We start from the raw sequence: 72,089 nt of genomic DNA, 5'->3' as shown, positions 1-72,089 counted from the left end.
TATGTACTAATTTTCTAATAACAACTGTCTGTTGTGATTTATCGATTCATTCTTAACTTTCACTTCTCTTCCTTATTATATAGCATCACCACTAACTATACGATATGATTACCATATGCGCAATGGTCGCCATACCGGCTACAGGGTCTAACTATCTACGACTTAAAACTCGCCAGGCTCTGATTTCCTATGCAATTATGACTAAAATTGTAAACCATTTCACTTTAATTTTAAGTATTGTTGAAAATCGAATGAATTGGGACTTTTGCATTCATTACACTTCGTTATACGGATTCCACACTATCCAATGGCACCCAAGTATTATTGAAGCCGCGCTCTCCCTTATCACATGACAGGGGCCTAGTGGGCGGGCTCCAGATGGACGTATGATTTGTTGCGTTCCCCGTATTCTTATATAAACACAATGGCGCCTGAACACTGCTTGCAGGACGCCTATTCCGCTGACGGTTTTTGGAGCCGGGACCCTATCACAGGTAAGGGGATCATACAGGGTGTCGGGGGGTTCACGCTCTCCGGGACGGGTTGGGGACCACCAAAAAATTTCTTAGTTAAATTATCAGATAATACCTAAACACCATATTGGGTCTTTTCTAATGATATTGTCAGGTTTCGTATTTCCTGCGCCTACATTGCTCATTGATAGGGGAAAGACTATGTTTCCCATGGCCCTTAGCGGCGCTGCCAGGAAGTTACTTCAATGTGTGATGCACGCTTCCTGGTGCGTGTTATTCTGAATCCTGCTTTGTTTCCTGACGTGGGAGCGGCGCCTCCGCACGTCGATCTCTGGAGGCAGGACATTTCGGGCCCGTTCGTGAAGGTAGGCTTACCGGGCCTTCTGCGGGTCTCTTTTCTCCAGGGACGCTGTTACTGAAGCCCTGCGGTAAGTTCTGGGACTCCACAAGATACACGGAGTCGTGTTGCGATAGCCGCACGTTAAGGCTAGTGTGGTTTCACTCTGCTCCTGAGTTTAAAGAAGCGGAGAGACTTCTTTTTGTTGTTTCTGGATTCCTTGTTTTCCCTTTGCTTGCTGAGTGTTATGGATGCTGATTAAGGAGGAGCGTCATGGTGAGAGTAACCCAGCGCTGCAGCCTCGATTAAAGGCATTTCATTTAAATATCTATCTGGGTAAATAAAGCGGAGCGCAGTGGTAACTGGTACCACGCGCTGCCGTGTTTGTTACCAAACATTTGCGTTTCAAAGGAAGGGAGCAGAACACGGTAGTGGACACAACTACGCGTTACTGTAGTGTCCCTCATCTTTGTTCAGACCGATTCAGTTTTGGTTCATTGGCATTCTATGGACTATTGAGGAGCGGAGGGTTGTGGTTATTGCCTCCCACACATTACCGTATCCAACTCTTGCAAGTCGGACTAAGGGCTTGTTTCATCCTATGTTCTTTTGGCACATCCTTATCTACAGAATCCTTTATTCATCATTGCTTCACTTTGTCAGTGGTATGTCTCTAGTCAGAGATTGGTTCATTCATTTGTTCATTGTTCTACACAATTGCCTGTGACTGTATGTTTCTTCTTTTGTGTCCCCTTAGGATTAACTGAGACAGTTGTGGAGAGTGAAGAGTGTTAACATTTGAATTATCTGGCTTTCTTTCCCTTATGCAGGTATACATGTTTCCTATTAGCGAGAATATATGAGAGTAGCCTTATTTGTTTGTAACGTTTCATGCAGATATCCTTTTTGTCATTTCAGATGTCCCGTCCCTGCTGACCCCTTCCTTTCCCTTCCTGTTTCTTTTATTTTTATTCTATATTTTCCCTCGCCTAATGGCTCGAACACCTTGTTTGTAAATATCAGGGTGTTGGTGACATTTGGAGGTGGAACCACTATTCAACGGCTGGATCCTGCGGAGTAAACCTGACAGATATAGGTGCGGCATTGCTTCTTCACTTCTTGATTTGGGTCACTACCTGACCCTTAGCGTGCATGCTACGTTAGCGGGACACTTACTATGGACCTCTGATAACATTGGAATATTTACATCAGGCTGTCGTCTTAAAACGAGGTAATGGCCATTCACTTTCGATGCATTAATCATCGGTACCTCTCATGTTAATTTGAATATGAATTTTGTCTTCTGGGGATTTTTTGACAGCTGGACATTATATTGTAATTGTAAATATATTCTCTTGTTTCTGGACTCATTATTGGCGTACCCTAACTGTTTCTAATGTGTCAGCAATTTTGTGCCCATGTGGTTTGGAAAACCAACTCATTGGTTTAACGCGCGTCTTTTACTTGTGATTTTAGAACTAAGACGTCATGATCCGTCCTTCTTGGACTGTTTCCTACTTGGGGTTAATAATAGGTAAGATGTTCACTGTAGGGTCACCTCTCATGATTCTTATCTGTATTACATCTTTAGTTCCCCACATTTAGGGCCCGGGAATATTTAAATAGGGCAGTGTAGCTGATATGGTGGCCCTCGTTTTTATCTTAAATGAAATTTATCGGGGGGCTATACCACGGTTTTCAACTTCTATTTTTTTGACGAGTTTAGGATATTACATTGTGGGGTCAGCTTCTCTAATCACCTTCTGTTGGTCCGTGTTCTAATTCCTTTTTAGCATCTGCAACATACTCGACCTTACCGCACCATCTGGAACTACTCGTGACCTTCTCTACTAGGGCTGAATTTTCCCTTTTAAGGTACATTGCTATTTATATTGTATAGGAATTTCTGAAGCAGCTGAGATGTTGCTACTTTACATTTTGCGTGATATTGATCGCTTATAGGTACATATAATGTTTTATAAACCCCAGGCGCCCTATTCTTAATTTGTTTGATTTACTACTATGTTTTCACCTCCAACCTACAATAGGACTTCATTGCTTTGTTATTTGATGCGTGATTAATATTTTCTTGCGCACTTTAATCAGCAATTATATCCCTGCGTATTTGAGTTTCCTGTACTTCCGAAATGGTATGCTATGAAGTGTTCTTCTCATATGTTACCTTACTATCACTTAACTGACATTTTTTCTTAGGTGACGAACTTTGACCTAGCGAGCACGCTGTTATTTCCGGTTCACTTACTTTGGTTGACTTATGAGTACTGCCCCTTAGGAATATTAACTCGGTAAGATTATACTGCATATGGGTGCATATATCTGCTTCTTCCTCCTGCTTCTCTGTCTGGACTTTGGGCCTTTCTTTCCCGTATGTACTCTTAGATCTGGGTAATCCCGTGTGAATCTCATTATCAGTTTTAAAATTCCAACATTTTGCTAAAATGTTTCTTTTCTGGTGTTTTTAAACATTCCTTGAGGTGCTCCGTTCTAGCTACATCTCCTTTGTCTGAATTTATCCTCCATCCCCCGCTCTGGGACTGGTGTTAGATATACTTGGATATAGACATGTGTCAGCCTTTTCTGGTTGTAAATAGAGCTGTTTGGAACAGTCCTCTTCAGGCTACAAGCTTTTGTAAATAGAATTGTTTGTACCTGTATTAATAGACCACAAGTAACTATAACCATAATATAAATTATGGTATGCTATAAATATTTTTTAATTAGGTTATATCAAATGTTGTATTATATTCTGTGTCACTTGTTGTTTGTTGGGTTAGTCTAATTTAGTTTAGTGCTGTGATTATTTTTGTCCATATGTAGTATGTTTTATGTATATTTATGTGTATATATATGTTTGTAATTTTTACAGCCCTGACGAATTCCTTAAGGCAAAAAAGGGGAACGAAACGCGTTGGCTGTGCCTTTCCTTCATGAATACCTTTTGAATAAAGAAGAAGATAATTACAAATGACTTTTGTTACTGACTTAATTTGAGTGCACCTTCCATTTTGTTTCTTTGCATTGTGGTAAATAGTACATCCTACGGCAGCGGGTGTTGGAAGAGATTGCACCATCCTAACCTCAAGAACTTTAAGATCCATTGTGCTTGACCTTGTCTGCTGCTTTTGGTCTTTTGGTTATATAGCTTTCATACCTATTCTTGTTCTCCTCCCCAGGAGCATTTCAGACTTCTAGCCTTCCACCCTTGACTGGTAGGGAGGTACTACTTTTTCTTTTTTTTAATATGCCTTCCGCACTCTGTGAGGGTGCTTTGCTTTTCTCACTCTCCTATTTGTGTTTTATTTATATTTTTGTATATTATCTTAAAAAAAATATTATCAAGGGGCAAGCAGCTCCACACTGCTACAGGTCTGTTTGTTTTTGGGCCTGTGCACACCCAGCCCCACTTTAAAATGTTGAAGATTTGATTCTTATAAAACAAGCATTGGCATAGCCAATAGTTCTAGCCTTTGGGACCTTATAAGTTTTTAGCCATGCACCAGTTGGTTTTGTTGCACCAAAGGTATTGTGCTGCATAACTAAATACTTATAAGGTCCCAAAAGCGAGACCTATTTTTCTATGCCAGTGCTTGTTTTCAGTATGTTGCTTAATGAGGCTGCTATTTGGGACATTCAAGGGATAAACCTTTATAGGTATACAATGAGACCTGAGAAATCTTTAAGGTAGTTTCTTGTAGGGAAAAAAATTTATCTGATAGCATATATCTTCTCTGTAATTTAATAAACCCATCTTTTAGAAAATGACCAAAGTAATAAAACTGGTTAGTGACGATTCTGCAATTTCAAAAACATCCCTCAAGTCCTGTTAAGGATTTTCCCAGGACTTACTGTGTATAACAATTTATCTAAACATACTAAACCATATTGTTGGTATTCTTACAACAGCGCATTTATTAGTCTTTGGAATGTGCAGCAGTATGCAGTATGCAGCAGTGGACATGCCTGCGCCGGCAAACCCTGTCCAGGGTAGCTGTGCGAGCATTATAAATTTAATTAATAATAATAATAATAATGTAGTGGGGGCACCATGCAAACCAACGAAAGGACGGCAAACTGATATAGAGCAGTTGATGCTGACGCCACTGTTTTATTCTTTTCTTTAGGGCTTAGGCGAGTTTGTCTGTATGCTTTGAGAGATAAAGGGTGGTAATATACCTAGCTTTCCCTAATTGCTCAATCATCTTGTTGATGCGAGGTAGCGGGTAGGAATCAAACATGGATGTCATTTTGGGTTATCGGGGGTCGCAGCTGTGATCACTGACTTGCCCCATGTGTCCCCTGCATTGTTTTTGCGACCCCTTGGCCTCAGTCATGGCAAAGGCAATAATACCAAGCTCAGAAGGTAAGCACTGCTGTGATGTGTACTGTCTACTTTCTACAGCTCCAACTGTGACATCAGGCATTAAACTCTTAGCTCTGCGAAACAAAAACTTATAGCAGTTCGAAGTATACTCTACTGAATAAAAGAAAGAAATTAAATTAAAAATATACATTTGTAAGAAAGATGTTGCCAAATTTTTTTAAGGGGGTTGAGGCTTTGTGTCAAAGAGTAACACAAAATAAAAAATCCTAAAGTAGCATGAGTTTGGCAATGAAAAGAAAAGAATGCCAAAGGGAACAACTTGTAATATGTATTTCCTTCTAAATCACAAATCGTTTTCAGTGGCAATTTCAAAGTATCATTGTGCTGCTCCACTAACCTGTCTGTTTGGGGGTGATGAGCAGAAGTACGGAATTGTTTCACTCCAAACTGTTTGCATATTTGAGCCACTAATTTAGACACAAAGGAAATCTCCTGGTCTGTAAGTATCTCTTTCGGGAAGACTTCAATAATTGCTAAGGCTATTTGAGAAGTTCCTATGTGTATTACCGATGGTGGCGTAGTAGACTTATAATTTCTGAAAAGTTTGGGGAACTAAAAGATGAGGTGGCTGTTCTTTGCCAACCTTTCTATATAACAATCCATCCCTAATTAAAAGATCTCTGATCAGCCCCAGGCATTCTGCAACTGTAGGGCCTTTAATTGAGTGGCCAGGAAAATCCAGATCTGCCTGCTTAATTTTCTGTGAAAAAGAGACATGAACTCCTGACAACCCCTCTTATTCTCCAGTTTTTTCTTTCTATTGATTTTATGATTTTTTTGAGTTTTGGAAGCTCACTCCACAACTGTGAAGGGGGGTTGCATCAACCAGGATCCCGAGTCGACTAGACTTTCATTTAACATGGGGTCAAGTCGGAGATTATCAGGCTCTATAATTAAGGGCTCTAGTAAATCTGGTACTACTCCCACTGAAGTGATGACTTCAAACCCAGAATTCTTCTTCACATAGAAGTGAGCAATGAGGTATTGTTGGCGGTCCCAACGTACAAAGCAGATAACCACTTTTTTTGGGTTCCTGATTGATGTGAATGAACACATGAGTGACTGATTGTATTCAGGTTGTGACCAGTAAAGCATTTACAGTCTGTCCATTAACTTCAACTCAATAGTGATAAGAGACAGGTGACTCTCCTGCATAGTAAACCACATAGTTGATATTAAAGGCTAGCCCATACCAGTGGCTTCCAGTCACAGTGTTCTTCCTGTGAGTTATTTCTTGATACTTCAATCATGAGCACTGACCCCCAGCTGAAAGGTGGGCCTTTGTCTATTGTATGTACAGCACAAGCAATGTTTCAATGGAAGTGATAGACACCTTGTGGAGGATAACTAATGTTAGACTCCACTTAAAACTGGCACTCCAATTCCAGCCCCTAACAATTGGCCTCAGGGACTTTGCTAAGAGTGTAGCAAAATCCCACAGAGTGAGAGATAGTAATTTGCAAATGCACTACTTTTGACTATGCCCTGATGTAATGGTTAGCGGTCTAGTGGCCGCCTTAATTGTCCACCACATCCGCAGGCCAGGCGTGGCCTGCGGGAATCCAATAAATGGAGGACGACCGCTCGGGGTCATCACTTCCGATCCAGAGCGGTGTGCAGTTTCAATTAATTCGCTGCGCCACACTACTGCCCCGCGCAAGTGTCGGGGCCCTTCCTGCACCCCACGAAGTCACCGCACAACACTGACAACGAGCGGAGGGGGCCCAACCCTAGTTCACCGCGCACCACGGCCCGCACTGCGGCCGCGCCCTGTATTTGCCTAACGCGGCTGGGAGGCGCTTGTCTGGAGGCGGACGAGCACCGGAGCAGAGAGTGCGCGCCCCGCCCCCCTTAAGCCGCGCAGGAAGTAGAAGACCCGGTCGGAGGGTAGTGCCTGGAACCACGGCGCCTGGGCCTCAATTGTGTGCACAAGCAATGCCCCCACTGCAGGCCTCTACAGCCCCAGCGCCAGGGCATCAATTGTGTGCACAAGCCACGCCCTCACTGCAGGTCTCTACTGACGAATAGCCTGAGGAGAGGCTACCAAAGACACAACCTGGGAGAAGGAAAAAAAAAACAAGGAACAAAAGAAGGAACAAGGGAAGGAAAAGAGACAGGCACACGAGGGCCACTGAGAGGGGAAACAGGAGAAAAAAAAGACACACCCCAAACGCTGGATAGCAAGGGAAAGGAACACATGGGCTATTAGGAGGCCTCAGTAGCAGCCACCTAGGGACCCCTGCCTGCAGGAAGGAAGATCCCATACCAGGGAGCAAAGGAAGGCACGTCACAACACACCCATCGCTATCAGCGAGAGGCGCCATGGGCGACAATGACCAAGCTGCAGCACCAGCCCTCTCACCATTCCAACACACTGCGTCAGGCGTTCTGCCCCCTTTCAGCGAACTGGAGGACCCTGCAATAGCCTCTCCAAGGTGGAACATCTGTATTGAACGCCTCAACAACTAGTTCATTGCGACACATGAAACAGATGAAGCGGTAAAAAGGTCCCTACTGTCACACTACGCCAAAGAAGAGATATTCAAGCTCTTCAAACACCTGCTTAACACCGGAGCTGCCACAGACTACAACGCGGCGGTGGCCGCGCTCGATGCCCATTTTGATCCACAATTGAACCCTGATTTCGAAAGCTTCAAGCTACGCCAAGCCCGCCAGAGAGAAGGAGAGTCGATGGACATGTACTACGCCGGCCTCCACAAACTTGCCAGCACTTGCACTGAGGATGACCAACCAAAGGAAATCAGAGCGCAGCTGATCCAAGGATGCTGCGACAAGACACTAAGAGGCCTCATCCTACGCCAGCCGAAGATCGCACTCGAAGATATGCTAATCTTAGCGAGGTCGCATGATCTGTCCTCAGCCAGGGCGAGCGAGATGGATCAGGCACTTATCAAGCCCCAAGGGCGGTCAGACGCCATCAAGACAGAGCGGGCCAACGCTTTCCGAGCCAAACCGAGAGGAGACTCATTCAGAAAGCCAAGGCCAGACACTTCCAAATCAATATGTGGGTACTGTGGGCATGAACGCCACGCTGCCAAAGACATCCTTGCCCAAGGGAAGACTTGCACCAACTGCGGGATACTCAATCACTTCGCCTCTGTGTGCCGGACGAATAGCCTGAGGAGAGGCTACCAAAGACACAACCTGGGAGAAGGAAAAAAAAAACAAGGAACAAAAGAAGGAACAAGGGAAGGAAAAGAGACAGGCACACGAGGGCCACTGAGAGGGGAAACAGGAGAAAAAAAAGACACACCCCAAACGCTGGATAGCAAGGGAAAGGAACACATGGGCTATTAGGAGGCCTCAGTAGCAGCCACCTAGGGACCCCTGCCTGCAGGAAGGAAGATCCCATACCAGGGAGCAAAGGAAGGCACGTCACAACACACCCATCGCTATCAGCGAGAGGCGCCATGGGCGACAATGACCAAGCTGCAGCACCAGCCCTCTCACCATTCCAACACACTGCGTCAGGCGTTCTGCCCCCTTTCAGCGAACTGGAGGACCCTGCAATAGCCTCTCCAAGGTGGAACATCTGTATTGAACGCCTCAACAACTAGTTCGTTGCGACACATGAAACAGATGAAGCGGTAAAAAGGTCCCTACTGTCACACTACGCCAAAGACGAGATATTCAAGCTCTTCAAACACCTGCTTAACACCGGAGCTGCCACAGACTACAACGCGGCGGTGGCCGCGCTCGATGCCCATTTTGATCCACAATTGAACCCTGATTTCGAAAGCTTCAAGCTACGCCAAGCCCGCCAGAGAGAAGGAGAGTCGATGGACATGTCCTACGCCGGCCTCCACAAACTTGCCAGCACTTGCACTGAGGATGACCAACCAAAGGAAATCAGAGCGCAGCTGATCCAAGGATGCTGCGACAAGACACTAAGAGGCCTCATCCTACGCCAGCCGAAGATCGCACTCGAAGATATGCTAATCTTAGCGAGGTCGCATGATCTGTCCTCAGCCAGGGCGAACGAGATGGATCAGGCACTTATCAAGCCCCAAGGGCGGTCAGACGCCATCAAGACAGAGCGGGCCAACGCTTTCCGAGCCAAACCGAGAGGAGACTCATTCAGAAAGCCAAGGCCAGACACTTCCAAATCAATATGTGGGTACTGTGGGCATGAACGCCACGCTGCCAAAGACATCCTTGCCCAAGGGAAGACTTGCACCAACTGCGGGATACTCAATCACTTCGCCTCTGTGTGCCGGAGGCGCACCAGAGGACGGGACTTCCGAAATTCGAGACCCCCAACGCGGGCTGTACGACAGCTATCAGTGACAGACTCCACGCCCCCCGAAGACACACAGAGAAAGACCAGGAAACACCTACCGACGATTGAAGACTCCTCCGAGGATGAAGAGAAGGAGGAGGTATACCTGGCATCATCTGCGAGAGAACTCAAACAACGTTTATATGACATGGCAGAAATGCTACGTCAGGCAACAGAGCAAAAAATCTAGCTTTAACTTCTGAAGTGGTTTTAACCAACTATCTTTTCAGGCGAGGTCCAGTTTGATGCTAGTCAAAGACCCAAATAATCAAAGTCTTTCCTCGATGGCACTTGGGGCCTACTGGTATTAACTTAGTCTTCATTTCATTGATGGTCATTTACTTGCTTGTACAATAAACTGTATCACAGTATCCTCCATCACACTTTTTAAGAAAGAAGTAAAAGCTATCCTCATGGCTAAATACACTTGAAATATTAACGTGGATTTTTAAAGACTCTGCACCGATCTGTATTTTCTGTTTGATCCCTTCGATTATTTGTATTACTTGTATTATTGACCTACCTTACTGTCTATGCTCACACTTACTTGTATTATTTGCATTATTGATGTGCCTGTTTTACTATGCTCCCTCATGTACCTTCCCCACCCCACTTATTACCTACAACTACGCTATACCTAATGGCCTGTTATTCACTCTCCTGTTTGTATCCCCTGCTTTGTAAAGCGCTCTGATATCTGCAAAGATCTTGTTCGCGCTATATAAAACTTTCAAAATAAATAAATAAATAAACGCCGACGGACGCAGCCAACAAGCATGGTCTATGTTGTGGGAACAGAAATAAAGGCAGTCATCGACACAGGAGCAACAGTGAATGTCATGGGCCTCCAACAATACCGTTGCCCACGCCCTCGCCCTCTTGTTATGCTGTCTAAAACTAGGATTTACACGTATGAGGCAGACACGCCCCTACCGCTGAAAGGAAAAATCTCGGTACCCATCAAGGCAGACAATCTCGAAGTAATGGCAACCATCCATGTCATTGACAGGGAAGCGGATACCCTCCTGAGTAGCCACACTGCGGAAGACCTAAGGCTCATTTCTTTCGCCAGGAGGATCCAGAAGTACCAAGTAGAAGAGCTCTCGGACAGTTCCCCGAGCTATTCCAAGGCCTCGGGTGCATCAAGTGTGACCCAATCAAATTGCACATCAACAAGTCAGATGCCACGGTCGCCCTGCGACATAAGAGAGTTCCCTTCCACCTGCGGCCACTCGTGGAGAAGGAGCTGGACGCCCTAGAGAAGCAGGGAGTCATTGAGAAAGTATCCGGGCCGACACCCTGGGTATCCCCGATGGTCATCGCTGAGAAGCCGAAACAACCAGGAGCCATACGTCTATGCATCGACATGTGACTGCCCAATAAAGCAATCAGGAGGGAATGCCACATAACGCCAACAATCGATGACATCATTGCAGATGTCAACGGATCCAAGTGGTTTTCAAAAATTGACTTAAACGCAGAGTATTGAAGAACAGGGTTTTAGAACCCAGCGGCACCAGGGGCACGCCCAAAGTCTTCGGGTTCTCCTGTCTTAGAATACAGAGACACAGGATACTTCTCGGTGACGTCAAAGATCAAATTTATTGGCTGCAACCAGGAACAGAAGTCTATGAAGTACAACACAAGTAGGTTCGCTAGAGACTGCTCAATTTTTGCATTGCGAGACATCGTCTTTTATGCTAAAAATCACATTCCTGACAAACACCCATTATTTACGAATTGTCTAATCACAAGTAACATTACAAAAAGGTATCGCATAACGACAAACCCACTTTTCAGTTGTCCAGCCCACCATCAATTACACAAGAAAGGCCAACATTCTTGCTTGGACAGGCCAGACAAACACATAATAAAAGACCACAACCCATACCATAAACAGACCATAAAAGAAGGAACAGAAACAGATGAGAAGCAAGATAAAGGGGTGTGTGCGTGTGTAATAAACTCAACAATGTCCTGTTCTTTGATCTCTATCTCGATCAACTACCGGACAAGGAACTGGCTTAACAAGATTAGCTTCAGGCAACGGGGTCAGTTCACTCAGGTCACCTAGGAGTCAGCTAAAGTGTACGTGTACTAAAGACTCGTTCGGCCGTAGTCATCGGCCTATGTGAGGGCAACCACAAAATGGCTGCCGCACACAAAATGGAACCCAAGGGTTCAGAACAGAATCCATGAATACATAGTGAATCCATCGGTCTAGCATGGCGAAATCACTCGTACATGCGCACTCACTAGTTATGGTTCGCTACTACCAAGTTCGTAACAAAACCATGACCTTTATGAAACGGGTTCAGAATTCACGGAACCTCAGAATCACCAGCTGCCCCTGTCCGAATAGAGAGCCGATACATCACCACGTTCAGCACCCACCTGGGGCTCAGGAGATACAAATGGCTGAATTTTGGAATCTCCTCGGCAGCTGAAGTGTTCCAAAACACGATACGGGAGTTGTTATCGGGACTACCTGGAGTGCTAAACGTGAGTGACGATATTCTCATCCACTCAGCAACAGCAGCGGATACTCACAGACACCTCCGCGACACCCTGAAGCGCCTCAGTGAGCATGGAGCCACACTCCAAAAAGATAAATGCCAGTTTTTCCAACCATCCCTTGAGTTCTTCCGATGCGTGTTTAAACAAGAAGGCATCCAAGTTGACCCAAGGAAGTCACAGGCCATTAAGGATGTCCTGGCGCCAACAACACTGAGAGAGGTACGGAGCTTCCTGGGCATGGCCACGTACTGCGGGAGGTTCATCCCTGGCCTGGCCACCCGAGCTGAGCCGCTGCGATCCCTCACAAAGGCCGATGCCACGTGGCCGTGGGGTCCAAAGGAAGAAGAAGCCTTCCAAGGTATCAAAGACGCCCTCCTCGGGGAGGCAACACTGGCCTATTTTGACCCGGCAAGGAAGACAGAGGTGCTGGTTGATACAAGCCCGGTGGGGCTAGGAGCAGTCCTGGCTCAAGAACACGAACCGGGCTGCTGGGCTGCCCTAGCATTTGCAAGCAAGTCTCTCACACCCACAGAGATGAGGTACTCGCAGATTGAGCGGGAAGCTCTAGCCATAAAGTGGGCATGCAGTCACTTTCATCTGTACCTTAAAGGACAACCCTTCACCATGGTCATGGACCACCAGCCTCTTGTCCCCCTCTTCAAGGGGACAGTGCCTCACCCACCTCCACGCATTGAACGCTGGGCGGTCCAACTGCAACCCTACGAGATGGAGGTAGTGTACCGGCCCGGAGCCAAGCACCCAGCCGATTTCCTATCCAGGCACCCCGTTCCTTTAGAAACACTAGAGGACACTGACGACGTCGAACAATACGCCCGCCTAATATCACTGGTAGCATTCCCACAGAGCATGAGCTTAGAAGACGTGAAGGACGCCGCCACCACCGATGAGGTATACACCTTGACCCTGCGAGGCGGAACTGATAGCAAAGCTGGCGGCCCTAGAGAAGGCTGTGCCAAAGGAGGAGGAACCAGCTGAAGAGGAGCTGGTGGCTGTGCGACAACAGGAGGCTGAACAGCTGTTGGTTGCGCAACTAAAAGTTGCGGAGGTGCCGTAGTACTCTGCACATAAGGGGGTGGCGAACTCAACAAATGTGACATTAAAGGATCCTTTTAAAGGTCCTTCGTTGCACCTTGTTGAAGAGGTGACAAAGCTGGATAACATTTATCAATGGCCATTTTATGTTGCCTATGCAAATCTTCACTCGCTTTTTATTCTTCATTATCCTTAAACTGTATAGCAGCCTGCATTATCGATATACCCTTCTCTCTTTTATCTCTTTTAGCTTGTTTAATTTCTTTCTGTTTGGCTTCCTTACGCCAGAGGCGGAAAGAGTCAAACATCGCCGGCCGGGCTTTCTTCTTAAATAGTTTAACTTCCAAATTATCTAAAATCTCTGTGTCATATCTACCATGTTGGGGCCATTTTAGAACACCGTCTTTCCTAGGGTATCGGACCCATAATTCATTAAACGTAATAGGGCCCATGCCATGTTTAGAATAGAGTTCATAAGTCGGAGTTCCAACCGGAGGTATCGGCCACGAGTCCTCCAATCGGGAATCCCTGTTACAACTACAACAAAATATCTTTCCAAATCTGCTAAGACCAGGCATCTTCGCTCACTGATCTAGCTTCAAACTTCAAGGGATTACCAAACACAATAGTCTCGCAAATATACGAGTGCCTCGGCTTTGGCACTTGCAAGTTCCAAATCAAAGATCCCGAAGGAAACCAAAACTAAGGACTGAGAGTGACCCACTTATACTTAACTGAAGTATCAATCACGTCACCAGAAGACCCGTCTATCGTCTCGCCATACAAATCATCACAAAGGGTCCAAGACAGGGCGACAGTCAGGGCAGCAGTCCTTCGTAGCCGTCGGAAAGCGGGAAGCCTCGCAGTAAAAACCTTCAGTCCACGTTCGACATGCCGGGGTCGATGCAGTGGGGGCCGTCTTCCAGAATTTCCTCACGAAGCTCCTCACGATCTTCAGGCTTGGACCGGTACCACTGAAGTTGCCCCACGTGGGGTGCCAACTGAAGAACCGGGTTTTAGAACCTAGCGGCGCCAGGGGCACGCCCAAAGTCTTCGGGTTCTCCTGTCTTAGAATACAGAGACACGGGATACTTCTCAGTGACGTCAAAGATCAAATGTATTGGCTGCAACCAGGAACAGAAGTCTACGAAGTACAACACAAGTAGGTTCGCTAGAGACTGCTCAATTTTCGTATTTCGAGACATCGTCTTTTATGCCAAAAATCACATTCCTGACAAACACCCATTATTTATGAATTGTTCAATCACAAGTAACATTGCAAAAAGGTATCGCATAACGACAAACCCACTTTTCAGTTGTCCAGCCCACCATCAATTACACAAGAAAGGCCAACATTCTTGCTCGGACAGGCCGGGCAAACCCATAATAAAAGACCACAAAAGAAGGAACAGAAACAGATGAGAAGCAAGATAAAGGGGTGTGTGCGTGTGTAATAAACTCAACAATGTCCTGTTCTTTGATCTCTATCTCGATCAACTACCGGACAAGGAACTGGCTTAACAAGATTAGCTTCAGGCAACGGGGTCGGTTCACTCAGGTCACCTAGGATTCAGCTAAAGTGTACGTGTACTAAAGACTCCTTCGGCCGTAGTCATCGGCCTATGTGAGGGCAACCACAAAATGGCTGTCGTACACAAAATGGAACCCAAGGGTTCAGAACAGAATCCATGAATACATAGTGAATCAATCCGTCTAGCATGGCGAAATCACTCGTACATGCCACACTCACTAGTTACGGTTCGCTACCACCAAGTTCGTAACAAAACCATGACCTTTATGAAACGGGTTCAGAATTCACAGAACCTCAGAATCACCAGCTGCCCCTGTCCGAAGAGAGCCGATACATCACCATGTTCAGCACCCACCTGGGGCTCAGGAGATACAAATGGCTGAACTTTGGAATCTCCTCGGCAGCTGAAGTGTTCCAAAACACGATACAGGAGTTGTTATCGGGACTACCTGAAGTGCTAAATGTGAGTGACGATATTCTCATCCACTCAGCAACAGCAGCGGATCATCACAGACACTTCCGCGACACCCTGAAGCGCCTCAGTGAGCATGGAGCCACACTCCAAAAAGATAAATGGCAGTTTTTCCAACCATCCCTTGAGTTCTTCCGATACGTGTTTAAACAAGAAAGCATCCAAGTTGACCCAAGGAAGTCACAGGCCATTAAGGATGCCCTGGCGCCAACAACACTGACGGAGGTACGGAGCTTCCTGGGCATGGCCACGTACTGTGGGAGGTTCATCCCTGGCCTGGCCATCCGAGCTGAGCCGTTGCGATCCCTCACAAAGGCCGATGCCACGTGGCAGTGGGGTCCAAAGGAAGAAGAAGCCTTCCAAGGTATCAAAGACGCCCTCCTCGGGGAGGCAACGCTGGCCTATTTTGACCCGGCAAGGAAGACAGAGGTGCTGGTTGATACAAGCCCGGTGGGGCTAGGAGCAGTCCTGGCTCAAGAACACGAACCGGGCCGCTGGGCTGCCCTAGCATTTGCAAGCAAGTCTCTCACACCCACAGAGATGAGGTACTCACAGATTGAGCGGGAAGCTCTAGCCATAAAGTGGGCATGCAGTCACTTTCATCTTACCTTAAAGGACAACCATTCACCATGGTCATGGACCACCAGCCTCTTGTCCCCCTCTTCAAGGGATCAGCGCCTCACCCACCTCCACGCATTGAACGCTGGGCGGTCCAACTGCAACCCTACGAGATGGAGGTAGTGTACCGGCCCGGAGCCAAGCACCCAGCCGATTTCCTATCCAGGAAACGCTGGAGGACACTGACGACGTCGAACAATACGCCCGCCTAATATCACTGGTAGCATGCCCACAGAGCATGAGCTTAGAAGACGTGAAGGACGCCGCCACCACCGATGAGGTATACACCTTGACCCTGCGAGCTGTCCAAGACTGATCCTGGACGGACTACCTCCGCCAGACCAACTCCTGGTGTCCAGAGGACCATGACAACCTAACAAAGATGTGGCGAGTGCAACATGAACTCAGAGCCACCAGTGACGCAATCCTGCTGAGAGGACCCCGATTGGTGATACCGCAAGGACTCAAGCACCGGGCAGTCCAGCTAGCCCATGGCGGACACCAAGGGGTGACCAAGATGAAAGCTTGGATGAGAGAAAAAGTCTGGTTCCTGAGCTAGAGAGCATGGTCAAAGACTACGTCCGCCGCTGCCCGCTGTGCCAGCTGACCAGCGCCCCAGTGAGACCGGTCCCAGTGATCACGGATGAGGCCTGCACCATTCCCTGGTCCAAGGTGAGCGTGGATTTCTGGAGTTTTCCTGGAGCAAGAAATATGCTGGTAATCGTGGATGCCTATTCAAAGAACCCCATAGTAGAGCCGGTCCTGTCCACGGCATTTAACCACGTGGGACCAGTCTTTGAGAAGATCTCCGTCATGTTTGGATTCCCCTAAGAAGTGGGCAGTGACAATGGACCACGTTCAAGGGGCCGAATTTGCTACATTTCTGAAGCAGCGAGGGATTCACCACAGACGGATCACCCCTCAATGGCCACAGGCCAATGGGGATGTTGAGCGTTTTATGCGCACCCTGAACAAGATGTTCCGCATCGCAGCCATGGAACAAGTGGACCCAGAACAAAGACTCCAAGAGTTCGTAAGAGAATATCGGAGCACACCTTGCTGCACGACACAGAGGAGCCCGTGGGTACTCATGCTCCAAGGGCCGAGAAGAGACTTGCTTCCTACGTGCCCAGGGTGGGCGCCACTCCTGTTGGAAGTAGAGGAGGTGCAAATGCGAAGAACCCGCAATAACGAACAAGTCCGCGTCCATCACCACGCAACCCCAAGATCACTCCATGCATGGGCCACTGTCCTTATCCGAGACTGCCGCCCGGGAGGAAATTTCTGAACTAATTACGAGCCAAGTACCTGGACAGTCGTCTCAAGTCGGGGAACCATGGTAACTGCATGAAGAGGAGGAGAAGAAGTATCCCGACACATCTCATGGTTCAAGGAGGTCCCAGCAGAACACGTTGAGAGGGCCTCGAGGATCAGCCGAGGCCAACCACCAATCCAGGGCTGGAGAGCAGTGAACCAAGGCAACGGAGCAGCGGAGGAGAGGAGGATGTGGAGATGACCTCCGCCCCTCAGCCTGGCTCTCAACCTGAGGGCCAAGGCTTGGAGGACACAGAACTGCGGGGACGACCCCAAAGGTACAGCTTGAGGCCGAACCCCCGCCCGAGCCAGGGGCTGAGGGACTTTGCCTGCTGAGGATGGCTGGCCGTCGCAGTTTGCAGTCTGGCAGGTACAGAGACTGTGCATGTTATTTGATTGAAATGTCTTGAATGTTTTGGTTGTCAAGGACTGAGTTGGATAGAGATGTAATTGTAAGCGGTCTAGTGGCCGCCTTAATTGCCCACCACATCCGCAGGCCAGGCGTGGCCTGTGGAGATCCAATAAATGGAGGACGACCGCTCGGGGTCGTCACTTCCGACCCAGAGCGGTGTGCAGTCTCACTTCATTCACCGCGCTGCGCTACTGGCCTCGCGCAAGCGTCGCAGCTCTTCCTGCAACCCCTAAGTCACCGCACAACAACTACCTTCTTATGTAAACGTGGGCACTGGAGTGAGAGGCAGGGAAGTAGCAAATAGAGTAGAGTCGATGAGCGGCATAGTGCACATCTGTAGGGAAAACACAGTGCAGAGGCAGAGTAGAGATAGATCAAAATGGGGGAGTGCCAAGAGCCCAACATCAGTATAAGAGGGGAATGCATGAGAAAGCAGCATAGCAAATAGAGGAGAGAGCTTAGCAGAGGGGAAGAGATAACGCGGCTGAGAGGACAGACAGAGCTCATTATAAGGGTCAGAAAGAGACTACATCAGGGGGAAGAGAGAGAATATTAGGAGATAGAGAGAAATAATTTAACGCCTACTATATGGTGATATTCAGTACAATTATGTTACTCCTATGAGATTCACAGTCATATACAGGGCACAAAAAGTGAGCTTTCAAAAGTCCCATTGTCCACAATCAATTGACTTCCTGGAGGATGCTTTAGGTCTATGTCTTGAGAGTGCCTTAACCCTCGTCTCCCAAACCTGCTTAACTGAGCCACTACTTATGTTGTTGATCATGTATTTATTTATTTATTAATGATATTTATAGAGCGCGAACAATGGCCCTAGGGCGTCTCGGCGCTGAATATCTGTAGGTATTTACTCCCGGAAGAGAGGGAATGAGTTTGATTTTACTGGTTAAACAGCCAAGTTTTTAGCTGTTTACGGAATGACCAGAGTGAGGGGCTGATTTTTAGTGAGTGGGGTAAAGTGTTCCATAGTTTTGGGGCTGATACCAGGAACCTTCGATCCCCCCAAGAGACCAGTTTAGTACGTGGGACCATTAGGTCATTTAGGGAGGATGAGCGTCACAGTCTGGGAGGACAGTAAGGAGTCAGATTTTGTGTGAGAAAGGCGGGTCCTTGGTTATGCAGAGCTTTGTGCACAATACAGAGGGTTTTGAATTTGATCCTATTTCTAATTGGTAACCAGTGTAAGTGTCTGATGGTTTCTGTGGCAGATTGATATTTAGGGATTCTGCCCAAGAGCCTGGCTGCTGAATTCCGAATGACCTGCATTTTATTTATGACCCTGGATTGAGCATTGATAAACAAGGCGTTGAAATAATCCAAAGTGGACAATACTAATGAAGTTACCAAGGTATTAACTGCTGATGCAGGGAGAAAGGGAAGGATTTTCTTTATCAATCTTAATTTATAGAAGGCGGAAGAAGCGATATGATTGGCATGCGGGAGGAAGTTAAGGCGGTCGTCAAAAATGACTCCTAAATTCCTCACTTTGCTGACAGGTTCGGGGGGAGGTCCAAGAGACGTCGGCCACCAGACAGATGACCATTCTGGGGTCAGTTGTCCAAAGATGACCACTTCCGTTTTGTCGGAATTAAGTTTTAGGCAATTGGAGGCCATCCAGTCCCCAATTGCCAGAATGCCCTCTTGAAAGACTTCGGCTATTTTATAGCCGTTGTTTTTAATGGCGAGGACCAACTGCGTGTATCTGCATAGGAGGTAAGGCTCATCCCGTGTGCTTGAAAGGTGATGGAGTTGTGGCAGCAGCACATGCCACACCAGAAGGCTGCCTTGTTCTAGGTGCTGCGGTTGGGTGGGAGCAGCGGAAGGTTCTTGACAGCAGCTTCTTGTGCATTAGATGCTCATGGTGCCCTGACCATGTTCGACCATTTGTGGGCACTATGACATATGTGCATTGTCCCCTTGCTCCAAGTGCCATGATGGGTGGAAAGTAAGAGCAGCAGTCATTGGTGAATTTCCTGAAGTAAGGCAGGTTTCAGCCAGAGGCTTACACCATCGCTGTTGGCATTTAACAAGAGCCATGGATGTAAGCAGTCATAGAGTACTGAAGAATGAAAATGCAGATGACGGCAAGGGCTTGTGTTGGCAGGCACATCACTTTACTGCAAATGGTCACATTGGGAGAAGGGGGCAGGCTGATGGATGTAGAGTGCTGCTGGTGCTCTTTGGGGTGGGTGGTAGGGGCTTATGGATAGGTTGCTGGCAGGTCCATGGAGATGCTCTTGGTGAGGGAAGGGAAGTTTGTTGTCCATTAGAGTTCTGTCTGGAGGAGGGGGCAGGAGGGCTTCTTCTGTCATCGAGCATGTTCTAGAGGCTGGGGAATGAGGCGGTTGGTGGCTCTCTGGAGGGAGAGGCTCAGTGGTGCAAGTTCTGTTTGCAGTGACTTCCCAGCAGCTTTTCTGTCATACATCCTGCAATGCTGTCAGATGGATTCCTTTTCTTTGTGATATTGTGTTCAGCTTTTTCCCCTTTTCTCTGCATGGCAATAGCACATTTTTCCTACCAAGAATGTAGAATATTATGCTACTGTATAAGTTTCAGGAAACATCTGCAAAATGTTTACCCTTAAACCAAAGAAAACTGTGATTTAAAAAAAGATAAAGGGCAAGAGGATCCTAATGTTACCAGACTTTAACCCTTAAACAAATTATAGAGGGTCAACAGCAACTGAGAAAGGAGTTATTTTGTGTAAGTATTGAAGCCTGGATGTAGCTATCTTCCCTGCTGCACACTCAATAAATGGAAAACCATATGTACTGATGAAGGTAGAGGCCACACAGGAGTTTGTGGAGTAGATCAGGCTCAAAAATAAGAATACCAACTAATGGTAATTACTACACTTTTTTTTATAAATTGTTGTTCTTTTCTTGTTTTTATTCTATTTGTCTATGGTGTCTTGGTGATGTCAATATGGGTTAAATATTTCTTATTAATTTTAAAAGATATCACATACATACACCTACATCCAAAGGCCGGTGGGTTTTCCCTTTAAGATTAGGGTCCTCTTTTTTTAACATAAACAAAATAATAACCTCATCAACATCCCCCAATCCAATCTGGAATTTCACATATGTCATGTTTGGTCACATTAGTCTCAGTATAATCTTAAGGATTCTGGGGGCCACGAACAAAACATATTTTAGAAGCCTATGTTCGGAACAATCTTGAATTTTACTATGAATTTTCTGCTCATTCATGCTGCATGGGGCCAAATAATAGTGGATTATAGTTAAACTTTCAGAAACAGGGTCATACAAAACAACTGAAATATGTCTTGCACAAGGGTAAACAATCGTGAAGATGACACTGAGACGAGAGAGCGACAGAGTTAATTGTATAGCTGAATGAATTGTTAATTTGTGCTGGTGTTAGTCGGTGCCAGACACCAGCACTTATGTGTTAATACCAGCATAGATTTATGACAGCCCACTGCATGGTGCTACTGTCAGTCTATTTTTAAAAGAGCACAGGGGCGGAGAATTTAACAATACAATAAACTATTACAAATAATCATAATGCCACAATGCCCCGACAATTCTTTATAGCATTTATATTTTTAGGTATCCTGGTATAGTGAAAATTAGCACATTTGTATGAGTGTGGTTGTTACTAGGCGGCATTAATACTTGTATGTGATCTTTTTGGCAGGGCCCATAAGTAATGCAATCTGCAGTGGCCTCCTAAGGAATATCTCGGGTCCTGGCACTTATTTTATTCTATAAATTAAGCACTGGCGTAAACAGAAAAGAGGAAGATAGGTTGAGATAGAATATTAGACAGAGGTGAACAGAGAGAATAGCCCACTTTGCCCATGCCTTAAAACATCTCTGATTACTCTCTTATACTCTTTGTCAGGAGTCCGTTTCTTTTGTATCGCAGACAGGAAAGCACTCTAAATTTGATAGAAAGGCAGCACACTTCCCCCAAATTCTCTCAAAGGGCGCCTCGCAGTGTTCAATGCTGCCACATATTTTCCATACCTAACAATTCCCCAAGCCTGTTGAGCTATGCACCCTGCTCTGGTGCTTGCTTTTTCCCCACACTTCTGTGACTGACTGCTAAGCTGTGCATAACACAATAGAGATTGCCCTGCCTTGAGTAGACTTCAAAGGAAAGGTTTGTTTATTTGGGAGACCTAACAAGGTGTATGCTGGGAATTGTGGAATTTCTATATCATAAATAGTGTTGATGCTGGAGAGCTCCTCCTGCCTATGTTGACACAGTTTAGGACATCTCCACATAAAGGTGTCTATTACGATGGCGGGCGGACTTTGTCCGCCCACCACCGCAACGGCAAATAGGACCACCCGCAATAGGTGCGGCGGTCCCGCCATGGCAATCAGGATGCGACCGACACCTTGGCGGTTGCATCCCGCATTATTAACATTGCGGCGGGCGGTGCTGTAAGCAGCACCCGCCGCAATGTCAATAATGCATGGTGTGCATTGGCATGCACAACTTGACAGGCACCGTGTAGTGCCTGCCACCTTTTCCATGCCAATGTAGTGCAGCCCCTCACCCCCCTGGGGGCCCGCAATGGCCCCCAAAGCGAAATCCGCATGCCTTTCCATGGCGGATTCTCCCACATGGAAAGGTATTGTAAATGCTACATACAAATATAGATATTAATATTATATATTAAGGGCCTTTTCCGCCCAGTCGGGAATCTGACCGGCGGAAAAGCGGCAGGCGGTCTTTCCGTCTGCCGCGGAGCCCCTCGCCATCATAATGCAGAGGGGTGATACGGGGCCATCTGGCGTGCGGATCGAGAACGCAGGGCCGGCAGTGGCCACTGATGGCCCGGCGGTTGCGATCCACCCGCCATCCGAATGGGGGCCTAGGTGTGCAAGTGTACCCACCGCTCTACAATTTCTCCAACATTCTGCTGTTCTTTTAGGATAGCATTTGGGGACTCGCTCTGGTGTGTAGTACCAATTTGATACTTATTTTAGAAGGGCCCCTTTGCCTGAGCTGCTTACTGCAGATATCTGTGCCCTGGCTTAAAGATCCCCCCACTCTTTATCAGAAAGGGAATGCTTTAGCTCCAATTCCCACTTCTTTTGTGCTGGCGACCAGTGTAGGGTCGGGGTGGAACCGCTCTCTGTAGGAGACCCAATGTTGCATTTGTAAGTATTACATGCATTCTTCTGCCGTTAAACCATAAACACGCTTTCATTGTCCAGATGATTGGATGCTCTAATATTATAGAAGTCTCCTGCAGGTCTACAGTTGTCAGTCTGCCAAGGTATGTTGTCCCTTCCAGAGCTGGTGAAAATTCAGGGTTGCCCAATATGGGAGACATTGCTGAGGGAATCATCATCAGTCCTTTGGAGACAGCAACTCTGTCCTAAGCCTCCAGATTGGCTCTGAGGACCGGGGAAGAGCATGAAACCCATGGTTTATATTCATAGCCAGCCAGGGAACCTTCAAATATTGACACCTGTAACTGCCTGGTCACTAAAACACTAGTGTTTCTCTGAGGACATGCAGTGCCGCTCCACCATGTAACTGATTTTTGTGGCAAGGTAAAGGTGCATCAGGTAAGGGATTCCTAGACCACCCTCAGGTGCGTCTCAAAATGCATGTTTTTTGGCAATGCGAGGTTTCTTACAATTCAAGTGATTTATGAGTCTCTGTATTTTGTTTGCTATACCTAGGTGTTGTTGTATCACGTTAGGATCTTAGGAAGCAAGGCCATCCTGACCACTTCGATACGGCCCAGCCACGACAATGCCCCATCTGCCGGATTTGCAAATCTTTTCAGGCCATCTCCAGGAGATCATTGTGATTCTGAGAGGCCATCCTATCTATAGTGGGACATGGTGATGTCAATATCATCTTGTTTAGCCAATTATATGTTTGATGACACCCCTAGAGCACAAGGGGTTGCAGACAGTTTCCAACATAAGTGATAGTTGAATCATTATACAATCACCACACAACAACACTAAGAGACAGAAGTATAATGGTTCACCAGGGCCGCGCTGAGGCCCATGTTTCATTAGTCCTTCTGCTTCCTAGCTGGTTTGGGTGAGACTCGGTCCCCCAGTATTCGCAGTGGCGTGGGAGGCAGGGACAGCCCTCCTAACGCCGTAAAGGCATCTTCGCACTCCTGCAGTGTGAGACGCATTCGGGCATGCCCAAGCTAAGGACGGCCCATCTGTGCCCGTCCGCGGCCAAACTAGGCCGGGCTGGGCCCCCCTTCTAGGCTTCAGCTTCCTTTCTCCATCTAAAGTAGTAAGTACATTACAAACCTCAAGGTTCTAATTATTTATTCACTGATTACTATGGTGTACATAATGGTTAAGATAAAAAATAATGGGAGACAAGGTGGGCACTCCCAAGAGACACCAAGATGCTATCCTTGACTCTTTTCTGGTGCATGCCGCAAGGGTCCTTGATAACGCAATTACACGGCAGAACTTTGCCCATCGCTGGATACGGAGGACATTAACCCGTTGGCTGCTGCCGTCGGCCAATGGCCGACGCGACCGCGCCCGGTTTTTAAAACGGCCGCACTGCCGTAAAAAAGCTGAAGCAGCCAACAGGTTAATTTACCATTCATAGATCCTGATTAGTGCAATAACTCTGAATTCATGCAAAATGAAAACTCAAAGGGCTAAAACTGGTTTTGAGGCCTTGTCAATTACCCAAACCTCGCCTCACCCATTTTCATCAATAGCTGGTGGGCCTCCAACGAAAAGGAAGAGGAAGTCCAAACATGTGTCCCCAATTCAAGGAACAAGTACTAGATCTACAATCTTTTAGATGTACAACACAATGGGAGGGATATGTCCAACATATCCATGTCAACTAACATAGCTAAGACTCTGACTTCGACCCTAGATACTACAGTACAGTTACATTTAGAATTGGATAGCATAATATGTAGATTTGAGTGTGTATTGTTAAATAGCTTCTCACCACTTTTAGATAGACTTGCCAAAATAGAGAATTCTATATTATCACTTCAAAAATCTATCAATAGCATTAAAGAAGACAAGATGGCCAGGAGAGGCCAATAGTACAGAATAATGGTAGTTCTGGAGGTGATCGGGAGGTTGCTAGACCTAACACACAGATACAGAAACAATTCAGCACTGCTGCCCAGTTTACCCTCCCAGCTATTGTTTGCAATGGGGGCCATGGTACTGGGGAGGGTTTGGCTTAAATGGACGTTTGATGGCAGGCAGTTTATCAATTGTAGGAGGATGCAACAGAAATGGATCTAGGGACAGGGAGGATAGACGCCCCCCCCACCCCCACCCCACTCCCAAAGTGGCAATAACAGATCTAATCCAGGTCAATTAAACAAGGTAAAAAATTTAAATCTGTATTTGTAAAGTGCAAACTACTCACCCATGCGGGTCTCAAGGCACTGGGGCCGTCATGGAAATTAAGTGAGTTATTGCCCAGAGTCACATGGTGCTGAGCTGCTGCTGGGGATTGAACTGTGAGCCCAGTGCTCCGAAGTCAGCTGCCCTGGCCGCTACACCACACCTCTCCGGAGGTACACAAGCCACGTCAAACCAGGTGAATCTGGATCTCCTCCGAGTGCTGTCCTTATGTGGCAATACTAACAAATGTCCCCCATCTTCCTGATAACAGTAATGAGACAACAGGCCAATTGATAAACAAAGTCTGCTATTGGTTATTTTGTAATACTGATTTTATGAATCTTGGTTATCAATACATTTTATTTGTTAGAAGAGTGGGATGGGTTAGACCCTCTCGTAAACATACCTATGGTGACTGTGTGATTGTTGACTGCAGATTTCCTGACCTTGTAGAAACATTTATTAAATGCGGGGATAAGCTGTGCTAGCAGGGCTTTGGGCATGGGATTGACATTATGCCACTGGGATATTTTTACAGACACCTTATGCATACTGACTGACTACACCAGTTAATGGCACCTTAATTCAGAACACTCAATGGGGCAAAGAGCCATTTGCAATAGAAACTTGTAACCGGTTCCAACCACTTGCTGATCTTGATAATTTTGACTGACTCATAATGGATAATGCTGAATTTGGGATAATGCCTGTATTAGATTAACAAGTCACTCACAGAGGGTTAGTTTAAATAGTAAGAACCCACCTACCACCCTGCAGCTCAGCTCAATTTGCCAGCAAGTACAATATGTGTCTGACCCAAATCCAGGAGAGATAAGGCAACAGATGGCTTCTTGATGCTGGAGATCCCAAGTGTTGATCATCAATTTAAACTGATCTGGTGGAATGTTGCCGGGCTAAGGCCTAAACTGTCTGACTCTAACTGGGGCAAGTTAGTGGATGGGTGTCACATTTGATTGTTTCAGGAAACCTGGGAGATTGGGCCAATCCACACGGTGGGGTAAACCACTTTTAGTGTTCAAGCCAGACCATCGCCAGCAGATAGACCCACTTGTGGGTTACTAATCTGAATCAAGACAAGCGTGACTGCAAAATATACAGGCTTAAAATTGAATCGCCTGACATACAGGGCCTTGATCTAATATCTTTAAAAGGGAATTTTAAATTAAGACTAATTAACATATATAATTGCTTTAGTAGTCAGATTAAGGAGTCTACAACAATTTCGCCTCTATCCAACTTTCTTGAGAATTCATGAAGGGGGCATTATCTTATAGTTGTGGGGGATTTTAATGTTACATACGAACCAGTAGACTATGTACAGGATCTTGTGCAGGAGGAACAGTTGGTGAGATTCATAAAAAAGTTAAAGATACCTCCTATCAAGAGATGCATAGAGGTTGGTAGGACTGATTTTATAATTGTTGACCTAAACCTGTGGCCTGTTATAGACAGCCATGACAGTGATCATAATGCACTGGGTTAGTTGATTCTCCATTTTTGATAAATCACATTGGGCCAGTGGCTGCCCCCATAGTTGCCACAAAAAACAACAGGCGGGTTAAATGGCCACAGGTGGTTTCAGATGAGAAGACATTATCCGGTATCTATACAGAGGTAGTCCAAACACTTCTTGTTATTGGAAACTCTACTCATAATGATTTAGGAATTATAACCAGTTTCTCCCATCTCCTTACAACCTTAAAGAGCTACTACAGACAATGTCAATCCAACTTAAATAGGTGTAAAGATGTGCCCTAGTATAATGGGAATTGTCTACAAGCTAGAACAGCGCTAATCTCTGCTGTGAAGAAAGGAAATAGTAGTGATATACCAGAGAGAAGAAGGGCATATAGTAAGACGCAGGTTGAGGCAAAGATAAGCTGGGAGAAACAGAACTGGCGTACCCTAGCAGAGGCATCCAGAATAAAATACTGCCAGCTATTCTGGCATCTACTCTCTAAAGGTGCAATCAATCCATTTGATCAAAGAGGATGCCTTCTTCATTCAACCACATGTTTGGGAAGATCACTTCCGGAAATTATACACTGGGGATGGTAGGGAGTCTGACAATGAGATTACTAAGCATGGGATGCATTCTTTACTTGAATCAGAAGTAGGGGACACAGCTAGTTTTGCCTTGGAAGAGACTGTGGCTACAATTAGTATTTTGCAATCTGGAACAGCACGGAGGCTAGAAGGAATACCCAGTGATCTCTACTGTTCCAAACCAAATATATGGGGCTTTTTACTCCACTCAGTTTTTAATGCCATTGCTCGTGAGGGGGATATCCTAGGGACTTGGAAGGGTGCTGAAATTATCCCCTTATTCAAGAAAGGGAATAAAGGGGACCCCTCCAACTACAGGTCTATGCAAACTGATTCTGACTCACCTACACTCTCAGATCAAGGAAAATAATATACTGTCACACTTGCAAGCTGGTTTTAGGGTATCCACAAGCACTCTGGATCAGGTGTTCCATTTCCTATTGCTCATATGGAAGGAAGTTACAATCAGGACGGGACACCTGTATGTTGTGTTTGTGGATCTCAAATCAGCCCCGAGGGATCTTGGGATGCCTAGAAGCCTGTTACAACTTATAGTTTGACTGTATCAAGATAATGACACCCACGTCAGGTGGAGCACTGACGGAGACCTAACCAAAAATATAAGGGGTCCACCAAGATTGCGTTTTGGCTCCAACCCTGTTTCTTTTATACATGAACGAGCTCATCAGTGCATTGTTTGATTGTGGGTGTGATCCCCCTAAATTAGCAGGGAGATGAATTCCCTCGCTCCTCTTTGCAGATGATATGCTGCTAATTATTATAACCCCACTAGGGATGCAGAATTTCTTAAGTAGGTTTGCAACAGCATGCAATGATCGCGGCCTCGAGATCAATTGCTCTAAGACCAAGTTTGTGGCGTTTAATCCTCATAAATCTTTTAAAGGGAAACTGAGGCTGGGTTCAAATATTTTAGACCAGATCAAGGTCTTTGACTATCTGTGAGTTAGATTAACCAGTAATCTGACATGGTCTGCCCAGATACAGAAGAGCAGTTTTGCACTTCAGCATGTAGACAGTGCAATTGTTAAGAAAGTTAATCGATCTGTTTTCTGCCCAATTTCCAGTGCAATTGAAATACATCGGGCCAGAGGGTTGGGCACTGCTCTTTATGGTGCCGAGTTGTGGGGCATGGAACAATTGAAATTCCTAGAGGTGGTTGAAAATAAATTTATAAGCTCAATCTGAAGCCTCCCAATAAACGCACCATTATTCCCAGTACATCTAGACCTAGGGTTAAAGAGCATTTCACTCATTGCTGTACTGAAGGTACTAGTGTTCTGGGTTAGACTCTGGACCAGTAACCCTCCGATCCCAGTCAAGAAAGCAGTGGCTGAATTACAAATCCTTGAAAAGCAGGCTGGGCAAGTGGTCTGGTTTAGGGAGGTCAAGCAGTGTCTGTTTAAACTGAGGTTGGGGGTTTTGTGGGCGGATCCAAAAGCCATGACTAAAGAAGTGCTTGCCCATTTAACAAAACGATTTTGGAATGTCTCAATGCTGTAGCACCAAGCACTTTTAACTGATAGGTTCTAAGATTTAAAAATTTGTTTTCTGTTTGAACTTTTTATGGATAAAATTGAACCCCTGCATGCAAGTGTTATGTTATGAGGTATTTGTAAAGCACACGGCTACTCAAGGGAGTGTCCCGGCGCTGACTCAAACCCTTGACAAAGCAGTATGCACAGAAACAGTAGGCGCCTCCTTTACTGTTGGAAGAGCCAGGTTCTCAAAAGTCACCTAAAACCAAGGAGATCGTGTACCTGTCTCAGAGAGGGATGCAGGCTGTTCCATAGCTGCGCGGCCGCTACTTGAAAGGAGGGTCCCCCCTTTCGTGACCGAAAGAACTTTGGCACGATTGTCAGGTGCTGTGTCGATGACCCCGGAGTTCTGGATGGGGTATAGGGCTGAATTTTATTCCTGATGTAGGGACCTCCAATGTTGGAGAGCCTTAAAGGCTAGCACCAGGGCTTTAAAGTTAACCCTTTTTTTCATTGAGAGCCAGTGCAAGGACTTTAGGCAGGGGGTCTTGTGTGTCCTGGAGCCGACCCTAAGTACGGCCCTAGCTGCCGCGTTTTGTACCACCTGTAGGCGGCCTAGTAGGTATTCGGGGAGGCCCAGGTATAGCACATTGACATAGTCCAGCCTTGACGTAATCAAGGCTTGGACCACTGTTTTCCTGTTCGAGATGGGAAGCAGAGGGAGGAGAATTCTCATCATATTTAACAGCCCAAACAGGTGCCATCCACAGATTGTACCTGGGACTTCAAAGACAAATCTGCGTCCAGTTTTACCCCAAGGTTTTTTACGGTGGTCACTGGGCCGACAGGGGGGTGGACAGATTCTGGGACCACCATTGGCGCTAATCGACACCAGGAGTGTGTCCAAAAAAGATAATTTCAAACTTATCTGAATTGCATAGCAGTTGGTTGTGTTTGAACCAAGCAAACACCTTGGCAAAGCATGTGCTGATTTTGTTTCCTCTTAACGCCTCATCTTTCTCAAAAGTAAACAACAACTGGGTGTTGTCGGCGTAAGATATAACTTTGCTCCATGCTCTTCTGCTATGGGTGCGAGGGGGGCTATATAAATATTGAACAGGGTTGGACTTAAAACAGAGCCCTGTGGTACTCCTACATTCAGCGGAGGAATGATGGCCGAGAAGGGGGAGGGATCACACAGTTTGCTGGCGTATTTCCAGGAAGGAGGAGAAGCACCTAAGAACTATGCCCCCAATGCCGCAGTCCTGAAGTCTGTGCAGAAGTAGATCATGAGGCACGGTATCAAAAGCCGCTGATAGGTCCCATAGAATCAGTACAGCTTTCCCTCCTCTATCAAGAGTAGTTTTGATTGTCTCAGAGACTTCCAGTAGGGCCGTCTCCGTACTGAAGTTGGCAATAAACCCTGACTGGCTTGAATATAAGACATGGGTAGCCTCTACGAAGTCAGTGATGACAACATTGACTTACTTCTCCAAAGCCTTTGAGAAGTAAGGCAGCAGAGATATCGGTCTGTAATTGCTGGCTACCGAGGGATCAGCTGAGGGTTTTTTTGGGTGTGGGAGGATCTTTCCATGTTTCCAGCTGTCTGGCATCAAACCCTCAGACAAGGATAGATTCAGGACTCTGTTGACGGTTGGGTTCAATCCTCGGCAATGGAAGCCAGAGTTTCGGCAGGACAAGGGACAGAGGGGGAGGCGGAATTCAATGCCTTCATAATTTTAAGTGATGTGGCCTTAGGAACAGGGGGAAACTCCAAAAGGATTGCATCCACTACTGGGCAAGCGCACTTTACTTACAATTTAAGTTCGGGACTTTGCCTTTGAATGTCTTGCGCTGAATCTTTGGAACATTTCATGTTCATCTGCCCCTACTACGCACACATTAGGAAAAGGTCGATAATCCAGGCATGTCGACTTTGGTCATTTATATGACCAGCAAATGCCCTGCGTGTGTTTAGATCTAACACTACTAAATGGCATGTGTTCACATTAACAAGATACTTGTTATATGCCTGGTGAGTCTGGATTAAGATGTTACCCACTAACAAGTAACACGGCTGTGAATTCATTGTTTTTTTGGAGTGGCCTTCCTCCAAATCCAAAATGATGATTGTTACTGACCATAATTTAACAGGTGATTTTTCTTAACGGACCACAAAGTCATTTGCCCTGGGATCAAAAGAGGTTACTTTTATACATATTTTAGTATTGACACATATGATATGTCTTGATTTTAATTCATTTTTATAGCTATAATGTGTTTTTATCTATCACTTTTTAATATATGATGGGAGTTTTTTTTATGTGAATGATCATTTATTGGTCGAATAAAGTTACTACTACTACTAATGGTTTAAGTAGAAATGCACTGTTCTAATAGTCCTAGGGAGTGGTGAAGCTACTATACCTTGGAAGGAACTGGTGGAAATATTCTGGGAGGGTAAAAAACTGACCTGGAAGACCCTGGTCCTTGATTACAGTTTGGACAATGACACTGGCAAGGGGATTAGCTGAATCAAGTTAACAGGCTTAAGATGGTGTAAGGATAGAGAGGACTACCACACTGCAAACTGTTGCAACGATTATCTCTATGAATACAATCACCCCTGGCAAGTAGGATAAAATGAAGGCATCACAGGATGTAAGGAAACCTGGGGGCATGATTGCAAATCATTTACCCAAAGCAGGACCGCAAGCAACGTTGCTGAGTTGCATGAACCGGAGAGAACAGAAATGATCCATATTTACAAAAATATGGAGCATTTGTGCTCTCTCCGTGTGCTTTATGCACTGCATGCTACCTAGTGATAATGCAGGGCCCCTTGGACCCTAGTGCAAGGGTGCCCATGTTACAGGCAGGATTGTTTATGTGCAAATTGGGACACCTTCCCACACAAAATCAGTCTGTAGAGGCATTTTCCTCTTACTATATGTGCTGCAGACTTCAGCACACATAGAAAGAGGAAATAACAATGAGAAATAAAGATATTTCTCCTCGTTATGTCTTATTTGGGAAGACGCAGCATTTTGACACATTCACAAGTTTATGAGCTTTAATAAGTCTAGGAGTGCCCAAATCAATGAGTGCATGCATGGGAACGCCAATATGTCACCCATCGAACGCCTCAGAAGTTGAAATTGTAACGTAACACAGCGCAAGCAGCTGCGTTGTGTTCCATTTATTTAGAAAACTATGCAAGGCGATACAAATCAGGCCTTGCATGGCTTTGTAAATTCAAAATAATTCTTTGCATTGCCTTGCGGCACCTTGCACAGTGGACGAGCAACGCAAAGACTTCGTACATCTGGCCCTTGGTGTCTTTTAATTACTAAATGAAATAAGGACCAATAAAGACATCTTTATGATTAAAATTGTGTGTCATAATTATGTATTCACTTTTTAAACAGTTTTAACTCAAGGAACATTAAACTGAATGTATGCAACTGGATACTTGCTTACGTATAGCTGCATGCCTCCTTACATTATAGCAATGTATTCTATTTAAAAGGAATCTTGGTACCAGACTGCTCTTTGCATCTGTTGATCTGATTGTATTTTTCCTTCTCAAAGACACTATATTATGTGTATATGAAGGCTGTTTCAAGCAGCGAAAGATAGACCAGATTTTAAAATATTTTGTCCTTATTTAACACAGCCTTAAAATGCTCTTCAGACTGTCCTTAAATTTGGGACAATCTTTCATAATTCAGACCTTCACTTACCTAACAAACTTATGTCCTTCTCCAGGATAATGTATCACATGAACATTGTATTCCCAATGGTCTGCAGGATTACAGGAGCCTGCTCTACATGAGAATATAAAGACTGCTGTTTGCAAATTGTGTCCTCAGCCTCATTCCTTTCCACTGAGACTAAAAGATAAGCCTGTAAATTTGGACATTCGCTTAAGCTGAAGACTGCTGGCTCATTTTACTTAACGGAAGTTACCAGTGCTGATTCGCATGCTGATGACCTGATGCTGATGGTTATGTTTCTTAAGGCCAACTACAAGATCAAACACAAACAAGTGATATTTAAGCTGATATTTCTCAGTATAGAAAGAGGCAATAAGGGAAATAATGTTTGCTGAACTTCAAGCGAGTATTTACAAAGACCCTAGTAAACTCATCTTGGAGCGAGAACACTCTGGGGCATATTATCAAGGGGGTTTATCTCCGCTTTTTTGGCTTTAAAAGCCAAGAAAGCGGAGATAAAATTATCTCCCTATTACCTAGCTGTCGCTAACACCAGTTAGCGACAGCTAGAAGGAGATAGCGACCATCTTGGGCCCCACTTTGCATGTCAGTGAAATTTATCACTAATGACATGCAAAGTGGGCGTGCCAAGATGTTAGCGACTGGAAACAGTCGCTAACAACGCTATCTCCTATTACCAACTTTTGGAGATATTCGCGCTAAGCGCGAATATCTCCAAAAGTTAACACCTGCCCCTGAGTAGTTCTTAGCCATGTTACCCAATGGTAGGTGGATAACATGGCTAAGAGCATTAGCTCGCTAATGCATAAATATCGTTGACTTTTCAGCGATATTCATGCATTTCGGCCGATTTTTATCGCTTAGGAGATAAAACTTGATAATAGCAAGTCTCCTAAGCGATAAAAATCGCCGCAGCTCGGCGATAAAAATATTGCCGCTAAGCCAACATAGCGATAATTATTGCTAGTTGTTGTTAATATGTCCCTCTATATTTAAATTAAATAAAAAGTGGTAGAAAACATGACAAATGCCTATGTGTGGACATTAAATCCGCCAAGCTTATTCAAGCTACAGTGCAGTAGTATTTGTGTAATGTAAAGACATACTTTGTTGATTATCTCAAATTAAATTTGCTAGGATTATGTTTTTATTTGGATAACTTGTTTGAGACAGAATCTGCTTCTGTAGCCCAAAGTACAACTTGTAAGTCAATTAGGAGCATAATATCAAGGGCCTTATCTCCGTTTTTATGGCTTTAAAAGCTAAAAGAGCGGAGATAATGTTTTTGCCCTATTAACAAGGCAGTGCTAGCCTTGTTACCGACGCCTCGCTTTGTATCTCTAATGAGATGCAAAGTGGGCGTCACTGGGCAGTACAACCTTGCAAATATCGCTGATGTGCACATTCCCATATTTACAAGGCTACCCAAGCATTTTAGCAGACGTTAGTTTTTTGGAGAAAACCGCTGTTTTCTCCAAAAACTAACATCTGCTATAATGCAGACTTACCTATCCCTAACATTGGGGTGGATTATGCTGATACGACCCTGTGGGTCGTATCTGCAAAGTTATTGCCGTTTTGCAGGGAACATCGCTGGAAAACCAGCAATATTCCCTGCAAAACGGCAATAACCTCGATATGGCTGGAATTTTTATCGCCCTGGAGAAACGCGTTGTTAATAACGCGCTACCAGGGCGATACATTCCAGAGATAGCCTGCAATAAGAAATGTATCGCTATTGATAATATTCCCCTTAGTTATTATGAAAGAAATTGATTGGATAGGTCGGGTAGGGACGATAGAATAATTATTTATCTAGGGCATCCAAAACACCTTGCGCCAGCCTTGTCAGAGTTTACACTATTCACTTTTTTAGTGGGTCAGTTCCACCTTGGGAGCAGTCAGCCCTTAGCCCAACTACATCTGACAGCAGTTCCAGTTTGTTCCAGATCATTCTATTGGTTCATGGAACATGATTTGTCTTTGCTTCATTAAAACCTAAAATTCAGGATCTTGGTTGGGATGCCTGAGAATATGATGTCTCAGCAGCGGATCGTTGTGGTGATCCCTGGCAGTCGGCGATGCGGTGTCAGTGTTCTGCAGTAGTGGCTACCTTTGAGCAAAAGGTCCATCTGCAGAATAGCCTGGGAGAGTGGAGGCATGCCTGTTATTAATTACTCCCATCTCTGAGCATCCTTCCAGAGCTTGCATTGCTCCTCCTTAGCTCAGCAGGGCCCTGCCAGACAGTTTTTGAAGCTACACATCACCCCAAATGGCTTAACAATAGGAGAGTTGCCTTCCTGTCAGCTCAGCCCAATTACAGTGACCCTTTCTGTATTTTATGCACAATTTAAATTTACTGAAAGGAATATTAGAATAACCTATACTCTTATTTTTAAGTGCTGCTTACATGCCTACTATTCTTATCAGGATATTCAACCTGTTGTTTCACTTACAAGAGTGTCATTCTTTCTACTTTTCACCTCTTTTTACATCCCTGACTTTATTAATTGAGCGTTAAGAGAAGAGTACTTTGTTTCACATCTTGAAAAGTGGTAACGAGATGAATTAATGGATTGATATCCTCTGGTTTTCTCCTGAGTACATTTTCATATTCGAAGACAGAATAAAACTGTGGAGTGCCACAACAAAATCGGTCTTTGGCTTCAATTCGACTACTTTTCTTGTCATAAAAAGGCATTTGCTGCTACAACTGTCAGCTCTCCACACCCAAGGGAGTTACTGTAGCCATTCTTAGTAAAAAAGAATGCACAAAGTGTGCATGTCCGGACCACCAGTTTTGGGTTGCTTTGCCTGTCGCATTGAGTCATCAGCATTCGTGTGAGGCTGTCCTGTGCACTGAGGCCAAACAAATCAACAAGTATTGGCAAAGCAAATGCTTCTTTGCACCACTATGTGAATCTATGCATGAATAGGCAGGCTCACCCATGGCCAGCAATCTTGGAATGTGTTTTCTACAAATGGGAAATCATTCCAAGAGGGCTTTCAAACATCATGATACATACACGAGTCACAACCCATGTGTGAGCAACCTGTTGTACACATCATGACATGGGCACGCACATGGGCCATGAAGGGTATGGTCATTTTCAATCCACCATTCTAGCATTTCAGATGGCCTTTTTGGAATAGCAAATGAAACTAGTGAAAATAGAAAATAAAAGTATGCTTGCTGTAGAAAAAAATTCACAGGGGTCCCACTAAGTAGCAGTCAGCCCTTAATAACAAAAGAAATATTAATAATTAAAAAGGAGTCATAGAAAGTCAGAAGGGGAGCAGGACGGGCTGAGGTAGAAAGCATCAGGGAGGAGAGAGGGAAGATGTTTGTAGAACCCTAGAGTGAGTGGCGCGCTATAAAAAGAAGAAGTGGAGAGTGCAAGGAAACACATGCACTCTCATAGCGCCCAAAAGCAAAGAAAATTAATTTAAAATTACAATCCCTTGAGTGAGCACTAGAAGGATAAAAAACACATCCAATCACAAAACTGTGAGACCAAAATGCCGCAGAAGGACAAATACATGAATAGGGATGAAAGCCATTGCATCAAGAGCAGACAACTGAGACAGACAGCAAAGCTACCCAATCATGAACAAGGGCATGAAACAAAGTCCACCCTATGCACATTGAAAACCATAGGTGTGGCCAACAGACAGCTAAAGCTGTATGTAGCCAGCACCACATATCATTAGAGTCTTAATATGGGAAACTCATGGCAGCCTGCTCTCGAGAGCATTCCAGGGGGCTTTTTACATCCCCAAAGTCAGTACTTTAAAGACGATAGAACAATTACCCCGAGTGGTGTTTGCTATACAAATAAACAGCCCTTGCATGTTAAAATGTTAACATTGTTTAGAAAAACAACTTGTATTCAATAGTTTCGATGGCATTTTGGAAATGGCAGGTAATATTGCCTTGTTCCCAGGCACAGCATTGCAATCCTCTGAGCCTCATTTTAATTCTCAAACTCCTCAAGCATGACGGTCACACAGTCAAAAAGAAATATATCTACTGCATACATGTATACATTTCACAAGTCGTAAATCACATGACAATTTACTCTTTGTGGTATCTGATCCGACATTTTCCGGTAGCTACGTGTCACTTATAAATTCTTTCCAGGTAAGATTTTATGTGCTCAGCTGTTTTTTCTCTCGAGGTACGTTTTAGAACGGTACTATCCAAGAATGTCGCTTCCGAGAAAAAAAAATGTTTAGTGAAATGATTTACTGCGACGTCATCTTTCTATGCGACCTTTCGTGACCTTTCTCTGAGCGCGGTTGGAACCAGTCTGCTGTGCTCCCAGGCAACGTCATTGTGGATCCGCACAGCATACCGTGATGAATGTAAGGGCAGGTGGGGAGAAATGTGTTTTGTGTGTAATAAGTATTCGACCCCCTGGCGTTCAGCAGCAGCGGTAATAAACACGGACTGACAGTGACAGGAAGGGCGGGCGCTGCTTATACCCCTGTGGGAGCATGAGAACTGAGAGCTGGTGTTCTCAGCTCAGCTCCCACTTGACAGCCTCGTCGCACCTGCCACAAATATCAATCCAGCCGGCACCGTGGTCCGTGAGATGCCTCAGAAAGACTGGGGCTGGAAGAGCACCAGCGTGAGAGAGCCCTCGATGCATTTAATGTTTAACCATTATATAATATTTACATCGATAGCCTTCCAATTTCGTGTACGAATGCCCCCTGTCTAGTCTAGAAAGGTCGCTGTTGAATAAATTAAATTATACCAGAGTTGATGTGTAATTGTTCAGTAGGTTATTGAAAATAATCTGTTTCTGCAGGTCCGATTATGATGACACACACCTTTCAACAAAATCAATATAGCCTTAGAGGCCGACGCAGCGCCTCTACTAGCCATTATATTGGCCCGCTCCAACGTTAAAAAAGGCCCAAGCCAAAGGTGAGAGCCTTTAACAAGGGAGTGGACCTTTAATGACAGGTAGAGCCTGCTACGGAGGGCTCTAAGGCTATTAGAACATTCTGGGCCTAGAGGGCAGAATGTTCTAATTTGTAAAATAAAGGCCACACGGATCCCGAGGGGGTTGAAATCCCCTCGGCCTCCGTGAGGGCTTTGTTAAACATTCCAATTTGATGCTCTGGGCTTCTACCGGCCATTAGAAACCCGGAACACTCCATTGTTTTCAATGGCATGCCCAACATTACAATGTTCAAATATTGTAAAAGTCGGCACAACAAAACGGGTGATCTTGGTGAAATTGGTGGTAGCTGACGTCAAATCTACTCTGGGAACTTTATTATATTTAATCGTAAACTGTACAGGGACTGGCCTACTTTGACCGTGGAAGGTGCACCAATGAATCCACCATTAAAAAATCCACCCTCTGAGCATTAATTAGGTTTACTTTTTTGAATGAGCGGAATACAATTCACTTGCATTTATTTCCTGAATGTTCTTCCTGCCATCACTTACAAGTTGGAACAAGTCAATCAGTGACTATATATAAAGTTCCAGACACTCACTACTGCCCTGTAAAATATCCCTGAGTCAGATATGCCTGCGATCCCAGTCTCTGCCTCCAGCTCATTCGATTTAATGTCACCTCCACCGCAGCCGTCTTCTCAATAACTGTCACATCAAGCATTCTAAAGCGCGACAGTAGACATTCTAATAGAAAATGGATCATACCCACTAGTGAAGCTAAAACAGGCACACCTGGATTAATTGAATGGGATTGCAATATACCACAATATCCTCTTCCATCTTGATGCACCGGTGTCTATTGACATCAGCTTAGGGGGTGTCAACAACAAGGAAAACCCATTCCTTAGCCTTGCAATGTTAAGATAATGTAGTGGAACCCCAGACTGAGGTCTGATAATAAACAGGAACAAACACACCCTTTGTCAACAGTTCTGAGACCGCATTTCCACAAGAAGCCGGCGAGCTAAATTCTGAAGCCAGAACATCATGTGCAAGCCAGACTCTGAAGGACGGACTCCTCCAAACTCCACCAAATAACCACGTGTCACACTCTATAGGACAGAGTCTATTCAAGCTTCCCAAAAAAGATGAAGGTGTCCACCCACTTGAGCCTGCCAGGACAGGCTCGACTTCTAGTCAGGAGTGCTCAAGCATCGTGCCAGAGGAATGATGGAAACAGAAGGTCCATGTCTCGATTGGGAGTTTACAAAACACCTAAATAATGCAAGTCCTGGGAATGCTGGTCTCTGCTTACACATGCTGGGGAAAGGAAGGGAATACTTGCAGTACTCAAAGGCCTCCTTCACAAAGTCGACTAACTCCAGTCTCGGAAACTTCTGAACCCCAAAAGGTATGCCTGTCCTGTACCTCGGACCCAGTTCACAGTTTTATTCTAGTAATACTCTTGAATTCCAGGAGTAAGCCAGGAGCACTACAAAAGACAAACAGCCAGATTCATCATTGTCCCGTTTTGCGAGTCCTTAATAGTGATTATTAAGGAATCGCTATTAAGGACTTGCAAAATGGGATTCATGTAGGAATCGCAAAATAAATTGCGATTCCTGCAGCTTCCTTATTTGCGAAGGAATGAATGGGGAGTTATTCCTTATTTGCGATTAGCAATTTGCTAATCGCAAATAAGGATGCGATTTCAAGGGTGCCAGGGGTGTCCAAAGGACACCCTGTAGCACCCCTGAAATGAAAATGTAGACTGATGTTGCGCACACACATGTCTAAAGGACATGTGTGTGTGCAACATACAACTTAGAAAAATGCACTAAAGTGCATTTTTCTAAGTTTTACTATTTACCACAAAGTCAGACTTCGCGGCAAATAGCGGCCAAAAATTGTGCATTCGCAAATAAAAAATGGTTAATGAATTGCATTTAAGGAATCTCAAATAGAGATTCCTTAAATGCAATTCCACGCAATTTAGCGATTTTGCTATTAGCGATTATTACATTTGGGATGATGAATCCCAAATGCAAAAATTGCGCTGGCAAAGGGTCAGATTCTCAGAATCTGGCCCTTTGCGAGCGCAATTTTCAATGATGAATCTGGCTGTATGTCAGTTAAATCTACTCCAGTAGAACTACAGCCCAAGCAGACTCTAAACAACTCCAGCAAAATCTGGAGTAAGACACACTACACATCGCCACTCACACATAGTGCAAGGGACTCACATATAAATCTATGGATAAAGGGAATAACATTAGCAGCGAAAAGCCCACCATGTATGAAAAGGTAAAAAAAAAGGTCACATTATTGCATTATTATTGCAGAAACCCATATACACCACTAAATAAATACAAGAAAAAAGTAATGTAACTGTAAAAATTGCAGATACCTATAGAAAGCACATTATACAAATGTAAAAAGAACATGCATTAAAAATTAGACATTGTAAATTGATAATGAATTTAAAAACAACACAACTTTTCTCACATATAAAACTACTCTTTACACACTCAGAGGTACATCAAAACACATTGTCTGTCAACACAAATGTAGGTGATGTCTAAGTCTGCAACATCTTGCAGCATTAGGGGAAGAGGTCAGAGCCAGGGAGTAGGCTTTATATATGTGCTTTCAGCTGTAATGTTTGTCTGAAATGTGTTATTTTCTTCTGGTGATGCATGTTTCCTACTCATTTTAATCAATAGTTCTGTTAAAATCTAGGTTGCGGCGTAAACATTATCGGCGCCATCTTGTCCCTTTTCCAGGCTCATACGTGTGCGTAAGCAGCAGCCATTTTGAGTATCATGGCCTCTCTGCTCACTGCCGATCGCCAGCGCGTCTCTCTCTGACCACGCAAGCATCCCCCGCGCACTGACAGCCCCCGCTCTCACATGCTTGGGCCATAAACCACCCCTTCAGCGCGGCCCTGCCTCGGAGCCACATCCCGTACCCGGCTAACACCTCCCTCCATCCCTTTCATGATCACACATCCTTTGATAAACCCCCTTCCTCTGTACCCGATTGTCCGACCCGATCCCAGGCCATCACCTAGTACTGCGGATGCAGTTTATTGCCCCCTACTGTAAGAAGTTGCCCCTCTTCAAAGGAGCTACGATTGATCAAAGCTCCCACCCCATGAGATCCGATCAGCCGCACACATTCCGGGAACCGGCGGAATGTCCAGCTGCGCGACAGTCATCACCTACTGAGATCGGGGTGGGGACTTCTACTGTAGATATGTGTGGGAATGGGCCTGAAGCGGGGATTCCGAGGATGTCTTTCCGTACTTCAAAGTATTTGTAAGAATGTGTCACACGTAATAAACTGCAATAAAAACCATAAACCTGTGTATAAGAGGCCAGGCCTCAGAGATGCGGTTAGAGCACCTCGAGACGATACCCTGTTGTCTAATCTGATGTGTTCTGCTCCGACGGAATAAACCTCTGTTTCCTGCCTTCCAGTCTTCAGCGCCTGCCTCTTTGTTTGATAATTATCGAGTTATATGAGAGGCGACTAACGCCAGGCAATACTTAAAGATTACCGATTAGATCTGCCCCCTTTTACTATTGGCGTCCCAAGCGTGGGGCCCATCAGCGACACGTGGATCCAGTGGGAGAGGTCCCGATGACAGAGTGAATGACTGCAACGATCGGGAAGAGCTCCTGCCCGATAGACCCTCGTCTGGCAGCCGATCATCCGAACTTCACCTGTTCCGAGCAGACCTCTCTCGAATGATCTTCGGTCCTGACTGGGATCCATCAGGAGTGCCGCAGCAATAACGGAGAATAGAGGACGACCGGGCGCTGGAAGCGGAAGACGAGAAACTGTCCATGCGGTCCGGGTAAGGTTGTGTAACACGACGAATTGCGAAACGATTGTTTGATTGTCTGAAAATACTAGTATAGCTCATTGATTGCTTTTTGAGATATTCTCTGCCTGCAAACGGGGAAGAATAGAAATATTCTCTCTCTCTTTGCAGATAGTGAAGGGTAGGTAACGCGGACCTTTGTCCACCCTTTGTAATCTGTTGTGCCTATTTTTCTCCCCACTGATTGATTGTCCGAACATTGATTGATCGAAGTTGGTTCTTTTTGAGATATTTGCAAATAACGTAGAATAGAAATATTCTGTCTAGTCTTTGCAAGTAGTGAAGGATAGGTAGTGCGGACCTTTGTCCATCCTTTGTAATCTGTCATGTCTATCTTCTCCCCACTGATTGGTAGTTGGTTCAGCCCGGACCGCTTATTAGAGATGAACCATCCAGCTCCACTGGAAGGCACCCCTAATAAGGACATGTTCACTAAATACGGATTAGGCGCCGTAGCTTATAGTAAGCTATGGCATAAATACACCAAGAAGGATCAGGAAAGTCAGTGGCCACTGATAGGATCCTTTGATGACAATAAAATAGATGTACTAGAAACAGCTCTTCGTAACAATAAGACAACGCCCACCATGCTTGATAGTATCGGCATGTGGCGCAAAGAAGCAGCGCAACGGAAAAAGAGAGATGAAGTGAGAGCAGAGAAAGAGTTACGAAAAGCAGCTCATCTTGCCGCCAAAAAGTTAGAGGAGGAGATAAAGGAGAGAGAGGAAGCTAAACAGAAACAAGAGTCCGAAACATCGAGCCAGTGTCCCGTTAGAACACCTTCTACGCTCTACCCTGAGTTACCTTCAAAACAACGCGCGAACGATGATTTACTATTAGGTCCCCCAATCATCTATATGCCCCCTCCATAAGCTCCCTCTCAACCTTTAGTACAGCACCCGCAGCCCTCAAATGCAAGTGAGAATAGTCCCGGGACCTCGGTCCTCACGGCCTCCGCGCCGGCCGAACCCCTTGTCCCGAATGCAGCACAAGCAGTAACATTAGGTGACCTTGAGACTAGAAAGAAAGATACCACAAGGATGAATCGATTGAGCAAAGATGAACGAGCAGGGATCGATAAGATCGTGAAAACACTGGTGGAGCGGAAGGAGAGCGAAGAATATGTAACGGATATGTACAATTCACATGCCGATAGCCACAGACGACACTTTGTTGTGCGATTTTGTTATCACACCCTCAATGCCTACTAAGACAGATACCAAGATAAGGGTCCTGAGAGCCGAGCGGCACTGTATAGGAAAGTCGACATTGGAGACGAAGGCGAGTGTGATGTGACGGACCTCTTCAATTCACGCGTACGCTTGAAGTCTTCCGCCACCTCACTGAACAGAAACAAGAAACTAAGACTACAACTCCTGTACAATGATGCCTATAAAGGAGGCCGCTCCCTACTGGGTTCCCCCACGAGGACAGGGAACACATGATGATATTAACCATCAAGATGCGAGAGGAAGGGTAGTTTATAACTGGGTCTACCAACCATGGGATCGACAAGACATCCTGACTTTCCAAAAAACCTTACCCGATTTACGAAAGAACCCCACTGCCTTTTATACTGAACTAGGTACAGCCTTGGGTTCGACGATTATGACCCTAGCGGACATCGATTTGTTTTTCGGGCTATGCCTGCCAGCTGATGTGTGGAAGCAAATCCGGAAAGTCGACCACCTTGAGCTGTTCAGACATACCTGGTCACAACTCGATGGCATAGATAGACAATGAGAGCCTGGACAGAAACCCTTAAAAGCCATTTTAGACCTCCCAGACAAGATCGTCCAGAAATTGAAAACCCTGATCCCAGAAAAGAAGGTGGGCTGGTCGATAGTAACGGCCTGCCACCAGAAACCCCAGGAAGACGTATCAGAATACTTCTCCCGGTTCGAGACGGTGTTTTCCGATTACAGTGGCCAGGACATGACCCCTGCAACCGGACATCATCTGTTTGCCCAGAATTATGTCAAAGGTCTGTCGCAGGGAGTCTCACAGAAACTACAGACTAGTGAGAGTAGTTGGGCGGCCTCCAAACCTGCGGCTATCCTTCAGATGGCCCAGTACTATGAGCATCAAAAGAACGCGAACGATAGGACATCTGAGAAAAAGAAAAAGGACCTGGAGGAAAGGGTGATGATCGCACAGTTGCAAGGGGTGACTATAGGAAAGGAACCGTACAAAGGGAATTACCAATCAAATGCTCCTAGAAATCCACCCCCTAAAGACCGTACATCCGCACCCTATGCTGGAAGTATAGACATAGATGAGAACCAGTGTGCGTTTTGTAAAGGGTTCGGTCATTGGAAATCCCAGTGTCCGGTCCTGCTAGAAATGAACAAAAATAGGGAAGCAAGAGACACAGCGGGTGGGCCAAGAAATAGAGGACAGGGACGAGGGTACACGAACGACACCAACAACGACAGGCCAGGCAGACCGAACACATTCAACGGTCCCCGACAGAACCAGTACCAACAGTCTGACTGCGAAAACACCCATGACTTTGCATAGGACTGCCAAGGGCAAGGGAGGGATCCAGTCGAGCTCTATGTTGACCAGCAAAGCCCTTACGTCACCGCTAAGGTCCTGGATACAAAGTCTCCATTTTTGGTAGACACTGGAGCGACACGTAGTGTGTTATCTAAACGACTGATTCCAAGGGCACCCTTGTCTGGCTCACATGTAACATCAATAGGTTTTGATGGAACGCCCTCCACTAATCCCTTGTCCACACCGATCCCCTTTGATTTGGAAAATAACACCACTGACACAACGTTTTTGCTCTCCTCCAACACCCTGACGCCATTATGGGACTTGACTTGTTGAAACATTTCCGAGCTACTATTAGATGTTCACAAGACGGAGTTCGAGTTATTTTGTACGACAACCCGACTCTGCTCAGACCTTGTCCCACACGACGCATGTTTTCCATAACTGATGCTGACCTGTCCCTACTCGATACTCTACTTCTTTACCTGTGGGTCAAAACTGACTCGGACGTAGGACGCATGATGATTGACCCTGTGCATATAACTGTTCGACAGGACGCAGTACTTCCAAAACGTCCACAGTATCGGATATCGCCCGAGGGCGAGAAGGCATTGGTAAAGATTATCCAGTCCCTAGTAGATTTAGGAGTAGTAGAGGAAGTAGTTAGCAATGTTTGCAACAGCCCTATCCTACCTATTGTAAAGAATCAAGGTGAGGGAGATGAGATAGTGTACCGCTTCATCATTGACCTACGAGAGGTTAACAAGGTAGTTGTACCCCAGTACCCCGTAGTTTCAGACATCACCACCATTCTGACCTTGATTCCTTCCACTGCCACCACCTTCACTGTAATTGGCCTCATGAACGCATTCTTCTCCATCCCCATCCACCCAGACAGCCGCTACCTCTTCGGCTTCACCTTAAAAGCCCGTTCATATAGATTCTGTAGAGCACCCCAAGGCTACACTGAAAGTCCCAGCATCTATAGCCAGGCCCTCAAGAGACAGCTGGATGCAGTCCAGTTACCGGATGGAGTGGTGTTGATACAGTACGTCGATGATATCCTTTTGGCGGCCGACACCACTCCACTTGCAGTCACAGCCACCATCCAACTCCTACACTTCCTCGCAGAAAATGGCCACAAGGTCTCCAAGAAGAAGTTACAATTCTGCCAACCCCAGGTGACATACCTAGGCCACCTCTTGTCCAAAGACGGGAGGAAACTTACGCCCGACCGAATCCAAACCATTCTAGAAACCCCTGTCCCTAAGATTCAGAAGCAAGTCCGCTCTCTGGTAGGTCTCACCTCCTTCTGTCGACAATGGTTGCCAAATTTCAGCCTTATTGTAAAACCACTACTTTCCCTGCTGGCTAAAGATGTCCCCTTCCCACTCCCTTGGACCCCCGAATGCCAATCCTCCTTCAAAGAGTTACGAGATGCCCTTTGTTCAGCACCAGTCCTAGGAACCCCAGATTACTCAAAGCCCTTCTCCCTCTTCACTCACGAAAGGGAGGGGTGCGCTTTGTCTGTTTTGACTCAGTCCATCGGCCCCAAGCAACGCCCATGTGCCTACTTCTCTGCCACTCTTGACCCCGTAGCCAGAGCTTTGCCTGCCTGCCTTCGAGCTGTAGCTGCAGCTGCTGTCTCTATCCGACAAAGTGAGGGAATTGTGCTCTCGAACTCCCTTACAGTGTTAGTGCCCCATGCGGTTGACACCCTCCTGATCCAGACTAAGACGCAGCATCTGACTAGTGCACGACTGACTGGGTACGAACTGACTCTGCTTGCACCCCACATCACACTGAAAAGATGCACCACTCTGAATCCAGCCACTCTGTTACCCCTACCAGAAAACGACCCCAATGTGTCCCCTATACATGACTGTGTGACCCTCACGGACGAACAGACCAGGAGTAGGGTTGACCTCAGAGACACTGTCCTCCCAGATCCTGACGGAGAGCTATGGGTGGACGGCTCTTGCATCAAACTCCCCGACGGCACCACCTCAGCTGCTTATGCAGTTACCACAGCCCGAACTGTAGTTGAGACAGCCCGCATCACCCAGTGATCTGCACAGGCAGCAGAACTGATTGCCCTCACACAAGCGTGTATCCTAGCAGCAGGGACGACAGCAAATATATACACGGACAGCCAGTATGCCTTCAGGGTGGTTCATCATTTTGGGCTCTTATGGAAGGAGAGGGGATTCCTGACCTCACACGGCACACCCATCCTACACGGAGATCTAGTCTCCGCTCTGACTGAAGCAGTCCTACTTCCCAAACAACTTGCTGTAATCAAATGCCAGGCACACAAAAAGGTGACGGACATCATTGGGCAGGGGAATGCATTGGCCGACATCACTGCCCGGACCACAGCCGAGAATAGGACGACGACACGCATGTACGTGACCAGGTCACAAGCAGAAAAATGGAAGGACGCTAGGGAAACTATTAGGAATATCCAAATGGCCAGCTCACCGCACGAATTGACTGAATGGCCACGGGTGGGACTGAAAGACGATGAAGGCAGCTGGCGGACAAAAGACACGAACAAATGGTTGCTACCCAACTGGTACCTGATCCCCATACTGACCATGGCACACTCCCCTGCACACATAGGATCTGCCCCCATGGCCGAACTTGTCTCCAAACTTTGGCACAATGACAAGATCACAGACTCAGCTAAACGTCTGGTCCAGCAATGTCTGATATGCCTGCAACACAACCCTGGGAAAGAAACTGTCGTCCCTCGGGGAGGGTTTGGGGTCCCCAATCACCCCTTTGAAGTCCTGCAGATGGACTACATCCAGTTAGAAAGGTGCCAAGGTCTGAAGTATGTGCTTGTTGTCGTGTGCGCATTTAGCAAGTGGGTGGAAGCCTATCCAACTCGCGACAATACTGTCATTGCTACTGCAAAGGTATTACTGAAGGAATTCTTCCCTCGCTACGGCCTTTGTCGAATTTTGTGTAGCGACAATGGCCCCCATTTTGTAGCCGAGGTTATCCAACTCATCTTGAAGTGGTTGGGTGTAAAAAAGAAGTTTCACGCAGTCTTCCACCCCCAATCTGCTGGACTGGTTGAACGACATAATGCCACGCTGAAGCTCAAACTGGCAAAGATAGTGGCTACCACAGGACTGAAATGGCCAGACGCTCTCCCACTGGCATTGCTATCAATGCGTTCCACCCCCACCAAACACCACTTGACCCCCTATGAGGTCGTTTTCGGTCGGCCTATGAGCGTTTGGTCCGCACCAAAACCGACATTCATTCACGACGTCCCGGACGTCCTAATGTCTGACTATTTGTATAATCTGACTAAAACACTGTCTGTTATCCATCAACAGGTGCTGCAGGCCATCCCCGATGCTTCCAGGGGCCCCGGACACGACATCCAGCCAGATGACTACGTCCTAATCCGGAACTTCCAGCGTGCAAAGAGTCTGGAACCTCGGTGGACGGGCCCCTGGCAAGTCTTGATCACCACCCGAACAGCTCTTCGAGTGGAGGGGAAACAAAACTGGCTGCATGCACACCATTGTAAGAAGATATCCTCGACCCTGACAACGACCAAAGACGTGGTCACCCAAGAAGAGCTCCTGAACAAAGACCGACCATCCCATAGCTGTTACCCTGATACAGAGACACTCGAATTGGCAAAATTTCCCGATCCCACTGTGCCGTCCAGAGAAGGGTATAACCTACGACGAAAGGAGGGAGCTTCGGCTAAGCAGACCACTGACTAAGTTACAAATCTCAGAACGGTGGTCTAACACTACTAAGACTACCAGGAGAGAGGCTAAACAAAGTTTGTGGTTCTGCCCGCTACCGAGCCCCTTGAAGATGATGGAAGCGCCCGATACGAAGATGATGGAAGCGCCCGATACGAAGATGATGGAAGCAACCGGACGTCCGAAGATCCACTACAAAAACCCAAAGACTGACAAAATACACAGCTCAAAGGCTATTGCCCTTTTCATCGCCGTTCTCTTTTGCCTCCTCCTCATGGCCACCCTCTGGATTGTGGAAGAGAGCGCACCCGCTCATAAGACATTACTAACCACTGCACAGCCTACCACCATGAAAGAACACTACCTGATCTCCCTTTCACCTCAGCTCCGAGAAAGGCATAAGGAGTTCTGGAACAACTCCTTTGTGCAGTTGCTGCACCAACACAACCTTGCCGCCAATGCCACGAATTGCTGGATCTGTGGGTTGCTACCACATGCCACTGGACATTCCATCCCCTTCATCCCTTCACCTTTCTCCGTTCATGGTTCCTGCCTTGCTTGGCTGATCCTCTTGCAAGAGAGTTACAGGGATAATGCCACTTCCAGCAAAACTGTGTCGCACTTTTATCATGGGTTCTGGCTGAACAAAACTGGAAGAACCACTGCTCCCTTTTGCCCTTTGACATCCAACGCCTCTTTTCACATGGACATCCCTGCCAAAGAACGGGTTGAAATGCAGGTGTTCAACAATCCAGCCAGACCCACCTTCTCCTACCTCCGGAAACGAACAGCTGCCACCCTGACTGTGGCCCTGTCTGTCGTCAATGTCTCAGGCCTTGTATGCATCGAAGGCCTCAGGACACAGTTGGTGGGCCACAGCGCTTGCCACATTACCAAAACTTTGGACTCAGCTGATCCACCCTCTTTTGTCACCTCCCCGAACATGTACTTCGTCTGCGGTACCAAAGCCTACACCTGGCTCCCAAAGGGCTGGGGAGGTACCTGCTACATCGCCTTCATCCTCCCTCCGACCTATGTGGCTCCAGCAAACCACCACCGACAAAAGCGAGCAAGAGACATTGAACAAGCCGACTCTACCGGAGCACAGTTCCTGGACGCAGTGAAGGGACTTGTTCCACTCTGGGGTCCGATGGCGAACAGCCGTGCCATCCGACATTTGACCCAGGCAGTTGAAACGACTATGAACATCACAGCTGGCATCCTCACGAACAACACAGCAGAGCTTCAGGCGGTCCGACTGGTGGCCCTTCAGAACCGCCTTGTTCTAGATGTGGTTCTAGCGGATTGTGGAGGAGCATGCCGCATCATTGGATCCAGCTGCTGCACCTACATACCGGACAATTCCCCTTCAGTCTACAAGGCCATTGAACACCTCCACAGACTTTCCTCAGAGGTTCATCAGGAACAAGAAGGATGGTCGCTTGTGAGCTGGTTCTGGAGTGCTGTAAAGGACTGGGGGGGAGGTTGTTTATGATCATATTGATACCTATTGTAATAATATGTGGATTCTGCCTGGGTGTCCAATGCTTGCCGCCCCTGTGCTCACTTTTTGCGAACTGTATCTTCCCTAAGACTCTGGACTTCGAAGCTGAACGAATGAAAGCTTTATACGAAGTAGAAATCCGTAACTTAATGGGGATAGATATAGATTGACAAGCTGGCTAGATATGTTGGGAGGACTGTTAAAATCTAGGTTGCGGCGTAAACATTATTGGCGCCATCTTGTCCCTTTTCCGGCTCATACGTGTGCGTAAGCAGCAGCCATTTTGAGTATCATGGCATCTCTGCCCACTGCTGATCGCCAGCGCGTCTCTCTCTGACCTCACAAGCATCCCCCGCGCACTGACAGCCCCCGCTCTCACATGCTTGGGCCATTAACCACCCCTTCAGCGCGGCCCTGCCTCGGAGCCACATCCCGTACCCGGCTAACACCTCCCTCCATCCCTTTCATGATCACACATCCTTTGATAAACCCCCTTCCTCTGTACCCGGTTGTCCGACCCGATCCCAGGCCATCACCTAGTCCTGCGGATGCAGTTTATTGCCCCCTACTGTAAGAAGTTGCCCCTCTTCAAAGGAGCTACGATTGATCATAGCTCCCACCCCATGAGATCCGATCAGCCGCACACATTCCGGGAACCGGCGGAATGTCCAGCTGCGCGACAGTCATCACCTACTGAGATCGGGGTGGGGACTTCTACTGTAGATATGTGTGGGAACGGGCCTGAAGCAGGGATTCCGAGGATGTCTTTCCGTACTTCAAAGTATTTGTAAGAATGTGTCACACGTAATAAACTGCAATAAAAACCATAAACCTGTGTATAAGAGGCCAGGCCTCAGAGATGCGGTTAGAGCACCTCGAGAAGATACCCTGGTGTCTAATCTGTTGTGTACCGCTCCGACGGAATAAACCTCTGTTTCCTGCCTTCCAGTCTCCAGCGGCTGCCTCTTTGTTTGATAATTATCGAGTGGTATGAGAAGCGACTAACGCCGGGCAATACTTAAAGATTACCGATTAGATCTGCCCCCTTTTACAGTTCTGCATAGTATAGATCTTTGGGTGATCTATGTCCAAAATATGCGCAGAAAGATACTGCAAGTAACCTTACTACCATTCTGTGTTGTATGTGTCCCCACTTCCTCAAGCCAGTGGGTGTGGTAATGTACTTCCACTACTAGGTGTAAATCTCCACGAAGAGGTAGCAAATTTCACCTAAGCAGAGATTTATGCATAGGCATAAATCTATAGGTGCTGAGATCTGCACACGTGTTTTACCTTTGTGAGTTGGGCATACAAGTAAGCCCGGAAAAATCCTATGGTACACCTGACATTCAGGAGTAAGCCAGTGTAAGAAGCAGGCTCTATATATACTATACCAAAGTGAGGTATAGTGTGAACAGAGTCCAGTGGAACCCCAAAGGTAGGCAGAGGTGATGTTAGATAGGACTTTACTCTCTATTTGTGGTAGTGTGGCCGAACAGTAAGGTAGTATCATAGGACAGTGTTAACCTCATAGCTGCTATGGAACGTCCAGCTCCAGTGCTGGACGTTCCATTGCGCAGGTGCAATTCGAACGTTAAACGGCCGACGGCAGCACTCCTGAGGTAGTGGTGCCGTCGGCCGGTGAACGTGCGCAGCACCTAAAGTACTAAGCATTTGTTGTACACAGTCAGAAAATGAATTCAGACACTCAAAGACTGAACTTCAGACCAATCGTTTTGGTATAAAAAAATCTTTTGGCTATTTTGTTTTCTCCAACCAGCAAGCCTTGCAAAGTTAAGTGATAGATACTTTGCAGTACATATACAGTTAAAACACAGCTTGGATTGTAATTGTATATGCACTTTGTTTTGATTTACAGCACTGTTACTGAGGAATGCAATGCTTTGAAAATACAGTACATAGGCTTTGTATAGGCTTTGGAGCAAAATTACAGGTAGGTTACTCTTTAGATTACTTTTCTTACACAGTGCAGTATACCTAGATACTTCACTGGGACATTTCTTGAAAACAGGTAAGTAATAGCGTTTTTGTTAGTTAGTACAATTTTAAAGAATTTCTTTAGGTTTTCCAACTCAACACTTAGAAACTTTTCATAGAAAGACAGTCAATGCTATCCTATGTAGGAAAATAGTGTTATTGGTCTAAAGGTAAGTACTTTGTTGTGGGAGTTGGTGTTCTGGGGTTAGACTCAGGGGTCCCTCAGGGTCAAGGGTGCACTCTTGTTACACACTCAGTGGCACTAAGGCGGCCGGGTGCAGAGTGCTGAGGCCCAATGTTATCCAATGTGGGACAGGGGGCCTCCGGTTGGTGGCTGCTGACAAGCAGGCCACTGGGTTGTGGGAGCAAAGCTCCTACAATTAAGCTCAGGGCAAATGGGGGTTTCGGCAAGCACAAAAGTTGCACCCTCAGCTGCACTGGGGCGGGTGCAGAGTGCTGTTTTGGCATTGGAAGCCCTGTAGCTTTCAATGGGAAGTAACTGCAGGCTGCAGGCTTCTGGGTGCGACCACCACTTGGAGAGGTAAGTTGGGATGTTGGGGGTTGGTTAGGCTCATCGGTGGGGCCACACAAGGCCATGGAGCGCCGGGTGCAGAGGTGTCTTTAAGGGTCGGAACTTTTTACCAGTTCCTGGTCGCAGTTGGGGGGGACCTTCCGGTTTGAGGCTGCAGGCGTCAGCTGGAGGCTTGAGGCAGGTCAGGGGTCACCGGATCTCGGGTCAGGATTGCTGGGGAGACATCCTCTTGGTGTATGCCCACTCGAGCTTGGGCCGTGGATGGCGGATGCAGAGTGGTGCGGATTTGCGGTTTCCGGCCGGGGCCAGAGGTTGTTGATGAACAAATACGGTATTCACAGGAGACACAGTCTTTGTGGTTGAAGGCAGGCAGGTCCTCCAGGGTTTTTGAGGTTGCTGACTGCAGGATGCACCGAGATTTCGCAGGAGCAGGTTCGAGATGGAGACACGCCGGCAGGGCTGTGGCCAAGTCAGTGGGCGTCTTCCTCTTGTTAGCTTTGGCACAGCTGTTCGGTCCTTCTTCTTCTTTTCTTGTAGTTGGTTCTTGTCTGAGGAAGCAAGGTTCAGGGGTGCCCCTAAATACTAGATTTAGGGGCGTTACAGGTAGGTAAAAGATTGAGACCAATGGGTACCTTCCGTTGGGTGGTTGCACTCCCTATTATGCAACCCTCTAGTGGGAGGGGGGCATTAGCCTTTCCCTGGTTGGCTGGGTCCCCCCCATCTGCAGGATGGCGAGTACTGAGAGTTGTGCTTCACCTCACCTCCCCCACCTGAGGGGCGGAGTTGGCAGAAGTGGGCACACCTCTCTTCATCACTTGTTTTTCCCGCCAGTTCTCCCACCCAAAGTGAGGGTCAGAACCAGTGGGGACCAGTTGCTGAAAGCAGCAAGTGGCCTGGAGAAGCTCACATAGGCGGCAAGCCTTTGAAGCTTCCCCTTGGTGGACCCTGCCCATCCTGGGGGAGGAGGCTTAGCACCTCGTCCCAGGATTTGCATTGTTTCAGGCCCGAGAGCCGCAGGCTCTCAACCCAGGGGTCCAGAAACATGTCTGGTGGTGGCAGCTGAAAGCAGCCTCTCAGCCTGGACACTAATGGTAGGTTGTTTTTCAGAGGGCATCTCTGTGTTCATTTTTCATTAAATCCCACACTGGCATCAGTGTAGGTTTAATGTGCTGAGAAGTTTGATACCAAACTTTTCAGTTTTCAGTGTAGCCATTATGGTGTTGTGGAGTTAGTAATGACAAACTCCCAGCACCATATACTCTTAATGGCAGCACTGCACTTACAATGTCTAAGAATGGACTAAGACACTGTAGGGGTACACAGCTCATGCACCTGTACCCTAAACATTGGTATAATGCACCCAGCTAGCAGGGTGACTGATCTATGCCAGGGCAGTGGGTTATAGGCATGGCACACAGGGATGTGCGTCATGTCCACTCTTCACTTTGTTCAGCACCAAATCACGCAGCCTACAAAGGCAGTGTGTGAGTGTAATGGTACAGGTCCTCTAAGGGTGGCACAATAAGTGCTGCAGCCCTCAGAGGTCTTCCCTGGTCACAGTGTCCTGGGTACCTGTGGTACCATTTACCAGGGGCTGACCTGTGGCCAGAGATGCCAATTTGGTTTTGTTTTAATGCAGGTTTAGGGAAAGAACATAGGCCCTGCACACCTAATTGGCAGGAGCCCAGGGCACACTCAGTCAAAGTACATCAGCAGTTTAGCAAAGAGTGGGGGCTACCATGCAGAAATAGGACAATTTCTCACAGCCAGGAGTACTCCAGAAGTGAGTCAAACCTACTCACAGTACAATCTCTGTAAATTGGGCCTGTAGGTTAGAGAAATCCTTCTTACTAGATTTAACCACATAAACATGATCAGTTTGTTTACTGTCATCTGCACTAGCCATATAATAGTTCTAAAAACAATGTAAGTGCTACCCTACCACTACACATGTAAAAGATGTATGCACATGTATCATCTATTAAAATCTTACAATTATTCAGACTAAGAGTTATAACTTGCCATAATTATTTAAAAATGCACATATCATAGTTGCAAAAATGAAAGTTCTGTTTTCGTCAGTGCCCTATATTACTGTTTCCTTTTCTTGGTAGAGATCATACAGACACAGTATAAGAAGAGACAGGGCACACAATTGCTGGTTGATATATCCTATAACAAAGTGTTGGATCATCCACATATTATTGGACACCATAAGTCCTAAATAGTGACAAAACCCAACTTCAAAAAGTTCTTTCATAGTAATTGTGCAGAAAAGCAAGAAGAGCATTGTTGTCTCTTTCCCACGAATAGCACAGTTACAATATTCATCTCTATCTACCAGTCTACCACACTTTGCTAGATGCACCACGGTTGGGAAAGTCACTATCCTAAACATATTGTATAAAATGTGTTCGATTTTGAGATAGATCAAGTCCATATATGGTTTATACCCCACTTCAAATTTACACTCAAAATAGTATGCTGCCAAGCTGCCTGCCCTAGTGTCTACTAGAATATTGGGTTGCCGCCTGTTCTTTTTTACAGTACCAGATAATAAGAATGGGTCCAGGTACATAAATAGTTGTCGACGTTTCGACTCGACTTGTGGCATGTAGGATGTTTAAGCCTTGCCTGCGAGTCTTCCTCAGGACGAAATGGGTGAGGGATGAGGGAGGGGGGGCAACCAAACCCTGGTTGAATGTACCTTATCCGCTCTTATCCGTGCGCGGATAGTGCCATATTCCTTGGCTAATTAGAAGTAAACGGAAGCCCATCCAGGGTCAATCCGCAAATGCAACTCAATTGTATACTATCTGGTGCTCGTCGGCGCCCGTGCCGTAAACGTTGACAACAATTCATGTACCTGGACCCATTCTTATTATCGCTGCCACGTGCCACAGATGATTACAATCAGTAATTGTACCAATCATTGTAATTAGACCCTGTAAAATAGCATTCAGACAGGACACCAAGATTGATACTTCGGATCAATCTCACTAAAAACCTCAACATTTTTACTGTTTTCTTCACCTTGGGAATAAGTTCCCCCACGTACTTATTTTCGAGCACCACTTCCCTTGCACGTTCCCCTTCTGGAGCAACCACCAAATGTATAGTGATTTAAATCCATTGATGTAAATAAATTTGGCTTTGTTACATAGAAAGCTCATATCTCTGCACATCCTTTCATGCATATCATAAGAAAAGATTGTAATGAAGTATTTTTACTCATGAGGAGCACAAATTGATTTTTTGCTCATAAATTAAGATTTTGAGATTAATTCCGATATTGTGAATGTTTGATTTGAGGACCACTGTTCTATATTGAATGCTACCCAGGTCCACAAACTTGTAACGGGTTACCTCTTGCCTGTAATGACTAGTGGGCCTGCAGCACTGAATGTGCCACCCACAGAAGTAGCCCTGTAAAGGTAACTCAGACCTGCCACTGCAGAGTCTGCGTGCGGTTTGTAACTGTTATTTTGACCTGTGAAGTGCACCCACTTGCCAGGCCCTAACCCTCCATTTTCTTACATATTAGTCACCCCCTAAGGTAGGCCCAAGGTACTCCTGTGGGCACGGTGCTGTGTATGTTAAAGAGAGGACATGCACTGGTGTGTGGGACATGTCCTGGTGGTAAATGACAGAGTAGTTCGTTTTTCACCACTGCAAGGCTATCTGTCACATAGGAAGGATACGCATAACTTTCCATTGGGGCAAGATAGGGAAATTGAGTTTAGTATGGCTGAACTCAGAATGTTAAAATGCATCTTTTAGTGCAGGTGATTTTTGCATTCTCTGTTTGAAAATACCACTTTTAGAAAGTAGGTATTTTCTTACTTAGCCACCAGTGTACCTCTGCTAGGATGTGTATTGACTGTCTGGCTTGGAAGTGACAGGGCCTGGAGATGTGCAGTGGCTCCAGAGAGTCTGGATGAGTCAGGGCTGGGATGAATAGACTTGGGCTGCATTTAGAGTAGTGGGAGGAGATTTCCTTGCACATGAATGGACCTGGTCTACCATGAACAATGCTGTCTCCACCTCCTGCCAAGAAGCTGGGTCAGAGAAGACAGAACTGGTTTGGAATAAGCACAGACACTGGGTACACTTTGCATCATATACCACAGGCCAGTTAATTAAACATTCCAGTTAGGAGTAAGCATGGGTGGAAAATCCGTTCCGCTCGCGGATTTTGCGGATTTTCGGTAAATTCGCAATCCGCGAACGCTCGCGAATTTACCGAAAATCCTCAAATTCGCACGCAGCGGATTTTTTTTTCTTGGTGATACAATTTTGCGGCGTTCACTTACCGTCATTCAGCGTTTGCCGAGTTGTTTTTCTCGATATTTTGCGAGTGCTGCGCCATTTTAGATCTTGCTGCGGGATCCCGCGGGAGTTTGGCGACGCATCGCAAAAGTTCGCAATTGCGAACATGTAGGTGCGGCGGGCAGCAACAATCTTGCACCCGCGAAATTACAAAATTTGCAATTCTGCACAAGAAATCCACTAGCAAGCAGCATAGACCTTCTGAAAATGATGATTTTTATCAGAATAACTCCTCAGGTTGACATTTGCCTGCACTTTTTTGGATTTGAGGCCTTTTGACTTTCTTTGGATCACTTTTGGATTAGAAATCAACTTTCTCAAGTAAGTTTGTTTGGGGCATTACAGTTGCTGTTCTGCAGAAAAACGAGTTTTGCGAAACTGAAAGCACTCAGCAGGTGCAAAAGTTCACTCATCATTAGTAACCATTCCCTGTAGTACTTCCTGAGGGGCCCCTCCATAGTTCAGTTGCCTATGTTTGTTTGGGGCAATACAGTTGCTGTTCTGCAGAAAAACAAGTTTTGCAAAACTGAAAGCACTCAGCAGGTGCAAAAGTTCAAACTCATCATTAGTAATAGTAACCATTCCCTGTAGTGCTTCCTGACTGGGGCCCCTCCAGAGTTCAGTTGCTAGTTGCAACAATTCTATGACCCTGCTCTGACCCTCACAGCAGGCTCATAGAATAGCTATAAGTAGGCCACAAAGGTCCTGGAAAAAAAAATTGCACTGCAACAGAAAGCAAATTACAGATAAGGAAGCAGGTGCCAGACTGGAATTTTAAAACAGTGACACATTAATAAATCAACCCCAAATTAATTCATGTCAGTTGAAGCAGGGCAGGTGTGCTTGCTTTCCCCCCCATAATCTACAGTGATGATGAACCAGAGGGTGGCATTGATGTACCAGAAGGTGGCATGGGTGAAACAGAGGGTGGCAGTGGTGAAACAGAGGGTGCTGGGAACCTGTGATGATGAACCAGACGTAGAAACAACATAGTCGCGACCGTTGCGAGCCGACAAGTAAGTTCGCAATTGCGAACTGGTACAAAACCCTCGCGAACTGGCAGAAACCCTTGCGAACACACAAAAAAAAATCCGCAAATTCGCGAGAATTCGCGGATTGCGAGTTCGCAACTACGCAAATTCGCGAACGCCAGATTCGCAAAATTCGCCCATGCTTAGTTAGGAGTATGCAAATTCGACATCATTTAGAGGGGAAGCACAGCCACTTTACTATTGCTTAGAAGCTATAGAGTGTACAGAATTCTAAAGCCAGCAAAACAGAGAGGGTCCAGCAAAGATGACAAATCTAGGATGACCATGCAATTCTGGACTTTCATGTGATAAAATAATGAATTCTGTGTGTTCTAGCCTTGTTTTATTTTCTGTGTACTAACTAGATGAACACACCTGAAATTAATGATTTGTAGGTGCAGGGTTATATGGACTGGAGAGAGTGTCTTTAGTTACCTGAAGTGAAGTGGTCACCCTATTTTATTCTGAGGGAAGAAATCAAAGAATTTTATAAAAATATTATCAGGGTCTTGAAAGAAAGGACTTTGTCCAGTAATATATTGAGGATTTTACCTTTCTGGTGATGGTGAGGTTCCTATTATGGAGGGCCAAAGTAAGCCATGCCAACATTGCCACTACCTGAACATCCCTACTTACGGGACAATTCCGATCTCGCTAGGAAGGCATCCAGATGGGTTCCGGAGAGAGCAAATCAGATTCGGAGCCTATGTTTCCGACCGAGTCGTCCCCCCGTTCCGAATGACCAAGTACAATGCGAAGATCTCGTCTGTGTCAACCAAATCGTTTCTGAACCCGATCCTGTCAGTCTGACTCGTTCGCAGTCGAATTGTGCCACGCAATGGACCCATCTTCTGAACGAGCAAGTATGATGCACAATTCGGGCAGCCGTATCGACTCGGTCGCAGTACAACGAAACAGTTATGGGAATCGGACTTCGTGGGCCATAACAGGCCTCCTTTCACCCGGGGCCCTCTGAATCAGTCGCAGGGTGTGCCCATGGGTCCCCCCGATCCAAGCATGCACAGTGTGCGCCATAGAGTGTACACTTTTACCCACCCACCCGTTTTTGCTACGGGAGCCTGTGTACGCATTCGGTATACAGGCTCCCATAGAGTTCAATAGGAGTCTAAGCGTACAAAGTCCATCAGCATACTTATTTTTATGTATTTAGAAAGTTTTATATAGCACGAACATAGCCACCGAGGGTAACAGAGCGCTTTACAGAGTACATGCAAACACAGAAAAGTACATAGACTTAGAATGACCTCAGATATTCAACATATCTAAAAGTACATAGACTTAGAATGACCAACAATCTCATGAACCTAGCTTCAAGGACACAAAGCAGAGTCGATAGCCCTGGAGTCAAGTGGGGAAGGCAGACTGAGGCAGATATTTCTTCATCAAGAGCCCTTTAACTTCTGATTTGAAGAGGACAGTGGAGGGGATCACCCTAACTTTGGGGGGAAGAGAGTTCCAGATCCTTGGCGCCATACCTGAAAATGCTCGATTATAGTTTTTTTTCTCTTGAATTTTTGTGGTTTGAGTTAGAGGGTGCTGACACTTCTGGAGGCTCTTGAACCACATGAGAGCTCCAGGTTCTGAGCGAGGTACATCGGGGTGTTGAGGTGGATGGCTTTGTGTGTCATGCATGCAATTTTCAGCTGAATCCGAGCTTCATTTGGGAGACATTTCAGAACTAGCAGGTCCGGAGAGATGTGTTTGAATTGTTTTGTGCCTGTTACGAGCCTAGCTGCAGCATTGAAGGTCACCCTAAGGGGAGCCGTATTCACTCTGGGCAGGCCACACAACGTTGCACTGCCATAGTCCAGCTTTGCGATTACCAATGCTTGCACTGCAACCTTTAGGTCATGAGCAGGGAGATAGGGTTTGAGCTTCCTAAGGATGCTGAGTTGGAAGTTCGCTCCTTTGGTGAGGGAACTGATGTGTTTTTGCATGTTCAGACTCTTGTTTAGTATGATACCAAGCAAGGATGCCGAGTCCACGAGGTGAGGTCTGCAGTTCAGAGCCGTAAGCTGATTCATCCATTGTTCAATGACCAGTGATTGCTTGTGGGGTGAGATAAGGAGGAATTCTGTTTTAGAGCATTTAGTTTTAGGTTGTTACGTGTCAGCCAGCTTTGTGTTTCCAGCAGGACTGAGTTGATGAACTGAATGTCCTCAGGGGAGGCGATCTTCAGATAAAGTTGAGAATCGTCCGCATACATGCAATAGTGAATGCTAGATAATTTCAGCAATTCTGTTAGAGACTCCATGAACAAGTTAAAGAGTGTGGGAGAGAGTGTTGAACCTTGGGGAACCCCCAGCGTAACCGGTGTAGGATGGGACAGGGATTGGTTCACCTTGAAGAGTTGGGATCTATTCAAGAGGAATAAAGAGAACCAGTTAAGCACAGGCCCAGGCAACCCCATCCTGTGTTCCAGTTGTACTTCATGGTAATTTGCGTGCCCTATTAGCGAAATCGCTATTTTTTAAACATTATTGCATTACATTTAAGGAATCTCAATTTGAGATTCCTCAAATGCAAGTAATCGCAATTTAGCGACTTCTCAATTTGCGATTTTTGCATTTGATGATGCATCCCAAATGCAAAAATACCGGTCGTAAAGGGGCAGATTCAGAGAATCTGCCCCTTTGCGAGCGGATTTTTGTTTGATGCATCTGGGCCTTAGTGTAGTACTCCCGGCGCATTTTTCTGTCTTTGGTGCCATCATGCGAGGCCGTGGGCAGGGAAACAAAATTGGCCCCTTTGTGCAGGGGAAAACCCCCTGTATGTCAGGACTATTGTCAAGCCACGTGTCATCTTCTGTTTCAAAGAAAAATCTTGCTTCAAGGAGTTACTTCTGAAAAACAACATGGAATGGCGAGCAGGGTGCACTAACATGGCAGGCCGATCACCATTCTGCTTTGCCAAAAGTGCATGTGCTTTTTGTTTTAAGTCACTGCGCCTGAGTTCAGAGGAAACCCAGAGTATTAACGTCATTGACCCCCATTACAAGTTCTGCATTATTTTCAAATACCTGTGCGGATAGGAATTATGAGTTATGTGATAATTATCTCACCCTCTCAAATTTTCCCTGATTGTCTCAAGCAAAAAGATAGTCCTGAAATGTATCATGGCAAAAAGCCAGAAAAAAAGTTACAAATTGCATTTTTGTGTGTGTTAAATATATTTTCGATATATTAAGTGTGATTTGCACTGGCAGCAAGGGGTATTTTTTTCCATACCTGTTAAATACCTGACCCCAGGGTAATGGTATTTACCAGGTGATGGTATTTATCCAGTCTGTTAAATGTCCCCACCCAAGTCTATCCAACTTGTAACGAGGGCCATTCTCAACTCAGTGAGTGAATCCCCTTTCAGCTTGCTTTCCAGTGAACTAACTATCTGACTTCAATATTTCATGGTTAATAGCTGCTAAAGAAACTTTTTAATTAGAGACTGCATATAGGTTTTTTTTCTTATTTGCAGAGTACAGTTTTACAGTGTTTTCTATATAACTGTTAGTATAAGATTGCATTTTTTGTAAAGTGCTGCATTCTACATATTGAAGTTCTTTGAATTTATGTCATGTCTGACCATGTAACCATGGGCAGTGACTACTTAAGTTGAAGTAAGGGTGTCACTCCTAGGTGGCACCAAATTGCAGGAAAAGACCTGGTATGGCCTAGCATCCATAATAGGTGCACCAGTACGGATAGCATTAAATTAGGGCACACACACATTCAATTCGTTGGCTGGTCTCTCTCCACCCTTGAATGGTGTAACACGAGTTTTAAGTGGGGTGACTCTTGCCAGTATGGCAGTAGTTAGTCATTGCTGAACTCTATTTTCTTATGCTTTACTTTTCAGGAAATATGTTTGTACATTTCTCAATAATGACTAGAAAACCCCTAAGTAATCCATGTCAGCAAAGCTGTCCTTGTTTACATGTCACATGTTTTCTTCATCTTGTTTTCCTAAAAGCATTTGCTTTTTCCAAATAGTGTGTTTCCGTAGTTGTTTTTAAGCTACACATGACTCTTGTTTAGCGCATACTGTGACCTGAGGAGCTTCAAGGTGTCTGGGTGAGTTCAAGTTGTGGGTGGATGTTCATGACAGAAAATGATTGAGAGCTCTGGATTTGAAGCTGAAAGCTGTTTGAATGTTTCACTGTGCTTCTCAGTGGGTCATAACACCCGCATGCTCATGCAATTCTTGGCCTCTCTGCATAGCGCACAGATGATGGTCACATATGTGTCAATTGTAAAGCCATTTTATGTGAAAGTATGCAGAAGGTACATAAAGCTGTTGAAATCTAGTGTTTATAAGTGAGGAGAGAGAGACTGTGTGTGTGTGTGTGTGTGTGTGTGTGTGTGTGTGTGTGTGTGTGCATGCATGTGCGTGTGCGTGTGTGTGTGCGAGTGGGGACATGGTGAAGATGAGGTGAAACAAGAAAGTATATGAGACAGACAGTGAAAACACAGTGAGGAAGACAAAGAATATGGTGTTGGGGGATTTAAGAAATATAGGGGAACAAAAGGGCATACATGTGTAACATAAAAAACTCAAGACCTGGCTCTTTACCTTTATTTAACCTTCCCAATCCTTATTATTTTCTTGCTGAACTTCTGAACCTTTTGAGATACTATCTTCAGCGCCGGGACACCTCCGTCGGAGGTAGCAGTGCGCTCTACAAACTTCTAAATAAATAAATAAATAAATAATAAAATAATGAGAGATTGCAGCGGAAAGTGAAGTAAAGGAGAGAACAGTACTGACATCAACACTCAGAAAGACTCTCCTCCTTTCACAGACCACTGTAATGTTTAATTCACACGTTCATATTTAGAATTTTAGCTGTGCAGAACAATATCATTGTTATTACCAATGTATCTGTTACTGCTAACAAGTATTGTCAAAGCCAATGTCTGGCTTGTTTTAGGTGTATGTATATGTTGCTGTGTGATATGTGTGGATGCAAAAACAAAAAACTCCCAGAGAGACGCCAAATACTGGTTAGGTGGTGTACTGTGCCAAGCAAAGAATTCAAATTCACATTTCTTAGCGATGCTCTTAATCACTTAGGCCACACCTCTTCAAAAGGATTTATATTTAGCATATTTGGCAACACCTCTTTTAGAGACCCCTCTATTTTCATCCTACCGCACAATGCCCCAAATATTTATTTATGTATTTATATATATGTGACCCCTCCTCAAAAAAATACTTCGCAGACTCCTGCAAGTTCCAGAACTACCGCTCAATCTCACTGCTCCCATTCTCTGCCAAAGTCCTGGTGAAGGCCATCAACCTCCAACTCACTGAATACCTGGAGAGAAACAACCTACTGGGCCCATCCCAATAAGGCTTCAAAGCCAACCACAGCACAGGCACAGTGCTGATTGCTGCCACAAACAACATCCGCACCCTATTGGACAGAGGAGAATGAACCACACTGATACTGCTCGACCTCTTCACTGCGTTCAATACCTTCTCCCACTTAACACTCATCAATCGACTACGCCAGATTGGAATCAAAGACGATGCACTCAGTTGGATAACATCCTTTTTCATGGAGGGCACCCAGAGAGTCCACCTCCCTCCCTTCACCTGGTAAGCCACAAACACTATCCAAGGCTCATCCCTCAACCCAACCCTCTTCAACCATCTCCTACGCCGATGATACACAGCTGGTCCTCTCACTCTCAGCGGACCCCACCTTGACTAAGACCAAGTTCTACAATTGCAAGAAGAACGTATCAGCCTGGATGAGGGATAATCACCTGAAGCTTAACATGGACAAGACTGAAGTTCTGATCTTCTCCTGGTGTCTTTCGGAACTTGGACCCACCCCAAGCCGAAAGATCATGCCCGAAACCTCTGCATAATCCTCGACAGTGAACTATCCATGAAACGTCAGGTCAATGCTGTCTCTTCAGCCTGCTTCCACACGCTCCGCATGGTCCGCTAAGTCTTGAAGTGCTCCACATTTGATCTGAGAAGACGGTGACACAGGCCCTCATCACCAGCCGACTGGAATACGGCAATGCATTCTATTCATGCACCACCACCAAACACAAGCAGAGGCTCCAGACAATACAGAATGCAGCCATAAGACTTATCCTCAACCAGCCCAAAAGGACCAACATCATTCAGCACCTGAAAGACCTGCAAAGGCTCCTAATCCAGAAGAGATGCAAGTTCAAAAGTTCTAGATGAGTGCCCAGTGGCGAGCAAGTGTATTGAGCGAGCTTGAGCATCATAAGGAGGGATTTTCAAGCCTATTTGAGAAAGTAAGAAGTGACTTTCGCAAGCTTTTGTGGCAAACGCTATGAAATTAATCTCCCAGTCCATCCGCTCCTAGAAACCGACCCTAAGTAAGTCAGTGGGTAACCTCAAAATTATTAATTTTGATCTTTCCATAAAAATATGATCATCACTGGCATGGCAAAAATATCCTGCTGCTGCGTGATGCAGCGAGAGGGGTCTGTGGCAGCTGGGGAAAACAGCCAGGCTTGTACCTGATGGCTTCCCAGTCCATTATCCAGGGACATCTTAAGGATTTTGGGGGTCCTGGTCGAAATATATTTTGGGGGCACCTCTTCAGGACAGCTTTGAATTTAAGATCCAATTTCAGCTTGTTCATTCCAAGTTGGCCAAGTCACTGACAGTGCACAGGCAAACTCATCCAAATTCAAAATGTTAACATCTAATATTCAGGGATAGTGGTGTGTGTTTCCAATATTGTAATACAACAGAAGCTCACTAATATTAATGCAAATAATCTCTGTGACACCGACCCATTTCTCATTTGTGAGGTCCTGTTTTGATCTTAAAGAAACTTTTTGTAAAGATGTTGAACAACACACAATATTTCTCTGCAAAATGTCTGTAATAGACCCCACACCCACATTAAAAATAAGGAAAACGTTATTTAACACTCTCTGTTTAAGAATTATTTATTGTGATCAGGGCAAGACTCTGCAGCAGAATAGAGCAGGCTCTATCAGGGGGCCCCCTGAAAGGTTGAGGCCCACTTTGCCCATGCCTTAAATCGTCCCTGGCATTATCCCAGCTGAGTTGCCATTCCAGAGCCCGGTGGGCCACTGCTTGCTATTGCGCACTGTGGACTTGTGAAAGGGCGGGGTGAGGGTTGTGACTGCCAGCTTTAAACAATGCAGCCTCTGGAGGTACAGGGCTTATACTACACCTGCATGAAGCTGTCTGGAAATATGACACTGTCTGGAGGCATTTGTGGGCGGGCCCCTAAAAGGGCCAAAATAGTGTCCATCGGGCTGCACCATGTCAGCCCGGTTTACTAAACTTTAATTTGTTCATGTGTCACAACTTCACAAGAACCTGCCTGCCTGTCCTGCAAGACGTCCGTGTCTAATTTGGAGCGTCACAGGCAGGTAGGCAGGCAGCAGGCCTGGGGCAGGCTTCCACATTTGTTTTTAAATGGCAAGTAACATTGCTACTGGTGTTACTTAGCATTTTAAAATAAAAGCAGTATGCGGATGCAGGGCTGCGTGGAAATATGGTGGGCGCATCCCCCCGCTAATGGAAGGAAACCGCTGCTGCTCCCAGGAACCTCCGCTCCGCACACCTCGCCCTCGCACAGATACCTCGAATACATGGCTGACGCTCTGGAGGACGCTCCTCCGACCTCCCTGCTGAAGCCTGGAACACCCTCCACCTCTGCCCTGCACCCTCGCAGACCAACTTCAGGAAAGGGCTCAAGGCCTGGCTCTTCGACTAAGACCCGCAGCAAGCACCTGCATACTCTCTCAGGCGACAAGCCGCTCTCTACAAGTCTACAAGTAGGACTTGAATTGAACTGAACTTCCGTAAATCACACATACATAAAGGTACATCCTCAGCAGTGCTTAATTTGTGACTGTGGTTTCCGATGCTTAGCACCGGGACTTAATTAACAGGGCCGGGTCTAATAAGTTTATCTCATGTGGGTATTGGGCCCAGTAATCCATACTAATATAATAAAGAGAGAGCCCAAACCTTTGAGGCGGGTAATCTCAGGAACCACAGCACCAATCACAACACCCAATACAGCGTTGGAAAGGGAAGTTGCAGCAGAAGGACAGAGGCTATGCAGACGCCCACCATATACATTTAAAAGGTAAAAGAACCGCGCCAGCAAAGTAGTTCCTTGTGGGCGTGTCTTCATTGTGCTTTGGGCGTGTGCTGGGGGCGTGACAAACGCTGGGGGCGTGTGGTACGTTCCGCCCTTCATGCCATGTCTCATATTGTGTGCCAATCCCACCCTGCTCCCTTTAAATACCCCTGCACCCCATAATCATAACCCACCCTTACTCCTTAAAATACCCCAACACCCTTAAACACTAACCCATCTTAACCCTATAAATATACCCTGTACCCCAAAACCCAAACCTATACCAAAACCCTAAAAATACCTCTGTACCCCAAAACCCAAACCTAGCCCTGAACCCAATAAATACCCCTGTACCTCAAAACCCAAACCTACCCCTGAACCCTAGTGCACTGTGAATCGGAGCGTTTCAAAGGCCTGTCACAGATAAGAAATGCTATCAAAACGAAACCCTACAAAACAATATACTACTGGCCGGCAGCAATTCATACCCGGACAACGTCGGGACGGGCTGCTAGTTAATAATAATAAAAGTACCTGTCCATCTGTCCTCCTTCGGTTCGGCTGTCTGTCGGGTATTGCATGGTATGTCTCTAGATAACGGCCCACACGGACCCAGGCATGATGACTGCATCACGTTAGTAATGTCAGTAGTGTATGCCTGTCTTTCACTAGGGAGCATGTATTCTGATTGGATAAATACAGTTGATGGCGGCCTGATGCTGCGTGAGCTGTGGGTGGGACAGGCTGGGAAACTCAGGCCTCAGGAAACACTTATTACAAAGTCGGAGTGAATTAAAAGTGCGTAGCTAGGTAGAATAGCATACTAACCAGCTCGCAAGCTCTGAACAGAAACCAGCTGAAGTAGGCTATACATAATTCATTCTGCCTGTCTACTGCATGCTCGTGGCCTGCCTGGGCCTACCACCAAGTGCAGTCCTTGTCAGACGGATGGTGTACAGCAGTCTGCAGCCCTGTATAACAAGCATTTGCAATGCAATGGTCTCGGCATCATTAAAGGTAGAGCTATTGGCATTGCTCATGACATTTCTTTTTTTTTCTTTAAATCATAAATAAATGGCATTGTCATTTACATTGCCAATACACACCACTCTGCACCTGCACTCACTGCTCTGCACTCACTGCTCTGCACTCACTACTCTGCACTCACTACTCTGCACTCACTACTCTGCATTCTGCACACTCACTCTGCACTCACTACTCTGCACTCTGTACTCACTACTCACTACTCTGCACTCACTACTCTGCACTCTCTACTCACTACTCTGCACTCTCTACTCACTACTCTGCACTCACTACTCTGCACTCTGCACTCACTACTCTGCACTCACTACTCTGCACTCACTACTCTGCACTCACTACTCTGCACTCACTACTCTGCACTCACTACTCTGCATTCTGCACACTCACTCTGCACTCACTACTCTGCACTCTGCACTCACTACTCTGCACTCACTACTCACTACCCTGCACTCACTACTCTGCACTCACTACTCACTACTCTGCACTCACTACTCACTACTCTGCACTCAATACTCACTACTCTGCACTCACTACTCACTACTCTGCACTCACTACTCTGCACTCACTACTCTGCACTCACTACTCTGCACTCACTACTCTGCACTCACTATTCTGCACTCACTACTCTGCACTCACTACTCTGCACTCACTACTCTGCACTCACTACTCTGCATTCTGCACACTCACTCTGCACTCACTACTCTGCACTCTGCACTCACTACTCTGCACTCACTACTCACTACTCTGCACTCACTACTCACTACTCTGCACTCACTACTCACTACTCTGCACTCACTACTCTGCACTCACTACTCACTACTCTGCACTCACTACTCACTACTCTGCACTCACTACTCTGCACTCACTACTCTGCACTCACTACTCTGCACTCACTACTCTGCAGTCACTACTCACTATGCACTCACTACTCACTACTCTGCAATCGCTACTCACTACTCTGCACTCACTACTCTGCACTCACTACTCTGCACTCACTACTCTGCACTCACTACTCTGCACTTACTACTCACTACTCTGCACTCACTACTCTGCACTCACTACTCTGCACTCACTACTCTGCACTCACTACTCTGCACTCACTACTCTGCACTCACTACTCACTACTCTGCACTCACTACTCTACACTCACTACTCTGCACTCACTACTCTGCACTCACTACTCTGCACTCACTACTCTGCACTCACTACTCTGCACTCACTACTCTGCACTCACTACTCTGCACTCACTACTCACTACTCTGCACTCACTACTCACTACTCTGGACTCACTAAGTGGTGGTCGTGTATTACATTTATTTAAGAAGTGCATATATGTACATGCATTTGCATTTTTGTGGTCTGTGTGTATGTGCACAAGGGAGATGGCCTGAAAACTCAAGTACTCATATGGAGTGCTTGAAAACAAAGAAAAAATAACCCCACAAACTGGGAGCAGTGTAGGGTGACATGTACTTGGGACATGCGCTAAGAGAAGGCAAACACAAGAAGAGGGCATGACACCTGCATGTCATGACAAATGGCATCAACAAAATGAGTGACGCTAAATGTTACCAATGTTAGGAGATGGGTGTCCTGTAAGCCCACAGGTGGATGCATGCTCTGTCTAGCCGAGACATAACACTGATCAAATACACCATTGCTTGCCAAGGAGATGTCCACATACTGGCCCCTTAACCAGCCAGCATTTTTCACAGGTGGCATCCCTTGTAATTTGTAGTCACAGTCGCTGATTCCCTGTTGGTATATTTATTTTTAAATATTTTCCGATGCTTTTGGTCTGGGCTAGTGGCGGGCACCGCTGGTCGGCCTGCCCATCCCTTCCTGCTCGCCAGGGTCCGACTGTGAGAACTTTCCACTAGAGGAACTGGCAGAGCCAGACAGAATCCGAACAGGAAATCTGTGGAGGTCAGCTTTCCCGGCGCTGCCCATGCCCTGGGGCGTGCCCGCCTCGAGGCCACAACAGATGGACGTGATGGCATGACGGCTCACTGCAGTATACTATAGAATCACGCCTGCGGTGTTGAGGTAGTGGCCAGCTCCTGGTATATGCAGTGTACAGAAGGAGGGACAGCCATCTTGGGTCGCTGGTGGATGAGGGGGGGCAGGATTCCGGAGATAAGTGCAGGCACTACAAGGGAAGTGTCCGTCTGCGATGGGTGGAGATGCTCGATCTTCGGCTTTGTATGGGGCAGTTGGGGGCGTGGGGTGTTTACGCAGGTAAACAAAGGTGCATGTGATTGCGTCTGATCTTTGCCTATCCTAATCCCGGATTCACCAAACGTAATTTTTTTACATTAATGGAAAGTTGTCACTGAACAATCATTCTTTTATTTAGGCCCCTAGTTTTCAAGTGTAGGGCATGGTCCTGTACAAGGCTTCGGCTTCTAGTCCAACTGAAGCGATTTCCACAGCGCCTCGTTTTTTAAAATCCCTGAACCCTGTGGTCCTGCTGTGCCCGTGGATGTAGGGCAGTATGCCGTCGAAAAAAAAGAGACGGTGGGCAGAGGTGTGAGCAGCGGTAAATTGGCCTTTTTCAAAAGTGAAAGTTTTGTTCACTGTCTGGTCCCTCGGAAGGCTGATACAGCTGGGGCGCGGTGCCTTATCAGCCCTGTCGAGTTTACCTAGTCACTGTCCTAGTCAATTCACGTCTGCTGCTGATAAACGGTCTGCCTCAAGTTAGAATCTGCCCTTCGCCGCTCTAGAAAATGGTGTGGTCTTGGGCTAATCACGTACTCTCTCTTTTCTTCATTGCGCAATCTGCCAGTATGTAAATCCTTGGAAAGCATATTGGATTACTTTTCAGACTGCAATCTTGGAATCTTACAAATGTCTGTCCGCCCGGCATTTCGCGGCCGCCCCGGAAGTCAGGCACGGTCGCCTGTGACGGGGGCGGGGCCACGTTCACACCGGAAGAGGAGGCAGGCGGAGTCGTAGCGTCTCGCGGCCCGGGGCTCCTGTGAGCGGTGTAGAGCCCCGGGGCCGCGCCAGCAGGAGGTTGGGCGCCGCGTGCTGAGGTAAGGTAAGTTCTGGAGCGCGATTGGTGCACTTGTGTTTGTGTATGCTCGTGTGTGTGTGTGTATGTATGTGCGCGACGGTGACGGCGGGGGAGGGGGAGGGGGGGCCTCGGTGCACTTGTGTGTGTGTGCGCGCGTGTGTGTATGAGTCAGGGGTGGTGTCTCTGTATGTATGTATGTGCGTGCGTGCATGGGCGCGTGTGTGTGTGTATGCGCATGCGTGTGTGGTGCTTGCGCTTCCCAGGAGACAGCGCCTGGCCACAGCGCGCGTTCCAGTTACAAATCGCCTGGAAGGATGCGCGTGGCCAGGACTGTCTCCTGGGAATGATACTCGCTGACAAAAGATCTCGGCGGAGACGCGCTTACGCGCGTCTTTTAGCCGAGACCTAAAAATGCTCCTGCACCCTGATTGCTGTGCTGCTTCCGTGAGCCTGGCAGTGGCCGCATTACAGGGAGCAAGTGGGTAGCAGGCCTTGACAGGCCAGGCTGAACTTTAGATGCCCATGTGACCTGCACAGAAGATTAGAGCGCGACACTGATGTGACCTGCTGGGACCAGCCAACAGCACATCACACCTCACTGAGCAGGTGAGGTACGGGCAAAGTTACTCGGCAAGGTGCATAAGATGAAAAATGAATTCAATCAGAGCAGCGCATCATGACTTTTTTGTTTTGCAGGGTTACTGTTTGCATAGGGAAAACGTGAATCGTGTCAAAGCACAGTAGTTTGTACTAGAAATTAAATTCGATTTGAGGAAAGTGCAGTGTTGTGGGCCTTAAGAGCTGTAGACTGCCAATCTTATGGAAAATTTGGGTAGAAGCCCATGTTAAGTATGTGTTGAGGAAATAATTTCCATATCAAGTCAGGAAAACTGAGCTTATAAAAGATAAGAATTTACAGAAATGTCAAAGAGCATACAGAGATGCTTCATGGAGTTATATTTTTATACAGTTTTAAAAAATTAAGTTGCAAATATTATGATAATACAATTAGGGACAGATGTACGACCCGTTTTGCATGTGCAAACGGGTACGCTAATTAGGTTTTGCGACTCGCTATTTTGAATGGGCGTTCCCTTCCAAATAACGAGTCTCAAAACCATGTGCTAATGTTTTGCGACCGCAATTGTGATCGCAAAACACTCGCAATTGCCACCTACTTGAAGTAGGTGGTAATGCAGGGGACCCCTTCCTCTTTGAAAATGCTTGCAAAAATATTTTTTAAGGGCATGAAGTGGTCCCTTGCCCTTAAAAAATGAAACGAAAACATTTCATTTTATTGTTTTTTTTAAATGCATCCTGTTTTCCTTTAAGGAAAACGGTCTGCATTTGAAAAAAAACTGCTTTATTTAAAAGCAGTCCTACATATGGTGGTCTACTGAGCCCAACAGGCCACCATCCCTGGGAGGGCCTGTCATTTCCCAATGGGCTCGCAAATTGTGAGAGGCTCCTTAATATTAATGAGCTTGCAATTTGAAATCCCATTGGGAATCGCAAACAGTGTTAAACACACTGTTGTTTTTTTTTTTACCTTGCAAAATAAAATGGTCGTACATCTGGCCCTCAGAACTAAAAATAATAACATAAAATACATTCACTTTAATGAAGCAATGCTTGGACACTACTACATTCCTCACAAAGCATCTGGACCCTTATTTATGAGGCCTTGCGTCAGTTTTGCGCCGCCGGTGCATCACTTTTTGTGACGCACCAGCGGCGTAAAATATGCGCCTTGTTGCGCCATATTTAAAAAGTGACGCATCTAGGTAGATGCGTCACTTTTTAAACCCCTGCGCCACATTATACCTGCGTCAGGTATAATGTATGCAGAGGGGGCGTTTCCCCGCAAAAAGCCTCATAATAGTGACGCAGTGAAATCTATGAGATATCACTGCGTCACTTTTAGGATGCTGTTACGTCAAAATCTTGCGCCTGCCTCACAGCAGGCGTAAGACTAACGCAAGCCCTTTCACATGGGGCTTCCCCATGTGAAAGGACGCATTGCTGGAGTTGCGTCACTTTTGTGACACACTCCAGCAATGCGTCACTTTTGCGCTTACAGATACGTCAGAAATACTGACGTATCTGTAAGTCCTTGCGACATGATGCGTCATACATTAAATATGACGCATCATTGGTGTCGCAAGGAGTGCGCAGTGAAAAGTGATGCATCGCTGTTTTCACGCAGCGATGCGTCACTTTTCATAAATGAGGCCCCTAGAATTCTTGCAAGGCTGCAGGTGACTGCACGGTATCTGAGCAGCCACCCCTATATATATTTGTAATCACATCCTTCCTTACCACCAAGATAACACATTATAATTAAATACCATTAGCAGCAGCAGTGCTTAACTCAAAACTTTTGGCCATCAATCCCCTTATACTCCTTTTGCCTTACTGAATGCAGATGTTGGTCAAGTCAACAACCAGTGCTTAATTTGAGCTGGTGGTGGCAGATGGGACCCACTGGTACTCATTTTTGGGGACCATTATCATAGTTGACCCAGAACGAGACAAAGAAAGGAGGAGGAAGAAAAAGATAGAAATACTGTGTGAAAGAGGGTAACAGTGGAAGAAAAACAACATGCAAGAGTTGGGTAAAGAGTGTGGTGACAGGGAGTATAGGGTGACAGGTGGAAAATGCTTGCTGTGGAATAAAGATACACAGTTTGGGAACTCGGCCTTCTTGATATTCAGTTGCACCGGCCGAGGGATTTTGAGGAAAGGGATGAGCCCCGGCACTTATTCATTTACAAATTAAGCACTGATTCAGGTGCAGCCCGCTACTCTCCTGCGGCCTACAGTTCTGTCAGAAACCCACAGGGTCCACGGTGAGTGGGCCCACGGACGTCATCTACTAAATTCTCTAGCCAATAAAACTCGAACACTCAAACTTTAAATTGGGGTGAAGCCGGCCTGGCAACAAAGCCTGTCTGTCTTGGCCCATAAAGCGCTCATTGACGGCACTTCCAACCTCATGTCCAGTAGCCCATCTGACCTCGTCTTCTATAAAAAACAGACACTTGTCGACAACACCACTGCACGGGCCGCGAGAACAGCAGGGCTGGCCGAACAGCAGCTGGGACGCGTTAGACGTGTAAGCCCCGGGTCCTGGCGGCCTCCCAGCGGCCTTTCATGTGGCTCGGGTGGCCCTGAACCCTGCGAGGCCCGAGCCGCGGCCCTGACCTCGGCTCCATTTAACTGTCCGGCGCTGAGAAGGCTTTTCCCAGCCCCCGACGTGTCCACAGCAGCCCGACAGCTGCACGGAATTGCTTAATGTTTCTAAGAAAGCGGGCCCCCTCCCCCGGCAGCCTCTGCTGATTGCTCCAGTGGGAGCTCAGTTCAAAGCA

Source organism: Lissotriton vulgaris, unplaced genomic scaffold, assembly GCF_964263255.1.
Source record: "Lissotriton vulgaris unplaced genomic scaffold, aLisVul1.2 SCAFFOLD_721, whole genome shotgun sequence".
In the NCBI taxonomy this organism is placed as follows: Eukaryota; Metazoa; Chordata; class Amphibia; order Caudata; family Salamandridae; genus Lissotriton; species Lissotriton vulgaris.
Note: the sequence above shows the minus strand (reverse complement) of the source record.